Genomic DNA, 72,089 nt, shown 5'->3' with positions numbered 1-72,089 from the left:
ACAATGAGCACTTTGCTAAGATGAAAATAATCTCCTTTCATTTCACTGAAGAGGCATGTGAAAATAAATGTAATGTAAGAGTAAAACTTAAATATGAAAAGCAGGCTTATTACAGACATTTTTTATTATAGCAACATGTTTTATAGATTATAGTAATATTTTTTTTTTAAGTCACTAAATTAAATAAGTTGTGCTTTTTCATTATAGCACAGTAGAACTGTCACCACAGATCCCTGTACGATACAATAATAATAATAATAATAATAATAATAATAATAATAATAATAATAATAATAATAATAATAACTTACTATTATTACTCTACTTAGTTTCCCCTGTCCACTGAACTATCTCAAAGAGTAACTAACCAGAAAAAGATTGGAGATCCCAGAAAACAGAGCATGAAGGCTATCTATCCCAGTTGATGCAACCACCCACCTCTCTGTTTCCCTTTAACTAGATATTAATTCATAGGAAAACAAAGATGGCAGCTGGATGGCAGTAATGAAGAGACAGTTTAGCTTTACATTCAGATTGATCCTGTGCACTGATTAAAGATTCCCCTGCGTGCCAATTAAAATCACATCAGAATAAACAATAAGGAGGTCTAGGTGATGTAGGGGACTAGACTGCATGTTCGCATTGCATTTCATTTCCCATGTTTCACCTCTAGAGGCCTGGGTTCAAATCCAGCTCACCAGTGAAATAGATGTGGTGGTCTGAAAACTCATCCACAGCCTGTTACACAATAAACAAAAGTGTGTGTATATATATATATATATATATATATATATATAATATATATATAGTTTAGTTTATTGTGTGATAGTTAATAAACTAATGGCTATAAATTAACCAAAAAAAATTGAATCGATTGACAGCCCTAATATTCATGTTCAATCTATGTTCATTTTTTTAATACTGATCCTCTTGATGAAATGTGAGGGAATTACACCATTGTGCTAACTAATAGCACACTGTTTTTTATAAACAAACAGGTTGTCATCATCAGTGTACCAAGGAACCCTTTGTACACATTGTTCAATATTACTGCACAGTATGTGGTACCATCTCTATAATGACAACATTTTAAACATAACACAACTGCTACACAATGCTCCACAAAACACCTCAATATAAATCCTCTACTGGCCATTCTCATTAACCTATATTTCAATATTTATATGAAACAGCCAGCACAGTATAGCCAAAGATTGCATTAAGTAGAGTCCATTTTAGCATGAACTCTTCTTATGAATGAAGCATGTGGGTTTATTTTAATGATCTAAGGATTATTAAAGGGATGAATATGAAATCCATGGCTAAGATTGCAAATGCACCCCTCCCAAAACTGATTTTAGGTGTGTGTGTGTGTGTGTGTGTGTGTGTGTGTGTGTGTGTGTGTGTGTGTGTGTGTGTGTGTGTGTGTGTGTGTGTATATATATATATATGTATAAAAATGTAAATAAGGGGAGCATGGATTTTGTACAGCAAGAACAATTTTAAAAACTGAAATTATTCTGCAGAACAAACCAATAACTACAATGCCATCTTAATGTATGCATGAAAAGATGAAAAAAAAATTTGCCAGTAGTATGATTTTAAAGCACAACAGTGCCAAACTGCATTACTGGAAATCAATCATAATCTAAGCAAAAATAATCAATCAATCAATCTTCATTTTATATATCACCTTTCATAATGGACCACCATCACAAGTGTTTTACAAGATAGTAAAGAACAATGCATAATACATTAAATACAGCCATAGTACATTAAATACAGGGCTAGGATGTGAATTCTAAACCCTGTGGATGTGTGTGTCATACACAATCATACCAAAAAGATGGAGTGAAAAACCTGAAATAGAAATTTAGACAATAGATTATCAGGCTTAAGGATCATTAAAAGCAAGAGAGAAAAAGTGGGTCTAGAGAGATTTGAAGCAAGCGACTGTGGGAGCTGCACACACTGAAGCTGGGAGAGATTTCCATAGAGTCAGGCCACGAAGCTAAAAGAGCGCTCTCTGAGTGTGGTGCACCTTTGCTTGGGTATAACAAGAAAGCTTGAGTCAAAGGACCTCGGTTTGTGTGCCGGGACATAGCAGGTCAGCAGGTTGGAGAGATACTCTGGACCTGTGCGATGAAGGGCCTTGTAGGCAAGCAGGTGAATTTTGAAAGTAATCCTGAAGTTCACAGGTAGCCAGTGCAGCTGAGCAAGACAGGGGGTAAGGTGAGAATGTTTTTTACATCTGGTAAGGATACTAGCAGTGGCATTTTAAACCAGCTTCAATCAGTTTATGGTGCATTATGGAAGACCACCATATAGACAGCTGCAGTAGTCGAGTCAAGAAGAGATGAATGCATTACAGAGTATCTCTGCATCTGGTATTGTTATAATATTGCTCAATTTGGAAGTCTGCTTTTTTTTTTTTTTTTTTTTTTTTTAACAACAAATAATAATATATTGCATATTATAATAGGATATATTCATTGCATTTGATTTTAAATATGATTGTAATTGTACTAAGTGATATGTTTTTGTGCTGTGATCTAATGTCTACCATACATTAAGCCCACTATTTTAATTTCTGACTCAAACTGGGTTTGAACCCCAGGTCTCTAGAGGTGAAGTTGATGAAATGTGAAGGAATTACACCATTGCGCTAACTATTAGCACACTGGTTTCTCTATAAATGACAACACTTTAAACATAATACAACTGCTACACAATGCTCTACAATACACTATAAATCCCCTATTGGCCATTCTCATTAATCTATATTTCAACATTTATATGAAACAGCCAGCACAATATAGCCAAAGATTGCATTAAGTGGAATCTATTTTAACATGAACTCTTCTTATGAAAAAGGCATGTGGGTTTATGTTAACGATCTAAGGATTATTAAAGGGATGAATATGAAATTCATTGCTAAGACTGCAAGTGCACCCCACCCAAAGCTGATTTTAGGTGTATTATAATGTAGACTCTTAACTATGCACATAGGTGCTCTCCAATATATGGCATTTGACTGAATTACCTTGATCTCAATCCCAGGGGAGACAGTATAAAAAAAACACACAAACAGAAACACAGATTCATTAAAGAGTTTATAAAACCCATTAAGAGAACCTGGTTTATAGTGTCGACATGCTGTAAAGAAATTAACATTGTTAGCTTGGTACTATTCATGGGATCCAAGTTTAAATGTCATCTTTCAAGTCACATCCCTCCCACACAAGCGCCAAACTAATGCGGTTTAAGGATAAATTAATGGACATGAATAAAATATAGCCACGGTTAGTGAGAAAATAATTTGCCATGACAATATCATTATTGGACATGCATCGTGTTTAATAAGCTGTGTTGAATTCATAACCTAATGACTGATACATAAAGGAATGGAGATCAGCCCTTTAATTATTTTCATTAAAGCCTGTCAACTTATTTGTAAAAACCTTAGTGTAATTTACATCCAAATAAGAACAAATGAGCGATTTCACAATGCAGAGTGATAAATGGCTGTTCCCTCAATAAAGAATGCTGGACTTAGCAACTAAATAAATGCTTTTTTTATCTGCTTTAAAATTACAACATTTATTAAATAGTGTTGGGAAAATAAAGTTAATTTGCAGATGATTATTCTTGTGGTCTCTATTATTAAACAAAATGAATAATCCTGTACTGTGAGATTTTGGAATCTCAGCAATCTTCACAAACCTAGTGGGATGCTGCCATCTGCTGTTCAGATGCATCCATGTATATCTAAGAATGTTGTAGACCGAGAAATAAAATACACGCAGACATAGTAAGGAGTTTTGAGTGGACAGCCAAAGGTTAGGCAAGTAGGAGTTAGCCTTGAGGTCTGTTCCAGTCCAGGGCTTTGTGCCAATCCATTCCTAAATTAGACCTGGGCCTACACTAAATCAAAGTTTATGAATGTGCAATAGCTATATTTTATAATGAGCATGGTGGTGCCATAATTTAGATTTAATCCAGGTACTACATGGAAAAAATATTAGCCTCCTAGCTTCAACAAGCCTTGTCCATCTGAACCTGAACCCCAAAGTAAAGGAAATAAAACCTGATTTACTGGTAAATTCTGCTCAGACACCCATATTACAGGAATACAGACATGCATGGTGCTTCGTCATGAGGTGAATAAAGGACCAAGACTACTGACAAAGATTTGAAGCCAGGTCTTACTATGTGCTGTGCTAAATGAGCCACACTCTATTAATGTAATTCTCATTAGAAAACGATTCAGTATCATCAGCCAATCAGCTTCCAGCTGTAGCAGGCATTAATACATTGGAATGTCACTGCATCACCTGTGAATCAAATTTAAAATCAACCTGTGCAAGTAGTGGCTTTTTCATTTTGACTTGCTGTATTGAAAGCTTAGTTCACAACTATTGGACATTAAATACTAAACAAAGACACAATTGGTCCAAATGTATTTTATTATCCACCAAAACCAGTCAATCACTACTTTACACTGACGAAAAAGTAACCGATCCCATACCTGCAACAAAGACACAGAAGGTCAATTGCAGCATACCAAATTTAGCCTACTTGATGTGTCTAACTAGTGGATTAAGCAGGTTTGAACCACTTGATTGGACTAAAGTTAGTGCACCTTCTAATCCCGATTGCAGAGTACAAGAAATTAATCATCACAGCTGGAATATCTGCTAAATCAGGACTAAACAAGATCCAACTGCTGCGTACCAAATCAGATTTGTGATGGTCATGTTCAAGTGGATTAACTTAGTATTGTGAAGGATAAGACTAACTTAGTATGCTTGCTCGTCCCAAGCATTCACTGCTTAAAATGTTTTGCAGAGACAGCTGCATTTTCATTCTGATATGATTAGTACATCTGAAAACTTTATTCCGTACATTTTTATGTCCGTCACATTCAGGCTGTCAGATCCGTGAGAATTAAGTCTTGCACAATATATATATATATATATATATATATATATAATAATATATATATATATATATATATAGTTGTAGTCAAAAGTTTACATACCCTAATGGAAATTTATAATTTCTAGAAATTTCTTGAAAACAAAGAATTTTAGGAAAAATCTTTTGTAGCAAAAGTTTTGCTTTTGCGGATGAGGAAAAAAAGTTACAAGAAATAGATGTCTACAATTAATTTATTTCAGCAATTTCTTTTGCAAAACTCAAAAAATGCTAATTCAAGAGTATGCATGCCCTTTGATGCTATGATAGTATTGTCTACAAGGTTCTAGAAACTTCAATATGATAATGTAGAACCTAATTAAAACCTAGAAAAGTCTAGAAAATGCTGGATTTTAGGTGAACATTCTTAGTATAAAATGTATAAAATGGTTATGCATGGGATGATTGCTGTCATTACCAATATGTCAATATGGGAAAAAGTAAAGCGCTATCTGAAGACTTTAGGCAGAACATTATTTATTGTTATAAAGCTGGAGAAGGATACAAGAAGATTTCTAAGCATCTGAGTATCCCAATTTCAACTATTGTTTCTTTTATCAAGAACTACAAGACTCATGGTACTGTCACAATGCTCTCTTGGTCTGGAAGAAATAAGGTTCTTTCACCAAGAACAAGTAGAAGAATTGTGAGGAAGGTTAATAACAATCCGAGATTGACTGCCAAAGATATTCAAAGAGAATTGGTTATAAGTGGGACTAGGGTTTCCATTACAACCATAGGTCAAGTATTGCATGGTGAAGGTCTCAATGGTCGCAGGCCAAGGAAAAAGCCCCTCTTAGGAAAATGTCACAAGGACAAAATCGCTTAAAGTTTGCAAAATGGCATTTGAATGATGGATATGAGTTTTGGTCAAAGGTTTTAAGGAGTGATGAAACAAAAATCGAGCTATTTGGTCACGCTGATAGTCGTTACTTTTGGAGAAAGACTGGTGAGGCGTACAAAGAAAAGAACACCATACCAAGCCTGATAATACCCTTCTATTGTACAGTTTTTCCTCTAATGGCACAGGAAATTTTGTTCCAATACATGTCAAAATGGATTCCATAGCATAACCAAATATATTGGCCCTCTGCTAGAAAACTTGGTTTAAAGTGCAACTGGATGTCCCAACATGACAACAATCCAAAGCACACCACAAAATGTACTTCAGAATGGTTAAAGAAAAACAATATCAAGGCTCTGGAATGGCCCAGTCACAGTCCCGATCTAAATCCAATTGAGAGTCTTTAGTATAAGAAGAAGAAGGCTGTGTATAAGAAAAGTCCTCATAATTTTAATGAACTTGAAGCTCATTGACAAATATCATAATCGTTTAAAAGAGGTTATTATTGCTAAAGGTGCCTCAACTAGATATTAATTTAATTTTCCTTGTCAGGGTATGAATACTTTTGAATTAGCATCTTTGGAGAAATAATTGTAGACATCCATTTCTTGTAAGTTTTTTTTCCTCATCCACAAAAGCAAAACTTTTGCTACAAAAGATTTTTTCTATAGTTATTTGTTTTCGAGAAAGTTCTAGAAATGATGCATTTCCATTGGGGTATGTACACTTGTGACTACAACTGTAGGCCCTACATGTAAAATAAACTTTTTAATCATGTACCTTTGATACTGTTTTCAGTTTAACGCAATACAATTTTGGTTAATATGCTTTAACTATAAACAACTAATGGTCCTTTATTATGTAATGTAACATTTCTGTGCCTATGCAGCAGTCTGCAGTATGATTGAAATATGCATGAAAAGGACATGTCATTTATTTGTACTTAAATATGTTTGATGTAATAAAAATGTGTCTATATATATATATATATATATATATATATAACATCAACAATCTTCGATACGCCGACGACACGACTTTGCTCGCAGAGAGTGAAAAAGACCTAGAATATCTGGTCCGAAAAGTCAAAGAAAAAAGCGAGCGCATGGGTTTGTACCTCAACATCAAGAAAACAAAGGTAATGACAACAGCAGGCAATGGTAAACTCCACTTGACAATTGACAATGAAGAAATCGAATTCCTCTTCCTTGGATCCAAGATCGACCGAGGTGGCGAATCGGGACCAGAAATCAAACGCAGAATCGCACTTGGGCGCAGCGCAATGCAGGGAATGGCAAAAATATGGAAGAGCAATGACATCAGCATAGCAACAAAGACTCGCATAATCAATGCAATCGTTTTTCCGATTTCCACATACGCATGCGAAAGCTGGACGCTCAAGAAGGCCGACAGAAGGAGGATCGATGCTTTTGAACTTTGGTGTTGGAGACGATTGCTGCGAACACCATGGATGGCAATGGTCACAAACAAGACGATCCTTGAACGTGTCAAACCACAAACATCGTTAGAGGGAAAAATCACGAAACAGCGGCTCTCATATTTTGGACACATCATGCGAGCTAATTCCCTAGAAACAGCATTAATGCTCGGCACAGTCAGTGGGTCAAGAAGAAGAGGGCGTCAGAGAACCCGCTGGCTGGACACAATCAAGGCTGACACAAACATGCACATGAAAGATCTGAAAGAAGCGGTCAAAGACAGAAATGCGTGAAGAATGATGACCCATAAAGTGACCGAAAGTCGGCCTCGACTAAACGGATTTTAAAAAATATATATATAATCAGATTAGTAAAGAAGGGTTAATACAGCTATGGCCAAATGTTTTGCATCACCTAGAATTGCATTATTTTTTTTTTTTTTAAATTATGAACATAATTTAGACATTTTACTTAAATCATCTAATCAAGAAACTACAAAATAATAGCCATCATAGTAGTAGTTCATGTTAGATTTCAATTTTTTTTTTGTGAAGTATATGGAAAGTTAAAAAATGGTATGTAATTCAATATGTTAACAAACATTATACAGAAGGTTTCATTCGACTTTATGAAGCAAAATGTGATAACTCTGTATGGTGATGCAAAACTCCTGGCCATAACTGTAGGTTACTCTACATTATCAGTCTAACTTGTTCCACTTGTTCCAATCAGTTAAACCAATTACTAGGATAATCTGCTTGGTACGCTGCAATCAGGATGAAGTGAATACAGATTTGCAGGATTTTCTAGTCTGTATTTTAGTTCTCTTGATATGACTAAATCACTGGTACGCTACAATTGACCCAGCCAGTTCAGTAATATTGCTCCATTCAGAGATCTGGCACTGTTGAGCTCAACTATAAGTAGCTCTGACAAATAAAAAAAGTTATTTGTGTAAAGTGTAAATCATTACAAGTTCAAAGTAAATTTTTTTAAAGAAAATAATGAGAAAAAATAATTTTCTAATAGTAATAGTGCCTTCTCGATGAAGGCTCTACCGTGTGGTAGTTGACCTTGACTTCCATTAGCGCTAAACTACCCCAGGGTAGAGCCTTCAATGACAGGCACTATCGCTTAAACAAAGGACACCATCCATCACTATAGCACCTGAGGGGAGTTTTTCATGCTGGATGTTGTGAAGTGCTTTCTGTAACTCTGAAACATTTCTGAAGGTACGCCCATCATTACAGTAAATACTTACCCGTCCTAATAGGGTTAGTACAGCAGAATACAGCTGCATTGGTTTATCAGGGTTCTCTACATACTTAATACATTCCTTTATTAACTACATGTGGCAAGGGCACGTGCTGCACACCAGCTGTAAATGATAAGGCTGTGAACCCCTGCGGCTTATAAAATACTGATACTGTATGATGACAGCACTACCATGAAAAACAACGCCAATTAGTTTCAGGGCTGCGCTGACAGAGTCACTCACCTGGATGAGATAGTGGGAACACAAGCTGAGGAGCTCCAGCAATTGAAGATGGCTCCCTGCAGCCAACACGTCCTGTATCACACCGGGATCCAACAAGATCTAATGAGGCAAAAACAAATAAATAGTATGGGATACACTTCAAAATTCAGGCTCATTAACTGTACCGTAGCTACACTGTCCTTGCATTTTTGTCACACTAATACATGTATGTTAAAACTAGTTATATGATTGGGAAAATCACTTAACTATATTTACAGTTCCACTCTTGCAATCATAGAATTGGGAGCTACAGTACATGTAGTGAGTATTAGTAAACGGTAAATACAGTATTTCTACAGTAGTTAATGTGCCTGTATTAGGAAGAGTAATGTAAAATAGGGCTTAAAAGTTACATTTGCAACTTCAAAATACACTTAAGTTTGATATAAAATTCAAGGGAGTGGCAGCCTATGCCAAGTTTCAAATAATTCCTACCACTAGTGCTCAGTTGTATCGAATTTAAGTTTAAATGCCATATCTAACTTATTATTCAGAAATTAAACACTGCATTAAGGTACACATTTTGGAGGTGATTTAAGTATAGGCACAATGCAAATAATTGCAGATGCAAAAATCAAATTGCGTTGGAGCCAAGCAATTATTTTATAGGTCTCTGCAGGTGTGTACTTCTATACAACTCTTAGTTACTCGCTTCTACAGCGGTTTGCACCCTATAAAAAGAGGTGCAAAGGTTTTGGAGGGCCAGCAATTGCCTAAGTGCAAGGCAAAATCCTTACACCACATTACAATGTTTATGCCCGCTTAGTATCCAGATCCCACCCAATTTCATGCTCTTTTCTTCATTAGAATGCATTTCAATATAATTGTAATGGATTAATGATGGCAAAGTGCAAACTTGATAGTGGGTGCAGAATGGCAGGTGAATGTCATTCTTTGCATACGCTGCATTTTTAGCATCCTGTAAAATCAGACTTTATGGCTGCTAAACATGATTTATGTCAGCATTATGGGGGTTTATGACATTCTGATTTACAATCACAATAACAGATTAATGTTGATTCAATATAGTTCATTAGGTTTTGTATAAGCTGAATAGTATTCTGTTTTACTACTGCAAGGTCACCATTTCACACTCACCGTCTGTCTGTTTCTTTTTTTTTTTAATGTTAAAATCTTGCAAAACAGCACCCAAAAACAGTTTGGGTGAAACAGTCAGGGCAATTATACAAATCCCACTGTAGCCATCTCTTGGACAGCTTTGCTATATCTTATAAATATTTTATGCAAAACTCATTACAATAGACAACTGAGACCAAGATTCAAATCTGAAGATCTTGTGATGTACGTGCACAACCTCAGAAATCAGACAAAATCAGGTCAAAGAGAATGTTGTGCACCCAGCTATAAAACACATACATACATATTAAGGAGTTGTGAGTAGACGGACGAAGGTCAGGCAAGCATAGGAGTCGTGCAAACACCAATTTTGAGTTTTAGCAAACAGTTAATATAATCTGGTTATATTTAAGTCTTCAGTCATTTTAAGCACTCATTAATCTGGCTTTCGCTCACACTGCCCTTCAGTCTTGTCTTCAATAAGCCCCTTGGTGTGCCTGCAGTGTCAGAGTTTAAAAGTATTTGTTATTTCCCACACGGCCTGCCATGTTGAACGTCAGGGGACGTGACAGGGATGACACCAGATAGTGCCAACAGCAGCAGAAGATTTAGCCCTTAACCTCCTAGCCTTTTTGACAGAGTGGGCTGTCCAGAAGCGCACTACACATCGATCAGCAAAGTGTTTACTATGCCAAACTTTGCACAGTTTGGTTTGCATTGGTTAGTACAGTGATATTAATGAGCCCAGGGTGCAGAATGGGATAGTATCTAATTAGGGGTTTAATTGTTTTATTATTGCAGTGATATTTCAGATTTGTGGATGGTAATAGACATAAAACACAAAAATTGCCCTTATGTCACAGTTGTTTTGGTAGTGATCCAGTCTTGTTAACGAGTATTTAAAATGTGAAAAAAAGGTGTCCTCCTGCTGCAGAACAAAAAGTCTACCACTAGAGGTCAGAAGAGTCCCAGCACACAATCAAAATGACATACATTTTAGCCAGACTTTAAAGCATACGTTTATTGTCCATCACCAGCACTACAACTACAGATTATGTACAATGATGTCAGCCAAGCCAAACAACCTTTATCAAAACATTTTTTTCTATTCAGGGCTGTGACAAGGCCAGGCAATGTTATCTTGGGACCCCATTATTTACTTGAAAAGCTGTACATGCTACATAGAGAATACATCCCATTTATATCAATAAAAGCCTCAGTAAATAAAATACTATTTTACAAAAAAGGTATGGAAATAAAATAACTTACTTCCCCACCCACAAAGCTAAAAACAATGTGAGTAGCTCCCCAAACCTTGGACAGGCTGCAGAGTGGTTTCATCCCACATTGACTCAAGGCACCCTAACGGAAGCCTTTCCTAATGTTATTTTAGCTATATTATAGACTGATCTCTCGCTGAACACTGTTGGGTATACAATTTTAAATGGCATACTAATGCTATTTTTTTGGGGGGGGCGGGGTCTTTTTTTTAAAACTTTGTTTGCCTTTTTATGATACTTACCTGGTTCTCGGCCGTGTTGCTCCAATACTGAGGTATTTGTGCCTGTGCTTCCTGATTCTACAGAAATTATGCAAGTCATGTAATTCTTTGACCCTGTCTGCTTTAAACAGTGTTTAGGGGCACCAGAGTTGAAAGTTTACAGTCTCACTTGATCGATCTGAAGTCACCAAGGGAAGAACAAGGGAAGTCACCCACTTGCATTAACATGAAGAACTTGTACAATATCACACCTTGGGCTGGATTCTCAAAGCTCTATAGTTATCCAAATTGTCATTAGCACAATTTTCTACAGAAAATAACAAAAAAGAAAGACTAAGCCTCAACATGAATGCCTTCCTAATGATTAGAATAACAAAAACATGTTAGCGATCAGTTAACAAGCAAGTTGAACTAATGATGGCATATCAAACATCAATCTACTACAAATCATGCAACATTGCAGATTTAAAATAACCTAAATCAGGTTTTTATGTTGTATTATATTTTTGTTTTTGTTTGTTTTTTTTATCTTTGGATTAAAGTAAGTTATTAATATATAGCTTGGTCTGTGCTCTAATATCCTGTGTACTGTGGCTACAATGCAGAGGAGCATTTATAGGTAGCCTGCGTCAAGGTGCTGGCTTAAAATTGTAACTGTGTTGTTTTCAACCATCAATATAAAAATTAGCAACAGCATGTGGTCTGGGGGGGAAAAAACTGCAACCCCGCCCCCCTATAATATTATCCAGTACACTGTGAAACGCACTTGTTTTTGTTGATCAGCACTCACCTGCCCTGTGTAAGCAAAGTCTAGAGCCTGCTTCAGTCCCACACTGGTGACACCGTGCAAATTCACTTCCTCAGCTCCACTTTCCACCATGCACAGACTAAACATGACTGAAAATCAACAGACTGAAAATCAACAAGAAAATAAGAAGCCATGCAAGGATTAATGTCACAATTAACTATTTTACCGATTTAAAACTATTTAAAAACAGGCTTTTTTTTCACAATATGTAACTAATAAAGTTGTTTGCTATAACTTCAATAAGATTCAGTATAATGAAGCTACCTTGTAGCTGCTTGGGTCTGGATTAAGAAGGACATGGAATATACTGCACTGAATTTTTCAGATGCTTGGTTTAATTGTGTGGCAATGTTTATAGCACTGGACCTTGGAAGGATAGGAGGTCTACAAGATTAAGCTTGAATTCCAGATTATTATTATTTTCTGGTTCTATTCGAAGAGCTAAATGTATGTATGTAAATGTAAACTTAACAGGGTTGGTGGGTTTACCTGAATAATGTAGTAAAGTTGGTGCACAGATTATTTATAGCAAAAATATATGAATGACAAGCTTAAGTTATGCTAATGCCCAATACCAAAAGATAAAAAAAGCAGCTGAATTGTGCGGTTTATTTCAGGGGTGTGAAATACAGCAGGGTGGGGGTCCTGCTGCAGTTCTAACACTTGCAAGTGCCAATGAAGTGTCCAATGAAAGTCTGCTTTTGGAAGGGCATATCTTCGCATGCCAAACCCTGTACACAAAAAAACAGCGGTGCCCCTTATGCCACTTAGCTGGCTGACTTGTAATTAGAACCTTTATAATGCCTTTCATCAACCGGGATCTCAAAACAATTTCCTTGAACACTGTCCAATTGAAACCCTGAGCAGGCCAGTGACAATTGCGTATAAACTCTTCGCAGGGATGTTTAACTATGCCATACCAGATGCATGGGTGAGATATTATAGTACATACTGAAGCTGAGCTTTCACTATTCTGCTTTCTGTATCACTTAGTGTAAGGGTGCTTAATTCTGTGGTTGTGTTTGTTTTTTTGCCATTAGGATTAAATATGTTTAAACTTTAACATACTGAGAATTTTTGTTTCAAAAAAGCCATCACAGAAGCCCTCCATTATTTTAATGTGGATGCAACATGTTCATAACATTTATGTGTACATGAAAAAGACTTATCAGAGCAAAGCACAACTTTATCCTTTTAACCCATTTATGAAACACTCAGTGTAGAACGTTTGACTGGAACTCTTTCTCAATTATTTTAGTATTACTGCATCCATTTGACTCAATGTTTAGCCAATATGGGAAAAGTACCAAACACGCCTGTACTGCTTTATTTGCCAATGAATGATTCATGGTGATGTGGCTCCCCCCACCTATTCCAGTTACTGCAATTCTACACAGGTTCTCTACAGATGTGGACACTCACAAGTCAAAAGGTGTCTCAAATCTTTTAGATATAAGATTATTATCAGGCGCCATAGATCTTGGTTCTTTTTTGTATATATCACATTTGTATATGGATGATCAATTTATTCTAAACTGAACATCTTTTGCACTGATAACAGCTTACTTGGAAGGCTTCTTCTGTGAAATGGACTAACACACTTTCTGAGCTCCTTATTATCAAAAAATTGCACAAAAGGATTAGTTTTTTAAAACTGGTTTGTTTTTCCTCCATGAGCAGCCTTGTTGAAACATTGAACAGACCTCTAAGAACCAGGATCTTATTAAACAATTTCCTTCTTCCCAAAACATACTGTACCTACATATTCAACTGTTATTTATCTTATACTGATCGCTTCAAGCCAGGGTGCACTAATCAGGGCTTAGAACGTGCAATTAACAAGACTTTAACATAGTCTTACCTCTCATTAGCATAACAGCATTCTCACTAATTGATTACTCTGATCTCTTTGCTTTCTAGACTCACCCTGAGATTACATTTTTAATTAAGGCAATCCGCTTTTAAAAAGTTCCCAATAACAAAGCTAATAGTGCAATTATTCAATGTTAACACTGAAATAAACAGAAAATCCCCCAGCCCAACTGTTATTATTAGCAGTTGCTTGTATGTTTTTTTAATGATGCTATAACAATAGCTGTGGCATAATTGCAATGTAATTACTCTGGCCCAGATGAAACACATGTTGCAGGCTATAAAATCCCATCTGAGGTTTATGCTGCAAACTTTGTGGTGTCAGGATGGGGTCATATTACCTGTAACACAGCAAGTGAATGGTGAGAGAATCTCAAGAACCATACTTCTGTCTAACTTATAGCACGGTGGCAAGAGACAAAATCATCACAGACTCCTCATCACACTACAGAAGACCCTACTGGTCAAACATAGCCTGGAACAATATAAAGAGCTGTCATGACCACAAGGGAACCTTGACATCGGTACCATGCAGAAAACGTTCATATTCTAGTTCATTCACCAGTGTCTTTGTAACTGCTTGTATTATCCCTGCTAGAGACAGTTAAACTATTCTTTAGAGACAGATAAAAGAAAATCCAGATTGGATTTTAAGTCAAAACCAGTTACTTCTGAGAATACACAGATTATTAAATCTGCCCCCACGTGAACAATAAAAGCAATCATCATAAAATCCAATACATTTAAAATAAAAAAAAAAATCCACAACATTCATCCCTGCCACGGCTGTGAATTCAGAGCTAAGAAAAATACAGTGTTCAAATGCAATACAGAGGTCATTAGAGAGGGGTATAAAAAACATTAAACCTGCTAAAGATTTTCTTAGTATGTATTCACACACAGTAGTATAATGCTATCTTGCACTGTAAAGCAACACGTATATTACACCTCTGACAGCAGGTCTACATCAATTGGATGAAATTGAACTTGCCTTTATTAAAATCCTACCCCTACGCCTTTCTTGTAAGCTATATATGTGCACTGCATTTCTAATACATTTGCCTGTTACTGTGTTAATATTTTATAGTTCCATATTCAGCCAAAATGCTCCCCTGTCAAGTGAACTAATTTGAACACAACAAGCTCACAGATGCTTGACTCAGCCCGCTGTGTATGTGGTGATGTCATTTACCAGGTGAGCCACTCTGGGAAACAGCACATTGTTAAAGCCTTGGTTATCAGTTTTTCAGCAGGCTAAATAGGAATTAACTCAGTCAATCTCCACCATGTTAGGGGGAAAGTTAGATTTGACTACAGCTTGTGACAGAGAAATCCAAAAGAACTCATATGAATATGATATACACCCTTATTAATGTAAAGTGATCAATGCATTCATACAATTATTTGTATGCTTCTCTTCTTGCAAATAAACTGTTTTCTTTTTGGGGGGGGGGTGGCAGAGGGGGAATTGTTGTATTCAAATTGTTTCACCAATTGCCTGTCATGCATGGAAAGAGCTTGAGTGAAAAGCACACAACAGTGGCACTAGGAATGCTAATAGATACTTAAGAAATTTCAATTGAAATGTTTGAGAAATTCTAATTCACATAAATAAAACATCCTTTGGAGTTTTTAATGAATATAAAGATGAATCAGGACTGGCTAATAGTTCTAAGAAGACCTCTCAGAGCAAATAAATTTGCATCTGCAAATGACAAATGTTCCTAAATGCTGATTCTCTGCCATTTATCACTGTTTCAACTAATCTAGAGAGTTATTATAAACCTCCTGGATTGTTTCAGCAAGAGTAGATGTCATATGAATTATAAGATGAACTCAAAGAGCCTTTAACTAAAGAAAACAGATAATAGTGCTAGTAAGAAAATTGATTTTAAAAAGTATGAAAATGAAAAACTGTCTCTGCACCGCCAGCTAAACCCAGCCAGTCAATTAGGAAGTTATCAGTAAGCCAGTCAATTAGGAAGTTATCAGTAATACCGCCCAGACCTGAAAAATTTTCCTTTGTTTTTCAACTGGCACATCATCTGAGGAAGCTCTGCACTGGGGATTCTAGATTTACTACATTTTAAAACTTTAATATTAAGCACATTTAAACTTTTAAACTTTAACATAGTTAGATTTATAAACAATCATTAGAGCCATCATGAGAATCTCTCCATCACTATTTTATCATTAGAGCCATCATGAGAATATCTATATCATATATATATATATATATATATATATATATATATATATATATATATATATATATATATATATATATATGTGCACCGCATTTAACTGCATATGGAATAGACTCTGAAGAAATACTGAATATTAAATAAAATACTATGTAAAGACTATGGTTGACTTCTGCGGTATATTTGGCAACAGTTGAACGTTTAAGCAAAATTCTAAATGTTTACCACTTAGGCTAGGCTGACGTTTTAATTTTGACGATTTATTCTATGATGCGACAAACGTGAAGATGAAGTTATAGACAAACCTAATGAAACCGAGAAGAGACAGAGAGAGAGAGGGCGCCAGCTCCAGTATCTGCCACTGGAGGTTATTTTAAAACTGTCTGTACTTATTGGGATTACATAAGCAAGCAATTCAGTATGAAAGATGGCAGTCAGCAGCAGAAAGCACATTTGTTTTCTTATGTTATAATCCTTTTCTTTTACAGTAAATGTGCTTTCTCAGTGCATTTTTACAAAAGTGGTCGTGTCATTTACTGTCTCCTCTGATGTACAAAATATACTGTTACTCATTCAACATGTAATGGTGTGCAAGCTACAAAAAAGAAGAAGCAGTGGTCCAACGACTACAATTGACTCTAATATGAACCCTTGTGCACTGACCATGTCTCTGCAGTGTGAGCATGATGCCTTGAATTGTCTCAAATCGTCTCCAAACTTTTATCAAATGCTCCTTACCAATAGACGTTTTGGGCTACACTTGCCGCATTTTACAAATATTTAGAATAAGCCATTATTTATGAGGACCGTCCGTATGTATGTGCACTGGGTCTACCATTTGATAAATCAGAATTTTAATCTTACATTTGGGAATGAGTAGTTAGTTAATTGTCAAGAGGGAACGATCCTCATGCCCATGACGTGGATTAGCAATGCACACATGCGCCTGTGGCCAAAAACAATTTGAGAACCATGGCTCTGCAGTAATACTGAAAAAAAAAAAAACAGTCAACCGCAGTGTATTCATTGCTTTTAATAAAATCTATTTCAATCACTCAGTCAGTCCTGTTAAAATAAAGGTCCCTTTTTGACCATATAATAAATGCAATGGTATAATGATGCAGCTTCCTTTATTTTGTGTTAAATGCAAGAGAGATGTGTTTGACAAGCAATTGAATTATGCAAATCAAACTGGAATGTGCTGTTACAGTTTTTACAGCAATAATTTTTATAAGAACCTTTCATAGTGGACCACCATCACAAAGTGCTTTACAAGACCAGGGTGTGTGAACTATGCATCAGCTATAGAGTCACTTACAACAACATCTCACCTGAAAGACAGAGCACAAGGAGGTTAAGTGACTTACTCAGGGTCAAACAATGAATCAGCAGCCTGGGATTGGGGAACTGGGATTTGAACTGGGAACTTTCTGGTTACAAGCCTGTTCCTTTAACCACTGGACCACACAAATATGGTTTATATTTAGTCTACTTTTTGGAGTGCCATGTACCTATAGCAACACTATATAGTCATTTTAATTTGAACACTACTTTGCTGCTCCTGTTAAGCAGTAAACACATTTAAATAGTTTTTTTTTATATATATAGAAATGTTTTTAAACACATGTTTTCAAAATTGCACATACGAGTTGTGCACAGCGAATGGAATGCATGTTATTCTTTATAGTCCATTAAATGGTCCCTCACACTCTCCAAATTTGAATCATGTATGGAACTTACATGAAAGTTGACTGTTTTAAGAAACGAATCAGAGAGGAAAGGTCCTCACCCATGGATTTACACAGCCCGCCTTATAAGCCTGACAATAAGTATGACGTTCCACCCGTGTGGTCCAGCGTGTGCTGACATGTGCGGAGGGTCACACTTCTAGCTTTTGATCTTGTGAAGCTGGGGTTATGGTCTGTGCCGTGCAGGAGTGGGACGTCACCTTCGGGAGCAGAAAGGGAAGTTGTCCAGCTTCACACCATTGTGAGAAACGGCAGATAAATGGGCAATTACAGGCCCCGACTGCAGCTAGTCAGTGCAGATCCATGAGTTGTAATTATGAGTTTGAGTATGAAGAAATAGGTAGCCCTTTCATTGACAAATATTCAAATGACCTTCATCTCAAAATTGGTATAGGGGGTAAAAAAAGCTCCACCACTATACATATATTGTGTAAAATGTAATACAAATAAATTATAAGCAAGTTAATTATATAACTATACCCTTCTATAGATACAGTACACCTTGGTATAGAAGTACGTTTTCAGAAAGGCCGCTTCTTTTAATGATTTAAATGATGTTGGTTTTCAGACCAGCCACAGTTTACCAGCCAAGTCTACTGAACAGACTTCATCAACTGCTGTGACAATATTTTTTATATCGAGTCCAAATCTGTATTGTGTGTGGATTCCCGGTTCTTTATGCAGCTATTGGGTGTGCATATTGCACCTCAGCACATGTAGTCCCCCTGTGAATATTGTAATGAATCAAACCAGCCTTGCTTAAAAGGGTTAGTTACAAGATGAATTAATAATTAATCTAGGTGGATCCCTCACTGTGTTACCATTGAGATGGGCACCACAGGAATTGACATTTTTGAAAGTCAATTAGCAATTTGTTTCTTACTCTTCTTGATCATACGAAGAGTCTAAGAATGGTAATCCCTTCATAGCTGCCTAGCCCTTGTAAAACCATAGTAAAAGCATGGCAAAATGGAATACAGCATAGTGGTAAATCATAGGCAACGTAAGTAAAGAATAGTGAGGTATAGTAAAGCATATCAATAAACATGGCAAACCAGGGTAAAATATTAGAGAAAACACACATCGAATGTAGAAAGATACAGGCCCTTAAGTACAGTAGTTTAGGTGTTGTTTTGTAACAGGTGCTTTCACATTTCACAATAAATGAAAATGAGAAGTGAGCTGAGTCACAACACACAGTTGTGCATTTGAGAATATGTCCAAGTACTACTAAAAAGACTGCAAAAACAGAAGCAAAAAGAGATGCATGAAATGCCACATCTGACCATCCATGTGTCTCTGCCTTTAACAATTAGAAGTAAATATCTCCTAAAACGCTAAAATCACCACATAGTATCTAATAGCAATGCAGTGCAAGCTATCATTAAACAAGACACCAACAAAATGCTTTTGAAAATATAATATCACAAGAAGGGCACATACCAAAAAATGGCTGGAGCTTTGCACACTGCCCTAGCCCCAAACCAATTACACAGGCATGATCTAAATGCTCTTGTAAATGAGGACAGAACTTTCAAGCACATAGATTGAAGAGTCAGGGTTTGAACCTTACACTAACCTTGCACCAAGTACTTGGTTTCAGAATTCCTTTGTTTAGATATATTATTGAAATGACAAGAGACAGTAGTTTGAACAATTAGGTCTCTGATAAACATGTAGGATTTCTAATAGGAGTTGTTCGTACAAGTGTAAGGGTGGAACAATTTAACTAACATCAAACTTCAGTCTCCTGATCAGATACTTCATTGAAACCCAGTTTCAAGCCATGAAGATTGAAATAAAAATAGCTTTCATGGCTTTTCATGCAGAGAAATTCAGAGGAGCTTATCCTGAAATAGTCACTGCATGCTGCCAGGACTGCCTTGTGGGTATGGAATTTCTGTTCCTCAGCAACCAGGGTGACATCACAGAGTATCCCATCATGTCTCTGCTGGTTCAGGGCTGTGAGGACAGCAGCCTTGTGAGACTTGGACTGGCAAAGCCTTTCACCTGTGAGCATTTTTTGAATGCCGGATGGAACAGAAACACTAGTTAGCTGCAGGTAAAGACCAGGCAAAGGCACAGAAGCCATGCCCCATGCTTGTGCATTCGAAAGAACATTAACCACCACCTGGTAGAAAAAAGGCACTATGATGGATTAAGAACAAAACCTGGATGGGAAATCTCTTCTCTACATGCAGCTGGGTTAATCCTTTTGAATGAGGTGGAAAAAAAGGGAAGGAGTGCTCTAAGGACAGCAGCAGTAGTTGCATGTGCTGTGCGCTTGACAGTGAACTCAAGCAAGCTGAAGGAATACATTACAGCACAGCGGCAAACTGCTGTGACACTCCTTAAGTAGCCTGCTTTAAAGACAAACGGTAAGGGAACACTATGCTTGAACAGGCAGTGAAAAGTGGGTTGCTGTACACAGACTGGACTGTGTGTCTTATTAGTACTGCATGTATTTTAGCAGCAGTGTTGTCAGGGATACAATGTTTTTGCTGTTCTGTAAACTAGTGGTTTTTAAGAGTCTTTTGTTTGTGTTCCTTGATTGCAGTATCAGGTCTAAATTGCAATACAGTTTTGAAATGTTTTTTTGTAATGCCTGCAGCATATTTATGCTTCATTTTTAACACTAGCTAGAGTATTTATGTATAGGCTTTATGACAAGCCGGTGCTCTCATACCAGCTCATAACATACCTAGCACTGCTCCAAACATGAGCCTGCTCTCTTAAAAATATATTCTGTAGAAGCAATCGCAAATGTAATGCGTATCACAGTAACAGAGGTGCACAGTAGTGAACATCGGCATGCTTATCCTGCAGTTGCTGCCAAGTCACGTTCAACATTAAATCAGGCTTGAAAATGAAAACCAAAAACTTAAATACTTTTGTTCTTTGCTAATTCACATGGAATCCAGCTGAATAGGAAAAGCAGGGGGTGAAATCACTGTTTAGTCCCTGAAATGCAGGAGCATGCAGGGACTTTACGTGCCACTCACACTAAACCGAAGTCGTCTACTTACCGAGGGCGCAGAACTCTGATTACGAGCATGAACTTTGCATTTTCTTTCTATCGTTTTAATTCTAATTTCTAATCATTTTCTTTTTAAAGATACAGGCTTTCTTAAATCAAATGTAACAATGCGTGAGTTTATTTAAGATTCCTTCATGCAATTCAGTTTAATAAGGGAGGAGGGAAAGTTTATTACAAAGACCTTTAGTCAGGTCACTGGAGCTGACCCTGAATGGGGTGCATGTTAGCTTGTACCCCACTTATAAAATATTACCACAGGACTTATGTATATTTTCTAGCTTCCCCCTGTTTTTGCATGGTTATATACTAGATGAAGGGTTATAGATTACCATGGTTGATATTTTAATTGTATAACTTTTAAAATTAATTGTATCCACAGGAGATGCCAATTTTATTTAAAATAACCGTAAGAGTACATTTAACCACAACTGCGGTTAAAATGTTAATAGTATTGGAGTCTAAGTGTGTAAACATCGGCCAAGTATTAAACATTTCAAACCTGTTCAATAAATATTGAACCAAACAACAGGTGTACAGTTTACAAGTCAATGTTTTCTAGTCAATATTCTTCACAGTCTTTTCCATTATAATTAAGATGTTGTACATAAAGCTTTTTGCATCATCTAGAAAAGGTAAACATCATTTTCAACATTTATGTTAAAATCAAGCAATCTTGAGATACTTACAGTAAAAGTCGAAATAAAGTCTACGAAAGCCATAGGTATATTTGTCACAAATGTTGTCCATTTTTGTCAGTTTCACGGATACAAACTAACAAGCAGCAGTATGTAATTGATATGTTAACTTATCAAAATGCTGCAGTTTTCATTCATTTTATGATCGCAAAAATAGGTAATTCTAGTAGGGTGAAAAAAAAAGTTCAGCCTTCTTGGTTGTGTAATGGTGATGAAGACATACCTATTTTAACAATTTTTCGCAGTCGGCTACTGTAACACAGCTTTACCTAAAGTATGTATCATGCACCTCTCAGAAAACTGCAACTAGAACAGCTACAAATAAGAGGTAACAAAGTCAAGCCAAGTATCTAAATTGAAATACAAACAAATAACAGCACCATTTTAGGGCAGAGCTTGCCACAGAAGATTAATGTGCTCACATGCACAATTATGCAGGGCACGCTATCGTCCTGTTTACGGTTTCTAATAAAGGATGAATGTCGGTAAGGCCTCATCTTAGCTCATGACTAGCTTGAAAAATTGTATTTCTGGAAAGCTTTAATTTTAAAAACATAATTAAAATAAATTGTGTCAAAAAAAAAAAAAAAAAAAAAAAAAAAATGTATGCATGTCGTGCCAACATTGAACTTTGGCCTCCATAGATAGCCATAGATGATTCTGTTCCAGCTTGTCCTCTATGTTTTTTCTTCATTTTCAGAGCCGTTGGCCTAAAAAGGCCTCATTAACAGTGCACTGTAAATGTTAATAAGTGAGTCTGTAACCACAGAGAATATGAGTTTAAGAGAAGCAGTACTTAGCTCCGACACCATAGATTAATAAAACAGATCTATACTTTTTAAATGCTGTACATGATGTTATGAGATCCATAATAATAACACTGTTGTAACAGTAAAAATGATCCAACAGACTCTGCACAAGTAATACACATAACACAGGGTATTAAGCATAGTGACATATTGTCAAGCAACTCCCAGAGAGGTATGAGAAAGCATATGAAAAAACATAGGGTGTCTCATACGATTTCGTAAACTTAAATGTATAGTACCATTTATAGGAAAACATGGGAAATTTAACAAATCATGTTTGGAAAACTTTTTGTACCCTTACATGTTTTTATATTGACCTAAATACTTTATATTATATATATTATATATATATATATGGTGCACTGAGGGTAGGAATCACAAGAGTACAACCACATAGGAAAACACATCCATGTTACCCTTGTTTGTAACATTTCTAGAGCTGTAATTTAGAATGCCCATTTTAAGTGTCCTGGACTGCAGTGTACAGATGATAAATGGCTACCAACTAAAATAATGTTCACTTTAGCCTCAAACAGGTTGAGTTTTAATTTGATTACTTGCACTTTGGTACACATCTCAGAGGAGCTACACTCCAAGGCACACAAGACCTGCACAAATCAAAGGGGTTTTAGTTCTTTAGTATTTTATTTTATTTCAAACCCACAGCTAAGTAGCAGCGGGGGCAGTTAATAATCATATCATTTACTAATCCCTAATGATCTGGAATTGCTGTACAGTAATTAACTAACTCTAAATCTAAATTAATAAATAAAATACCAGGACACAGATTAGTAATCTTATTTCTCAGAGATCAGGCAAAATCAAGTCTTATTATTCAACTTTTTCACTACTCCACAACACCTTTGACGTTGTTGTGTACTGCCTGGAATTATTGTTTGGTTACCAGACCAGGATTATAACAAATAAAACCCCTTATCCAACTGGATTACAAATCTGTCTGTCCATTGCGCACTGCATCACTCCTGCACCTGTACACAATTAACCACTTTGCCACAAGCCCACAGACCACGCGATAGAAATAACCTATGAGAACCAAATGGGCATTTGCTGTTTCAGTAGCTAAAGTATTTGTTGTTTTGGTAAACTGCTACAACAATAACAAGATTTAGAGTGCAGTTAAAGTCAACCTATTCTCACAATGTACCTGTTGAATTTGGCTGTTGTACAGTAACTAGCAGATGTATTGATAGGGATTATGTAGATTACGTTGTTGTCTGTATGATGTGTTAATGTAATGTGTGTGTGTGAGTCTGTATGATGTGTTAATGTAATGTGTGTGTGTGTGCATGTGTGTGTGTGGTGGCTACTGTCCTAAGACCCCTAGTAAAGAAGGTCTTGAATCTCATAGGGGCTATTTTGGTCTTTAAATAAATAAATGAAAATATATATTCACAAATCCTTAACTCGTCAGTTACTCAAAGAACAATTTTATGAATACAGACTGATATTCACAAAATGGTTCTAGCTTTAAACAACAATGTTGTAATTTGTGGAAAGCAAAGCAAACAGGAAAAAAATAATAATAAAAGTCTTTACCTCATAAGTACTGATACTAAATGTCTTTAGGAATATGGTAATCTGTTTAGCTAAATCACTGCTTTCATGTGTTCCTTGGGTTATTTTAAAGGTCCCCTCTGGGTGAGTGGCATTGGTCAGGTCATATAAAAAGGACTTGCAGCAGGGAGCACAGTGATTAAGCTTTGAGCTACATGTAAACTATGAGGAAAAGAAAGGAGTGTCCTGTGCAGCAGAGAAGTACAGCCAAATGCTTGTCTGTGCTGTACCTGGGGCCAACATCAGTACAGCTGCCCTGACCAGAGTACACCATATCATAACATACCAGGGTGCTTTACTAAAATGTAACAAACTAAAAGAGCTCTAAACTGCTCTCTAATAAAAGGGAAAATCACAAAAATATGCACTATAATATGTGCACATATAATGACTGTTTCTTACATAATTATTTTTTAATAAGAAATTTTATTTATGCTTAATAAACAAATCAACTATTTGCAGAACTGTTTACAATGATGTACTTAGATGTCTATACAATGCCACAGAGTGATGGGATTAAATCATTCAAACAGTAATCCAAGAAGATCCTGCATCATCTGTGATGTTAAACTGACCAAACAGCAACGACAAAATCACCATCGCAAAGTTATCAACGTCACTGGGTGATGACGAAGGCTTGCTTCGATTCGGAAATCAATATTTAAGCAATTAGCTGTGAGTCAGTTTAAATGCGCTCCAGTAATTACTGTTAAAAAAAAACAAAAACAACAACCACTGAATATTAATAAATTAAATAAAAAAGGCCACATAAAAGCTATATATACAGTGCTGGAAAAAATTAAGAGACCACTGCAAAATTATCAGTTTCTCTGGTTTTACTATTTATATGTATGTGTTTGGGTAAAATGAACATTTTTGTTTTATTCTATAAACTACTGACAACATTTCTCCCAAATTCCAAATAAAAATATTGTCATTTAGAGCATTTATTTGCAGAAAATGACAACTGGTCAAAATAACAAAAAAGACCTCAGAATAATCCAAAGAAAATAAGTTCATATTCATTTTTAAACAACACAATACTAATGTTTTAACTTAGGAAGAGTTCAGAAATCAATATTTGGTGGAATAACCCTGATATTCAAGCACAGCTTTCATGCGTCTTAGCATGCTCTCCACCAGTCTTTCACATTGATGTTGGGTGATTTTATGCCACTCCTGGCGCAAAAATTCAAGCAGCTCGGCTTTGTTTGATGGCTTGTGACCATCCATCTTCCTCTTGATCACATTCCAGAGGTTTTCAATGGGGTTCAGGTCTGGAGATTGGGCTGGCCATGACAGGGTCTTGATCTGGTGGTCCTCCATCCACACCTTGATTGACCTGGCTGTGTGGCATGGAGCATTGTCCTGCTGGAAAAACCAATCCTCAGAGTTGGGGAACATTGTCAGAGCAGAAGGAAGCAAGTTTTCTTCCAGGACAACCTTGTACTTGGCTTGATTCATGCCAAAGCTGCCCGATTCCAGCCTTGCTGAAGCACTCCCAGATCACACTATCGAGATTTACAATTATACAGTATTTACTACAAAAGATTTAGACGTTAGTAGTTTTTCGAGATTTACAATTATACTGTATTTACAGTATAATTGAAAATCTCGAAAAACTACTTACTTTCTAATCTTTTGTAGTCATTGTTGTATTACTTTAGTATAAATACATGTTAATTTGGATTCATATGTTGTTTTTTTCTGACTTTATGTGAACGAAAAGTCACACATTTGCTCATTTTCCCATTGGAAATAGTGATATTTTGAAATATCACTGTCCTGGTCACAAAAGCAAAGTTTGTGGGGAATAATAGCCATGTTCTATACTTTTGAGGCATAAGCAATTAGGAAAAAACACTTACTACCCAGGAACAAAAATTTATTTTTTTTTTGTTACATAGTGTCATCACCGATCCTCCACCACATTTCACAGTGGGTGCGAGACACTGTGGCTTGTAGGCCTCTCCAGGTCTCCGTCTAACCATTAGACGACCAGGCGTTGAGCAAAGCTGAAAATTGGACTCATCTGGGGGTGCTTCAGCAAGGCTGGAATTGGGCAGATTTGTCTTTGTGAAGGGTGCATGAATCAAGCCAAGTACAAGGTTGTCCTGGAAGAAAACTTGCTTCCTTCTGCTCTGACAATGTTCAACCACGCATTTTACTCTTAGAAAACCACACATACTAAATGAACATGAAAGACACAAAACATATAGTGTATACAGTATAATTTGAGGAGATATACTTAATTGTCTTGCAGTGAAGTACTTTACAGTAACAAAACTTGTTAAACATATTTATATCAATGGGGATGACTAAAGGTAACTTAATTTTTTTTTTTTTTTTAATTTTTTGTTCAGCACAGGTAAAGAAAATAAACATAGAGAACTTCAGAACATCAGGTAATGTACTACAAGACTCAAACATTGTTTACTATAAATGAGATAGATATTTCTATACCATCAGCAGTAGGGTTTTCACTATTATCAATGCTTATTTCCATTACCTGTGTTGTATAAAAAAAAAAAAAATCCATTAATGAAGTTACGTTTTGTTATCCTCGTTTATATAAACGTGTTAAAACAAACACTTTTAATCTTGTGAAGTACTGCACTGAAACGCAATAAAATACATCGGCTTAAATACTACAAATGTATTGTTTTTATGCTATTTAAAGATTTTTTTTGTGGTACTTTGTGTATTTAAAGATTGTCTGTGGTACTTTGTGGTAATTAGTAACACCGGACTCGGGTAGCTGTTCAGCCGAGCTAGCACTGTAGCATATATATGACACACACACACACACACCATATAGCGTCACGGGCAGCAGCAGGGCTGGTAGGTGACGTAATCACATACAAAGACATAAGCCCAATATACGCTCCTTGCAAAGGAGCCAGCTCTTTTGTACAGGGGTATCGGTGCTATGCTTTGGTGCCAGAGCTTGGTGTCTGTGTGTGGATTGACTCGCCGTGTGATGCGCCTGCCTGCGGGAACCGAGATCGCTACAATATATGTTGCACAACAATAATTTCACATTTCCTAGACAGAGTGGTTCAATATCTATTAGAAAAAATAGTTGAAGTTTTGGGGCACTGCGTTTAATACATAGATAGCCCTATATTGTGGTGCATTAAGGTTTTTTTTTTTTTTTTCTAAATGAAAAACGCTTTGCCCCAACTTAATGTCATGTGTATCGTATAGTAGGCTATGAACTAATATATCTTAGGGGAAACAGTTATATGTTTGGGGCAATGCATTTTATATGCTTTTATTAACCATTGAAATGATGTCACTCACAGCTATGGGCACTGGTACATTAGAGCTGTCATTTCTATATGAAGAACGCATTGCCCCAAGATAAATTCATATTTTCCATAGTGAGCACTAAAATCTATTATCAAGAATAGTCAAAGGTTTGGGGTACTGCAATTTGCACACCTGTATCCAATAATAAAAATAAGCCTGCTCACCCTTACACTGCACTCATGTAGTTCCCCAGACAGTGGGGAACGACGGAACTGGGCATAAAAGTTTGTATTTTACTGCAATAATAAAATCATGTCGTCATATTATCTTTCATGTTATGAATTCTTTCAAATGTGCCAGAAGAAATTACACAACGTTTGTATAAAAGCCGGATGAATTGCGTTATATCTATAACTGTTCCGAGGCTTTCATCCCCACCATATTAATTCAAGCCCCCCTACAATATTTCACCTTTCCTTAATAGCAGGAAGTGTTCCCTGTTAAACACCAGGAATAATTACTATTATACAACATATGTTATCTCTATTACACAGTTATACAACAGAGATAACTAAAAGTACATGGCAAAGTACTTTGAGTGGCAACTCACATTTTCAGGAATTATTCCCCTCAAAGACTTTTTATTCACACCTAGAACAATGCAAACATGATAAAGTAAGCAAATTCCAATGCTGACCGTTGAAACTGGTTCTGGTAGACAGACATGCACCACCTAGGATATCTGTGATATACAATTTCAAATATGTAGTCACACTACCCTCTTGTGGATAGTAGAGGTAGTGCTAAATTTGCCTGGAATATGAAGCATAGGAACAGGTTGTAAAGCACAGAGCCCCGCTCAAATATTACAGGTTTATTTAACAGACTATATATGAATATATTGCTGAATATTTTGTATATATCTTGAATTCTAAGTTCGACAGGATATATAATTAATTCACTTCTGAATGTTTTTTTTTTTTTTTAATATATTTAGAATTCTAATTCCAATGAAATACATGGCTGATACTTATCTGAACATAATTTAAATATCTACTGAAGGCCTGTTTGAAAACTTGCTATTTTGAAATCCTATACCTAATTTTCGAACCTTTAAATAAACGAAATTCCACTCAAACAAATTTCATAAATATAAAAAATTTACACTCAAACAAAGTTGTTGTAGATTATATTTATTAATGTTAATTATAGCACACACACACACACACACACACACACACACACATATATATATATAGTGATATATATATATATATATATATATATATATATATATATATATATATTGACTCTCAAAAGTATTCACTCCCTTGGACTTTTCCACATTTTATTGTGTTACAACATGGAATCAAAATGGATTTAATTAGGAGTTTTTGCCACTGATCAACACAAAAAAAGTCCATAATGTCAAAGTGAAAAATAAAATATACAAATTGTTCTAAATTAATTACAAATACAAAACAGAAAATAATTGATTGCATAAGTATTCACCCCCTTGAGTCAATATTTGGTAAAGGTACCTTTGGCACCAATTACAGCCATGAGTCTATTTGGATAAGCCTCTACCAACTTCGCACATCTGGACACTGCCATTTTTGCCCATTCTTATTTGCAAAATTGCTCAAGCTCTGTCAATTTGGATGGGGACATTTGGTGAACAGCAATTTTCCACTCTTTCCACATATTCTCAATTGGATTGAGGTCCGGGCTTTGACTGGGCCGCTCCAGGACGTTGACCGTTTTGTTTTTAAGCCACTCCAGTGTGGCTTTGGCTGTATGTTTGGGGTCATTCTCCTGCTGGAAGACAAATCTTCTCCCAAATCCCAGGTCTCTTGCAGACTTCAGCAGGTTTTCCTCCAGGATTTCTCTCTACTTTGCTGCATCCATTTTGCCCTCTATCTTCACAAGCTTTCCAAGCCCTGAAGCAGAGAAGCATCCCCATAGAATGATGCTGCCACCACCATGCTTCACGGTAGGGATGGTGTTCTCAGGATGATGTGCGGTATTAGGCTTGCGCCAAACATAATGCTTAGTGTTAAGGCCAAAAAGCTCTATTTTGGTCTCATCAGACCATAGAATCTTCTTCCACTTGGTCTCAGAGTCTCCTACATGCCTTCTGGCAAACTCTAGCCAAGATTTGATGTGAGTTTTTTTCAACAATTGCTTTCTTTTTGCCATTCTCCCATAAAGGCCAGTTTTGTGAAATACAGCTTCACTGTAGAAGAATGTAACTCCTTTAGAGTTGCCATAGGCCTCTTGGTGGCCTTTCTCACTAATGCTCTTCTTGCCCGGATACTCAGTTTTTGAGGATGGCCTGTTCTAGACAGATTCACAGTTGTGCCATATTCTCTCCATTTCTTAATAATGACTTTACTGTGCTCCAGGGGATATTCAATGCCTTGGAAATGTTCTTATATTACCCCTGATTGGTGCTTTTGAAGAACCTTATTCTGGATTTGCTTTGAATGTTCCTTCGTCTTCATGATGTAATTTTTGTTAGGAAATGTACTAACCAACTGTGGGGCCTCCCAGAGACAGGTGTATTTAACCTGAAATCATGTGAAACACCTTAATTGCACACAGGTGGACTCCATTCAACTAATTATGTGACTTCTAAAGATAATTGTTTGCACCAGAGCTTATTTAGGTGTGTCATAGCAAAGGGGGCGAGTACTTATGCAAGCAGTTATTTTCAGTTTTATATTTGTAATTAATTTAGAACAATTTGTAGATTTTACTTTTCACTTTGACATTATGGCCTTTTTTGTGTTGATCAGTGGCAAAAACTCCTAATTAAATCCATTTTGAAAAGTCCAAGGGGGTGAAATTATATATATATATAATGTGTGTGTGTTTTCTCAGCTTGTTGCTGTGTTTAGAATTTGATTAATTTGCACACTATCTCTGATAATATAAATCAAACAATCCTTTTAAAACAAATTGTGCAATCAATCATCAAGTGCGAGAAAAAAAAAGTAAAACAAGAGAACAGTCAAACAGAATAGTGAAATAAACAAACTGATATTAGAAAACGATTCAGTACCAACAGCCAATCAGCTTCCAGCTCTAGCAGGCTCTAATTAAGGGGTTTAAAACCGTAATAAGGTAAAAACAAATAAAAATCTATTTACTAAATGAAAAACTAATTCTCTATTCTCTCTCTCTCTCTCTCTCTCTCTCTCTCTCCTCTCTCTCTCTCTCTCTCTCTCTCTCTCTCTCTCTCTCTCTCTCTCTCTCTCTCTCTCCTATATATCTATATAATGCTTGTTTTTTATTTAAAAAATGTTCAGGAATATTTTCTTAAAATGTCTTTACTCATGGAAAGTTACCCGATGAATCACCACAATTTCAAGGTAAATCTAGGTTTTGAGGTGTTTTTTTTTTTTTTTTTAACAAACGAAAATGGTAAAAAATAATTTTCTAACAGCAATACTGCCCTCTCAATGACGGGTCTACTGTGTGATAGTTGACCATGACTTTCGTTAGCACCCTCACCTCGGGATGTATGACTCCCATCGCAGTCAACTAACACATGGTAGAGTCATCATCGACAGGCACTATCGCTACTTACACTTTTGGCTACTTGCCTTTGGCAAAAAGTTTGAGCCAATTCTAGTTTTATTTATTTATAGCAGTGCTGCAATTATATATGCAAATGAATACATACACACATATATATATATATATATATATATATATATATATATATATATATATAGATTATATATAAGCCATACGGGCTATAAACAAGCCGAAATGCAAGATGGTGCAGAAATTACAACCAACACACCCCAGGGAAAACAGAAATTAGGATCTTTTTAGAGTGAAGCTTATATTAGCCACATAATTTCAGTGTTTGTAAAATCATTTGTTCAGATAATTAAATTGACAACTGCAAGAAAATGACTTATCGTATCAAGAAACATAAAAAGTTATCATAAAACCCCTTAACTTTAAAATGCAATAACATCTAATATCTTCACTTAATTTCCAACGGTGTCCTGGTTTCAGTACTGCACTTAAAATATTGGTTAGGATTAATTGTCAGCTCCTTTTAAGATTTTAAAGACTTCAATCATGCCCCCCTGTAACAGGGGAAGTGTTATGTTTGTGGGTCGTCACTGAATAATACCGATGCACAGAGCGAGCAGTGGGTGTTGACACGCCGCACAGGCACAGAGATTTATTTCAACACAAGTGTTGCCAATAGCATACCAGCAATGGTAGCCCTAGTGTCAGATTTAATAAAGAAAATAAAACAAAACAAAGCTTAAAACTAAGTAACCTACTTCTGGGCTCCCAGGGTCTTGGCATCCTCACAGCAATTCCTGCCTCTTCAAACAGCCTTGGCTGGGCAATGCCTTCATGAGCACCGCCTTGCAGTTGAAGGATTCCGTAGTAATTCATCTTGCGGAGCGGACAGTCTCCTCCTCGATGTCAACAAGTGCAAGCTTTCGCCTAGCGCCCATCTGTGTAGCAATGGCCATGCAGTAGCCTCGAGCTGCATGCCCCCAAGAAAATCCAGACCTCCTGATCAGCTCAGTGCCAAGCGAACATAACTGATCAATCACACATTTGCACATGAACCAGTGATAGGGCTCTCCCTAGTCTGCATAGATTCATTTATTTTAGCTTTTGTAGCCCTGGGATTAGTCTGGTTGCTATTTGTTGGTATATCTCGAAGGCCACAATGTCCCTTTGGTACTGTGGTGATCAGAATTTGATCCAGTACTCTTAAGTGCAATTTCACCAATGCATTATGCAATCTCATCATAACCTCTTTGGACTTGTACTCTAGACCTGCTATATACCCAAGCATTCTGTTTGCCTTTTTGACTGCTTCCTCACACGTTCTAGTTTATGTCAGTAATGAGTCTATTACAACACCAAGGTCTTTCTCTTGGTGAGCCTGTTCTAATTCTGTGCCCCCTATCTGGATCCTAAAGTATTACACTATACTGTAAGTGTAAGATCAAGGGCTAGTTAAAAGCATTTACTGTGATAACAGAGAGGAGCACTGTACACAACATGTAAGGTTACCAAAGTTTTGATAATCATGGTTTAATGTATATACTAAGGCGAATACTGAAAGAGAACCGAAATCCCTAGTTGTCCAAGCCATTTCAAAATGTGTGCAGTAATAAAAAACTTTTACTTTTCTATTCTTGTAACAGTTTTAGAAAGGATTTTCTTTCAAGCAGGTAGATATTGATGCACTTGTCCTTAACCTCACAAATTACTTATTTTGTTTGCTTTTAGTAATGTATAGTTTCATATTTTTCTTAGAGTCTTTGTAATTATTTTTGCTTGTATCTCAGTGGTCATTCCTGCATAAATATTTAAAAACAAATAAACTTGACATACAGTAAACATCTTTTAAGATAAAAAAAGATCCGATTCCCCCGCCCCACCCACTGTGACTATCTGTGAATGATGCAAAAGAAAGGGACGCTTGAGAGAATGCCATTCTTTCACACAAAACAAACCCAGTGAAATGCAGCCCAGAAACTGTTAAAACAGAGTAGGAATTCCCTGCACTATTTCTCTATTCTGTGACAAAATTCAATCAAACTTTTCACAGGCACTGCATAAATTGTATTTAGAAATTCCCTAGTCCCTGAGGTACTTAATCGCTAGTAAAGAACAATGGATGTTATCCTTCAAATTATATTTAATTCCTGTTGCAAATCAATCTGTAAATATTCATTTCTGTAATTTTCCTAGTATATTTGAATTATTTAGCTAATGAATAGGATATAATATATATATATATATATATAGATATATATATATATATATAGATATATATTATAGAGAGAGAGAGAGAGAGAGAGAGAGATGAGAGGAGAGAGAGAGAGTTACAGCTAGAATACAGCTTGCACTAGACACTGCCTTTCCCTTTAAGCAACTGGCACAGACTCAACACGTTTGCAGGTAAGGGTGTTTTATTTACAATATTCACAGCAAAGATCGGTTTCTCTCAAAGCTCTCGCTCTGTACGGGCCACTGACTAACTCACTTCTTCAATCCCTAACTAAGCTATTTCAAGTCCTGGAGACTGAAGCACAGTTCCAGGGTTCTCCAATGATGGGAGTTAGTCCGCGGGTAGGACAGGACAACTCTCTTCGGTATAGTGGTCTCCAGTTACAGGTAAATACAGGATGGTCTCCCTCTGCTGGAAGAGTCCTGTAACACAGGTAAGTATCAGGACAGACTCCCTGTTTGAATTGTCCTGGGAAAACTGGTGTATGCAGCATACATCTGCTTTGCACAAAGATGCACAATTATATCCAGGCTGTGGAGATGGAACTCCGGCAGCCAACTCCGATTGTCCGAAGATGCACTTGTATACTTTCAAGTTTCCACGTAGTGTGTCTGTATAACAATGCCTGTACATCCAGTCTCCAGTCTATTCTTTCCGGTTATTATTTAAAGTCATTTCAAAACGAAAGTAACAAATACCGCTCCGGCTTATAAAAGCAAACTCACACTGCTGTGATGTCAGCGTAATCCAACACAACGTTGACCACTGCGAGCTTTACTTCAAACTGATACGGAGTACTGCTCCTCCAATAGTGCTCCGTTACAAAGAAAATAATTACACTTCCGCAATAAAACAAAACTACCTCACCAAGAGGGAAAATTACGTTTTTCAGAAAACTAAATACTAACGGTATTTTTTAACATAACCCGATATAGCTTTACCTTACGATGTCTTATCACAGTACTAAAATTATCACACTACCTTCTTGTAAAAGCCAACAGCCCGTGTTTTCTCCCGAACAACCAACCCCCCTATAGCTCTGCCCTGCTTCCTTTTAAACCCCAAAATCTGCTTGATTAATTGGCAGCAGGTTCTCTGGGTTGCATAATTTCTTCCAAAGCGCCGCCATTCCTTAAAGGCGCAACTACCCTTTTCTTACAATATATATAAAGTTATATAAATCATTAATTAGTGCCCAATTCTGGTATGGTGGATGGGCGCAAGATTGTAAGTAAACTACAGCATTCATTCAGCCTGCAAATATAATCCAGGGTATCCAGGGACCCAGTGTGAGACAATGTCCCACACCACAGCGACAAAACCTAATCAGGTAAACATGTCCTAATAAAGTGGCCAGACAGTGTATGTGCTTAAAATAACCTTTGCCACAGCTTTAATTGGGCCCCCAATCACTTGAACTCTGCAATAACAAATGCATTCATTGAAATCCACAGAGTAATTTGGACAGAAATGATTAGTACAGTATTAATGTCATCTTCACGTTGCCAAGCTGTTGCCATAGTTGCAGTTAATCTAAATACAGCATCATATTTGTTGTAGCCATGGAAGTGGAAAATATTATCAACGTGGATCAAAATCTAATGGGAATTAATTTGCTTTCATAGTGGTGTCATCACCTGACTATTCAATGGTTGCTTACACACCTGAAGACACACAGGGGTGGTGTCTGTCCTTTACTCTTCCATAATAAAAATGCAACTTACTTGTTACCTAATACCTGCTGAATTTGCATAATGTTTCAGTTTATTGTCTGTTTGTTACCCCATGATAAGTGTTCTCAATCATAATTCATTACTGTTTCAACACCCAGTGGCAAAGTGCCCCGCCCATGGGCTATTTATGTGTGTTCTATGTTACGTGTGGTGTGTTAATGTTGGTGTATGGTCATTGGTACACGGGATGTAATATGGGGTATGCGCACAAGTGTTTAAAATGTATGATTGATCAGCAATCCAGTCTCGGTGTACAGCTGCATAAAAGCAGCATGTTTTCATTCACTCAGGTTTGTGTGTTCAGTGTGTGGAGAACGGGTGTGATTTATAATAGATTTAATATATATAATTTAATAGATATAATAGATTTATAAGAAATAAATGCCTAGCTTCACAGTTAAACCAATTATAAAAACTGAATAATGAATAAGTGTCTAACTGTCTGGGTACCCTTTTCTGCTTGGCTAAATCAGATGAAAAGGGTGCCAGTGTTGTTATTGCACAAGGTATACAGTGCCAGTAGGTCTACTGTATATTTGTGTTTGATGACATAATGTATGACAACAAAGATAACTGTCCCAAAAACAACAGAGAACGTCTGATTGTCTGAACACAGAAAGTTAAGTAAAACTACAAATGCCTTAGCCTGAAACAAAGTGTAATTGAAATCATCAAAACTAAACGTCCATTAGCAAAAGAAGACGCGACTTGCGTCAAGTTGGCTTACGCAAATTACAGATGTTTTCTTGGTTTTTTTTTTTTTTGTTTGTTTTTTTTGTTTGTTTGTTTGTTTTTTACACCTGTTACGTACCTGTGTTGTTTTCTGTTTTAAAAAAATTAAAAAAAAACTACAAATTAAGTTTTTACTTTTCACAGGAAAGCAAACAAGCATTTGACTCATAAACGTAAATTTGTTACTATAAGAAAGCTACGTTTGAATGACAACGAGCTTTCTACTGAAACAAGCACTTCCAGGAAGTAAAAGAACGCAGTACTCTACTTAGCACGTTAACATTGCAGCATCAAGGAAGGTACTACCAGACCTGACCATTACAGTAAGTAGCGGCAACTTGTTCAGTGCAGGCGGTCTACAAACAAAGCACAGATGGAAAAGTTTAAAACGGTTCTCACATTGGCTCAGAAGCAGCAGACGAGTCTAAGTTTCGGGTTCGTTGCTTTGTTCACAGCTGGGGGAGAACAAATATTTTCATCCGCTGTTTTCAGATGTCCTTGCAGTTCCTGGAACTTTGTCTACGGATGTGTTTTTCTTTTGATACCTTCTCTCGTGTTGCTGTTGCTGGGTTACCTACTCAGCAGTAAAACCTGGAGGCTTTTAACTGGCTGCTGTATGAATACATCAAAGATATTCAAGAGTAATAATATTTGTGGCACTATCAAAGTGTTCGTACAGGTTACTGTAAATGCATCGGTTGCGCCGCTTACCTGGGTTGCGGTAGCACTGCTGCATGGTAGCTATTATGAATGTGCTATGACTGGTTGTAACAATACAGCCTACATTGAGAAGGTATGCGATGGCAAGTCCAAATGTTTTCAAGACTTTCATAGGCTGCCTTGCGCCGGTAAGTCTTCATTGTTGGCATCTGACAGGGACGATGTTTTACTGGAGATACGAGCGCAGTCGCAGGTAAGAAACTTACAAAATATAACCAGACAGGTATTTAATATTTGAATAAATGTATTAAGTAATAGTGTTTCAATTTGATATTAAATTCAAATTTGCCAGTGTAACAGGAACTGAAAATGCATTGTCATTCGTGATTTATTAATAGACAAAGCGCGGTTCAAATTCTCCTTTTTTATAATTTGACAGCAATTTCCCGTGGCCATAGGTTCCATTTATTTTGGTTATATTGCAGTCACTGAAACCGTGTACCCGGAAGACCCAGGGTTTGTAGACTTTTCAAGTAGTTTTTGTCAATTGCCATTCTTATATACTGTTTATTTATTACCATTGTTGCAAAAATGAAAGAATTACATTATTTTGTGAACAGATTGTATTAGCAAGTTAATCAATCATAAGGTTTCCATGCACTTTTTTATTTTATTTTTTTTTAGGTCGAGCCATTTAGACGAGAAAAATGTCGTGTAAAATGCTTTTTTGGGTTTCCGTTTAAACCGGCTTTTCACCCGACGTCATGCAAAATAATGGGAAAGTTGAGGGTTGATATGTAAATTAGCTATGCGTAAAGTTCTCCTGCTGTTTTTGAAGATTACTAGTGAAATTTTGTGAAAATGTAGTTTCCATGCCCGGAGAACTGATATACAAGTGAATTTAAGCTGCTGTAATACAGCAAAATACATCGTGCCTGGTTGGTTAATAATGTGTTTTACTGCTGTTGCCCAAATTGTTTTTCAAATGTCATAGTGGGGTGTCATGTTGTTAGTAGTGAATACTGTTTCAACTAATTTATCTTATGACTCATAAATTAAAAATGAACTTGAGGTACAAAATTATACTTTCATTCAGACAATACAGCATATAAGAACATAAGAACATAAGAAAGTTTACAAACGAGAGGAGGCCATTCGGCCCATCTTGCTCGTTTGGTTGTTAGTAGCTTATTGATCCCAAAATCTCATCAAGCAGCTTCTTGAAGGATCCCAGGGTGTCAGCTTCAACAACATTACTGGGGAGTTGATTCCAGACCCTCACAATTCTCTGTGTAAAAAAGTGTCTCCTATTTTCTGTTCTGAATGCCCCTTTTTCTAAACTCCATTTGTGACCCCTGGTCCTTGTTTCTTTTTTCAGGCTGAAAAAGTCCCTTGGGTCGACACTGTCAATACCTTTTAGAATTTTGAATGCTTGAATTAGGTCGCCACGTAGTCTTCTTTGTTCAAGACTGAACAGATTCAATTCTTTTAGCCTGTCTGCATATGACATGCCTTTTAAGCCCGGAATAATTCTGGTCGCTCTTCTTTGCACTCTTTCTAGAGCAGCAATATCTTTTTTATAGCGAGGTGACCAGAACTGAACACAATATTCAAGATGAGGTCTTACTAGTGCATTGTACAGTTTTAACATTACTTCCCTTGATTTAAATTCAACACTTTTCACAATGTATCCGAGCATCTTGTTAGCCTTTTTTATAGCTTCCCCACATTGTCTAGATGAAGACATTTCTGAGTCAACAAAAACTCCTAGGTCTTTTTCATAGATTCCTTCTCCAATTTCAATATCTCCCATATGATATTTATAATGTACATTTTTATTTCCTGCGTGCAGTACCTTACACTTTTCTCTATTAAATGTCATTTGCCATGTGTCTGCCCAGTTCTGAATCTTGTCTAGATCATTTTGAATGACCTTTGCTGCTGCAACAGTGTTTGCCACTCCTCCTACTTTTGTGTCGTCTGCAAATTTAACAAGTTTGCTTACTATACCAGAATCTAAATCATTAATGTAGATTAGGAATAGCAGAGGACCTAATACTGATCCCTGTGGTACACCGCTGGTTACCACACTCCATTCTGAGGTTTTTCCTCTAATCAGTACTTTCTGTTTTCTACATGTTAACCACTCCCTAATCCATGTACATGTGTTTCCTTGAATCCCAACTGCGTTCAGTTTGAGAATTAATCTTTTGTGCGGGACTTTGTCAAAAGCTTTCTGGAAATCTAAATAAACCATGTCATATGCTTTGCAATTATCCATTATCGATGTTGCATCCTCAAAAAAATCAAGCAAGTTAGTTAGGCACGATCTCCCTTTCCTAAAACCATGTTGACTGTCTCCCAGTACCCTGTTACCATATAGGTAATTTTCCATTTTGGATCTTATTATAGTTTCCATAAGTTTGCATATAATAGAAGTCAGGCTTACTGGTCTGTAGTTACCTGGTTCAGTTTTGTTTCCCTTTTTGTGGATCGGTATTACGTTTGCAATTTTCCAGTCTGTCGGTACCACCCCTGTGTCAAGAGACTGCTGCATGATCTTGGTTAGCGGTTTGTAAATTACTTCTTTCATTTCTTTGAGTACTACTGGGAGGATCTCATCCGGCCCAGGGGATTTTTTTTATTTTAAGAGCTCCTAGTCCCTTTAACACTTCTGCCTCAGTTATGCTAAAGTTATTTAAAACTGGATAGGAACTGGATGACATGTGGGGCATGTTGTCAGTATCTTCCTTTGTAAAAACTTGTGAAAAGTAATCATTTAACATATTTGCTATTTTTTTTTCTTCCTCTACGATTTTGCCATTTGTATCTCTTAAACATTTAATCTCCTCTTTGAATGTTCTCTTGCTGTTGTAATATTGGAAAAACATTTTGAATTGGTTTTAGCTCCCTTAGCAATGTTTTTTTCTATTTCTCTCTTGGCCTTTCTAACTTCCTTTTTGACTTGCGTTTGCAGTTCTGTGTACTCTTTCTGCGTACTTTCTTTTTGGTCCTTTTTTAATGCTCTGTAAAGTGCCTTTTTTCGCTGAATATTTTTTTTAATTGATCTATTAAACCATTTTGGCAATTTAGTTTTACATTTAGATTTGTCTACTTTAGGGATATAATTGTTTTGTGCTTCTAGTACTACATTTTTGAAGAACAACCATCCTTCTTCTGTGGGTGTTTTCTCTATTTTACTCCAATCTACTTCTGTTAGTCTCTGTTTCATACCTTCATAGTTTGTTTTTCTAAAATTGTAAACCTTAGCTTTAGTCTTTACTTTTGGGGATTTAAAAAACACTTCAAATGAGACCATGTTGTGGTCTGAGTTTGCCAGTGGTTCTCTGACCTCTGTTTTAGTTATTCTATCTTCATTATTTGAAAAGACTAAATCAAGGCATGCCTCCCCTCTAGTGGGTGCCTTCACAAATTGTGTTAGGAAATATAATAGGGGATATAGGGGATCTGGTGGTACTCTGTCTACTACCCTGGCTTAGAACCTCTACCCATCCGGACTGGCGACAGCTGCAGAGGAAGCATTCAACACCACGCTCGAGAAAATATGGGTATTGGACAATTGAAAGGGAGGTGGCGGATACTGATGAAATGGACTGAAGTGCAGCATTAGTTAGTTCCTAAAATTGCCACTGCCTGCTGTGTCCAGCACAAATTCTTGTCAACAACAAAATGAAGAATCAGTTGCTGGCTGTGAGACAGACAGGGAAGGTAACCAGTCTTGCAAAGTCTTGAGAAAAAGTGTGACACTACCTTTCAAAACAAGCGTACCTATGTTAGACGATGTGTGTTTATGCAAATGTAAACCTGTGACTCAAGAAACAAACCCAGTCCCACTTATTATAAGCAGACTTGACAATTGTGAAGGTTACCTCAGCCATCATTTTCATTTGGACAGCAGCGATCTGAGGAGGCTCGTGCTGTCAGAGATTCTCTTCTTTCTTTTAAATTGTGTTGGATTTTCTGTTGTGTTGAATATTAATGATGCAAACAAATAAAACACAGTCAATACGTTCATTTACAATTTTATTTGGTAAGTTCTGAGAAGGCATCAGCAACTTGTTGGATGCTGTTGCACTGTTTTGGGCAATCGAGCTGGCTCATGACATCTAGTTCACCAACTATATTTATTAACGTGGAGAGCAGACATGTGTTGTCTTCGGACATAGCTGGGATAAAAAAAATGGATGGGAATTAATTCAGTTAGACATTTAAGCAGCTCACTGTTTAACTTTAGCATAGTTTGTTTGTTTTTACAGCAAGGGTATTCTCAAACAGCTGCTTTAATACTATAACAAGGACATAACACAGTTCATGGTAAGTGGTTTTCTACAGAACTGTAAACCCACAAGAGATATACAACATGACAGACCAGACACAGCAAAAAACAATAATTAAAAAAAAGCCGCCCGCATTATCATTAAGATGAATTACACCACTGCTAACCATAAAATCGCTCATCAGCCACTACTTTCTGCCATCTTGGAATCCACAGTAACAACTGACCTGCTGCCTTGCAGTATTTACGGATAAACACGCTCATTAACATTTATATATGAAATGCAGGTTTCCATGCGAAACTGGGTGTGGATTTTCCTGTGTGTTCCATAATTTACACGAGTAAATGAGATTTACCCTATCCCTCTCTTTGGCCACAAACCTGATTTACCCGAGTAATTCTCCCTAATGTGCACGCGCGTCTCCATTTCACTTGTAAATTGACCCACATGGGAACCTCATGCATGTGTGTAGACTCTGTGTACTGTAGGTATCTAACAATTTTGGTGAAACATAGAAGTTCTACATTTTTTATTTAATATTTATTGCTCTATTTTAAAACAACAAATCCATACAAATACCTGTTGTTGTAATTCATAAATAAAAGTTACACATCAAGGCTTCTCACAACAGCATTTCTGATTGGTTACTAAGATTCTCACTATTTTAAGTTATATAGGTTTTTTTTTTAATTATTATTTTTTATTATAAAGTTAAAACATGTGCCTCAATTGCTCATTATTATATTTAAGATTTTAATATCTTGATGAATTTTAGTTTTTGCTAAATCTTACTTGTTTTTTCCAACAGTTGTAGTTAAACAAAACTGGTAAAAACAAACAAAAAAAAATCCAGTAATAACATTCAGGGTGGTCTGGCTAATAAAAGACAATTTGTCAAAGAGGCTGGGATTGTATTATTGATATACTGAAGTATTAAAGGTTGAAACTAACTGTTACACATTGTAGAGTGTTTAAAAATAGCAGCAGTTTTATCATAACATACTTAAAATATATAGAGCTAACAAAATAACTACAATGAAACCTAATAGGAATTAGCACGGTTTATTTTACAAGCAATACACATTATGGTAAATATGTATTTAATTTTTTGAGTGGTATTTTTAAGTTTGAAATATGCTGAACTCTTGTAATTTTTCCAATAAGTCACATGATGAATCGAGAGACACTGAAAACAAGTCATAAGAATCTTGCATCGATTGGTTACTGAGTGAGAAGGAAAGCCAAGGCATAAGGATTTCTAAACCCCATAAGCCACGCTTTATCTCAGTAACCAACTGCAGCTTTTCCTGTGACACACATTTTTTCAGTGTGTCTGTATTCATCATGCAAACCTTTTTTTAAAAAAAATCTACAAGAGCATTTGGCAATTGTTGGTTCGTAATGGTACCATCAAAGACACATTTACCATATTGTGTGCATCTTTCAAATATGAAAATGTAAGACCTACGAAGTGACAGTAATACATATTAGGTGATATACCTGGAATAATGTTGTCTGTCAACTAAAGGTGTTTTAATTGATATAGGTTCTGGGATGGATGCTGATAGCGACCATCACAGTCATTGCCCTGGCCTTTACCTGTGTCACCCGGTGCCGCTCTCCCGTCAGTTTTCTTCAGCTCAAATTCTGGATGGCTTATATGAATCACGAGAACGAGTTGTTCGAAAGCCTTGCCACAGAACATGCGAAGAATCTTGCCCAACGAAACGTCAGGAGCTTTTTTGAATCAACAGAACCTCCTGCAATGAAGACGCCTGACAACAAAGCATGGGAGAAAATCTCAGCCCTGTACAAATTTAGTACTAAGGATCATTACTATAGCAAGTTACACAAGTATGTTGAAACCTGTGGTGAAAATCATAACAAATCAACCAGGTCCGGAGAATGTGATTTTGAAAATCCTACAGTTCTGAACTTTGTTGATGGATCAAATTTTTTGTGAAGGTGTGATTTAACAAAAGCATGAATTAGAGAAGGGCAACTCCTTCATATTGGGCCAGTCTACATCAGGTTTAACATGAGCTGAGATCATTAACTGGTTTAGGACCTGAATAGAGGTTTAATGGTTCAATTTAGGAAGTAAAAACATGGTTACAACAAATACCTGTTCTGTTAGGGCCAGAGTTGCCCATACCTGTACTAAATTAAATCACTTAATACGATTCCAAAGTGTTGACATCACTTCCTTCTTTACAGACCCGTAGCCATTGTCTTGAAAAGAGGTGCCTAATTCATAGAGAATTCATATATTTTTAAATATGTTCTATGAAATATTCTGCTACCCATCTGCTCCAGCTCATCCAAAACTCTGCTGCTCGCCTTGTCTTTTCCCTTCCTCATTTCTCCCACACTACACTGCTGCTCCACTCTCTGCAGTGGCTCCCTATCGCTGCTCGCATCCAATTCAAAACTCTTGTACTTGATTATTGCTGTCTCGACCTTTCTGCTCCCTCTCCAGACTATCATTAATCCCTACACCCCCTCTCGCCCCTACACTCCTCCACTACCGGCAGATTAGCTGTACCCCTCTCCGCTGCCCCGCTTCTAGAGCCCGCTCCTTCTCCCTTACCCCTCAGTGGTGGAACGAACTACCCACGGGTATCAGGACTGCTCAGTCTCTGACCACTTTCCAGTGCCTCCTCAAGACACACCTGTTCAGACAGCATCTGTAAAATCACAACTCTTGACCATACTGGACTATATGGCACCTAGTTGTACCAGTACTTGCATCAGCTTGCACTTCCACTGAACTGCTCCATACCCTGCCTCACTCTACTACTGCTCCCAAATAACTGTTTACTGTACCTTGTATTTGATTTTACACTTATAGGTAACCATACTCATGTTTTTGTAATTGTTCTTATTTGAAATCATTCTCATCCATTTGTCATACTTACTATGTGTCCTTACTGGACTTTACTTATATAAGCAAATACTATAAGTTTTAACCGCTCTTAGTCAAACTCGCTCTTATAATTTACTGTATTCTTTATTTTGCTCTTACTTGAATTTGATCTTGTTGTACTTTTATAACTGCTCTTATCTGTATTATGATATTCTGTAATCTGATATTTTATAATGTGATAACATGTAATGTGATATTTTATAATGCAATACTTTGTACTGTGATATTTTGTAACAATTGTAAGCCGCCCTGGATTAGGGTGTCTGCTAAGAAATAATGATAATTATAATGTAAACCTGTCAAAAATCCTGTTGAAAGTCAATGGCATCTCATAGCGAATTTTCAGAACACTTACCATGGAACATACACAATAAATGTTTTTCCTGCCGCAACAGTTTAAGTTCACATCATATTAATGTTACGGGTAATTATAAACCTCTTAGATCATCTCATCCATTCATGTTCCGAGCAGAGAGTTCATCATCCAATAAAAGCTAACAGGACTTCACAATCTCGCTTTAGACAGCCCCTTAAATTCCACACAGCTTAAGTGATCCAGACCAAAAAACAAACTAAAAACACAAATAATAGTCCATGACCCTAATGGTTTATAATAGCATTAATATTCTCCGCAACTGTTATTTCCTGTTGATAACTGACCTTGCCTTCAGCTCAGGACACCTATCTAGTTTAGTAGAAAAACTAAAAAAATAACTAAGTCATTTCTAAATTGTTTGGAACAGTCTTTCTGCAATTTTGCCATGTAAACTACATAGGGTACAGAAAATGGGAACAATGGATTAGTAGATTTTCTTGACATCTTACCACCTGGGGGTAAATACAACACCAAACCTTGTGGTATAAGAATGCAACCTTAACCATGTGTCTTCCTTTAGTATTATTACATAGTTTACCACGGGGTGTTTTACAGTTTTTAAGGACTACTAGTTTTGTAACATTAGCAGTTGTAATTTTCAGAAAAAAAAAAAATGAAATTTGACTTTGCTGCAAAAGACTGGGTCATTTTGTCTTCCTTTGATAGAAAAGTTGATTAATTCTGTGATTGCACTGGAAACTATAGATACCACAACAGAAATCAATAAAAAGGTCTGTCAGGAAACATCAGTATTAATTCCATATTTACACAAATGGCTTTGATGTATGTAACAATGACTTATTTCATTAATCAGTGTCAATGATTTATTTTGTTTTGTTTTTTCAGTACTGTTAGATATTGCACTTCCTTTACCACTGTTTATGTAAAAATAAAAGCTTTTTTTCAACAGATCATTGTGGAAGTTGTTGAGATCTCAGGCACAAGCTAAAATAAAAATTGTCTGTGAAACTGCTGAAATTGTAACATTTATAAACACTTCTCATGTCAGTTTCATGTGACAGCCTGCCCCCCTTTTCTGTATGTGGATCTTAGGTTCAACTTGAGCTACCACTGACCCTTTGTATTAGAATTTAAAAGTTCAGCCCTCCAATTTAATGAGTTACACCCAATTGCAATACAAGGAGCTGTCAGGCGAATATGATGGGTTGTACCCACCATGTGCACTTCACCTCCAGACAACTGTAACTGTAGACAACACCTGCATACATGACACAGTACAAAGATATCGAAGATAAGCAAAAAACCCAGCTTTTCTAATGACCCACAACCAACACTTACAGACTTGATATAAGATACATACATATATTGATGTGATACACATGGGACAAGTTGTGAGATCGAACCCACGAGGCAGACACCACATCTAAAAGAGCACATGCACTTTGTAAGGTGTCAATAACCCTATTGGACGAAACAGCCAGCTCAAATGCAGCCGTTCAGGGGCCAGACCCAAATCTAAAGGCTCGGTATGCCATAAGGTTCCCCATGGCTGATGGAGCAGGTCACAGTGTGTGGGCAGTCCCTACGGCTGGCCACTCAGACGCTGCATCAGGGTTTAAAACCAGTCTCCTGGGCCAATAAGCCTGACACAGTGGGAACAAGGCGAGCTGTGGGAAGGCATATAACATCTCGGCCACTGGTGTGCCAAGGCATCTACTTGTGAGGGAAATTTATGTATTCTAATATAACTATATTTATCTTGTATGTGCTGAGTTCTCCCTGCATTCTTTCTTTCATCGCTCCTCACCCAACTTAAAATGCAAGCTTCAAAAGAAACTAAGAAAGCAGTCTGCAGATCTGCTAGCCAGGGCCAGGAAGAAATGAACAAGATTGTGTTGATTAGATATGGATGCCAGGCCAAGTGGCTCAAGAAAGTGTGTCTGTTTTTCTAAATAGTCAGACTTTGATAAAATGGCCATCTCTAGCCCAGGTGTTAAAATGTCTATTGAAATTTATGATTAACTCTTAAGTGGGTTAGAGAATGTCTTTGAATTAGCTTTGCCAGTCAGCAAACCTTTAAAATGTTTAGATGAGTATACATAGGTTTCCTAAAACTTTCTAAATACAAGATTGACACTAACATTTTGTTCATAAATTTCATAAACTAACAATACCAAACGTTATTCACATTGTGATGACTGTTGTACGTCAAATTGTATTTTGATACAATTGTCGGTATATTAAGGATTGAAAATATTTGTTTTGTGCCTTACAATGACATTTGGCACATACATGGTTAAATCTGTAAAGAATAAGTTAAAATTTAAAATGAACAAATAGTACTTTATAACCAAATATAATTTATGTTACTCAGGCTCTGAGTAGCCATATATAATAAGGTATGGAGTTATTCATCTTGGTTTGTGGGCAACATGAATATGGATGTTTCATAGAGACAGGAAGGAGCACAGTGGAGTTATTAATAAAAGAGACTTTTCTTAAGTTACCTTTTAAGAAGATATTTGATGGACAGCCTTATCCAAGGCATGGACAAGAATTCTTTGAAGATCAAGGACACACCTTTTTCTAAGGACAACTGCCAATGAGGTTACATTTTGGGTCAATCCCAAATGATTGGCTGGTGTCTCAGAACACCCATCTCATGCCAATTTTAAAAGACTGGAAATCGAATGATTTCTGTGTCTTGATTTTTCCATCCATTCAGGATCTATTCTGGACCTATTCTTGAGGAATCAGCTATATATCTGGAAGCTACAGAAGAAGCCTTGTGGGAAAAACCTTCTTCAACTTAAGAACTTCGATCTGCCTTGGAACTAAAAACTTTGAATTGAACTGCAACCGACAATATCTTTGAAGAGGATTAACTGCAATTGATTTCTACATGGGATTTTAAAACACATTGTTCTTGGAAATCTAACAAGGTTCTCATGTGCCCAGAGCAAAAGCTTGCAGGCCATGCGATGGAGACTGGGCGACCTGAAGCCGCCCTAGTGGTTGATGTAAGCCACCACTGTTATGTTGTTTCTACAAACAAGCATATGCCCCCCTCAAACCTTCTGCAAAAAATGCTGCAAAGCTAGGTAAACTGCCTGAAGCTCCAAAATATTTATGTGGAGACCCTGCCCAGGCTGGACACGTCTGTGGTGACATTGCCCAGCGCTACGTCGAGGTGTAGATGGACAGGCTGTTTCCACCAAGACCATGGCGAAACACTTACAATAGACAGTCGTAGTTCAACGTGGGCTGAAAAAATCTGCTGTTGAACAATGCCTACAGAAGGTGCATGCACAGGAGACCTAAAGGTAGGGTCTGAGAAGCTGCTGCCATCAAGCCCAGAAGTTTCTGGAACTTCACTACTGTGAGCACTCTGTTGAGCTAAAAAGCTCTATTCTCTACATTCTGCCATACGACAGAGTGCACACCATGGACCTGGAGTCCAAGCACACTCTTAGATAGGAGGCTGACTGAGAAGATGTGAGCTGGCTCTCACATGATTCACCATAAGGTCCAAACATTGAAAGTGGTCGGTGACAAGTTCCGTGTTGGCGTCTGCCTGTGCTGGAGACTGGACAGAAATAAGTCAATCATCCAAATAATTGAGTACTCTGAAGCCTTGAAACTCAATGGGGCCATGATAGCTTCCATGCACTTCAAAAAGGCACAGGGAGCTAGAGAGAGACCAAATGGAAAGACCCGGAACTGGAACAATGTTCCCTGAAAGGGGAACCGCAGGTACTTCCTGTGCGCTGGTTTTACGGGTATGTGGAATACGCGTCTTTGAGGTTCAACATGGTGAACGAGTCGCCTGGCCTGATTGACTGCAGCAGTTGTTGCATTGTCAACATTTTGAACCTCCTTCAGTTCAGATACAGGTTGACCTGTCTGAGAACAAGGATCGGTCTGAGGCCGCCATGCAAATGTATATTTAAAATGTATATTTAAAAATGTAGTGTGACACAAGTGTTTTTCTCAGCACCAGGTAAAGTACTAGATAGAGGCAACAAGACACACAAGCTGAGACTGCATGCAAACTCTGTACCTAGAACTTCACAAATCACAAATCTATCACAAATAAGTGAGGTCTGTTTGCATGAGAGAGGGTACAGAGCTGAAATATTGGCTTTCACACACACACACTAACCAACTCTCTCTGGGTCTTATTCCATGTCCTCCCTCAACACACTACAATACTATACAGAACAATCTGAAAAACTAAAATCAGGTAAAACATATATGCTGTTGGCCAAATTGGCTTTTGTAAAACAATCTGATATTATTACCAAAAGATCATTAAATAATTGACTATGTAAAAGTTTCCAAACGTGTTATTTTCTCATAAGTTCTTAACATGTTCAGTGGTTAATTTAGGTATAGAAAGGTATAAAGCGGCTTTGGCCTTATAAACGTTTACCACAGTAAATTTTTATGGTAATTTAGCAGTTTTCCCCATGCTTTTCCCATGTATTTTTCGACTATACGTTTACCATGGTTTGCTACGTTTTATCGTTACCTACTTTAAAATACCCCTCTGGGCTTTACAATACTTAGCTTAACCATACCTTCACTTTGCTTTATGCCATGCTTTCACTATGTTAAACTTTTATAAGGGAGATCAGTTTGTTATTCAACCAGGAAACCACAAAATCTGCGCAGCATTAGGAAAATATGCGTACGTGAACACAGCCACTATGTGCAGAGGGACCTTAGAAGGTAAATATGGATCAGACAGAAAGTGAATGGGGACTCGGTAAGTGTTAGAAAAAGTACGAAGAGGAGGGCGACACCGAGCAGTCAACATAGAGAGGAGACTGAGCAAGCTAATAGATTCCAAGCACTGAGCAATCTACTGCTGGATGAAAAGAGGTGAGCTGTTGTTAGTAGGTGATTCAATTATACGCTGTGTCGACAGTGATTTTAGCCGTAAAGATCCCGTAAATGGGGTTGTTGCCCCCCTCTCCTTGTCATACTAATATTATGGATGCAGCGTGTCATTAGATTATATTACTGAAACAGTTTAATTTTGATTAAATATTTACAACATTTTGACGTGTAAAATCATTTAATTTATAAATAAATCTCCGCGCTCACACAAACTACATCTGATTGACAACGATGTTATAGAAACATAAAAAGAAATGGGTTTAAAACATTTTACCATATAAACAGTCGTAGATCACACATTTTAAAGTTCATACGAAAACAGAGTGGCACGAACACACACCCACACAGTCTTGCAAAAGCCATGCCGTAAACCTCCCCTTTAATGACGCTGTTGCCCCGCCTTACTTTTGCATTACTGCGCTTGCGCGATCAATTTCTTTCCCGGTCAATGTATTTCCTGCGACACCGGTCCATCCTGTTTCGTGGAAACCGCTCGTATTAGGGATTGGACTGTGTTGATAAACCTCGCCGCGGTGTTAAATCACTAAAGATTATATCAGTTTTAACGAAACAAAACAAGTGATTTATAATTATCCCTTTCATCTGTGTACTGTTGTGTTATTTCCTGTATTTTAGTGGTGCTTTTTATTAGTGTTTTATTTTAATACACAAAGCTCCAGAATTTTTAATATGCAGTTTTTATGACAGTGCTTTGTATATTTCTTTTTTGTGTTAACATTGTTTTATTGTAGTTTCTTTTAATGTACAAAGCTTCCGTTTTTATACTACGTAACTTTATTGAATAATTTTATATGTTAGTTACTTTGTGTATTTATTGTAAACTGAAATAAATCATTTAAACTTAGCTATTTCAGTTTTCGTGTTTCTTCCTGTCTTGTGTTGTCACACAACCATTCAGTATGTATGAATAACTATAAAAAGCCCACAATAAATAATAATATACGCTCGTCTTTGTGGATCCCATAAAAAAGGATAAAGTGAGCAAATCGAGATCTCTCAAACAAGTGGGTAGTTTGCTGAAATAAAAAAAAAAAAAAAAAAAGACACAGTAAACTGCTCAGATTGTAGGCTTCCTGACCGTACCTTTTCAGAATGGGTGTCCTTTCATACACCCCCTCTTGCCTCCAGTGCTATTGCTGTGGTGGATCTTTGCCCATAGTAAGTATGTCCAGCCGCTGATATGAAAGAAGGGGTTGACCACTCAGCGCTGTGACGTCACTGTGGTCCGGACCAGTGGGATCACTCCATCAAAGTGGTCGGGGCCACTCGTTGCCGCTGTTATACTCTGATTTCACAGTTGTATATTAATGTTCTTTATGGCTTTAGGTTTCATGTTCTCATGTTCTCATACTTTGCAGTGATATAATTAATGTTAGCACCTCCAACATTATCTACCGTCAGCATCAACAACAATAATAAATAAGGTACTCTCCTCTTTTTAATCAGAAACTAGACAGCCTTAGTTTCAGTGTCCGTTTCAATTATGGCATAGAGCCAGGATTTAACAACAGAAACATCCTGTTTGAATTTATTTTTGTCATGTTTCAATTCCTACTTTGTCATGATGAGATCAACTGTTTTTTTCTTTTTTTTCCCCCAGCAGTGCATATCTGCAATAAATAAAGTTAATATGTTATGTACATGTTATGATATATTGTATTTAAAAAAAAAAAAGTATGTTTTACATTTTTATTAAGGACATTTACTCAATGACATAAATTCTATTTTTATGAGGTAAAATTCTTGTGATCTAAAGCTATTGAATCATATCTAATAAAAAATTATTTATAATACTACTTTCCTTTTTTATTTTATACTTGCCTTAATTTCCTTCTCCTCAATTAACGCACCAGAACCTCCCTTCATAATAACTGATTTTGTCAAACATGGTTGACAAACAGGAAATTGATTCCCAAATAAGCAGTGGGAGGGATTTCTTTCAGCAAAACGTTTTTATATTTAATGCAAATGAGAAAGAATTGGATTTGGATACAGGCCTCCTACAAAACATGTTTTTGTATGTGTAGTTTTAACATTGTATTACTTTTATCATTTCTTTGTAACAGCTATATACTGCAGATCTGTTTTTTATTGTGTATATGTTTTAATTTAACAGTAAGGGCAGGTAGTTTCACATGGCACACACTGTTCTGGTAATTATTTTTCCTGTTTTGATATGTCATCAGGTAATCCTTCTGGTGTTCGTTTATTAGTCCATAAGTAATTAACCATCTTAACTACATGTTTTCTGTCTGGTGGATATTCATGCACATCAAAGGAAGTCTTTGCTTTCTTGATCAATCCATCACATTGAGAGATATATCTGTGAATACAATGTGCCATTTTTCAACTGCCTTTACGTTGACAGTGCCACTGATCTGTTTTGGTGTCAAATGTAACCAGAGTTCTTCCAAAGACACCAATAATCTTTCTTTCCTGGGTACACTGAAAAGTGCACAAACCGGTCCTGAAGCCATGCGCATCAAAAAACACCGGGTAAACAGTTAATGCTTGAGACCGCATAGTAAGACATTCATCTTTCCTGAAATTGGAAATCAAACCATTATCCAACATATTTTGGAGATCCTGATCTTGTAATGGAGAGGGAAGTGTGTATGGCTGTGAGGTACCTATTCTCTGCAGATGAATGCATTCTAGTCTTGGACTTCCACTTCTGGTAGCAAGGGCTATAAACTTCATACAGTGCTCAGATTCTCAATCAATGACCTGGGCAGTGATAGATTTGCCGCTATGGAATGGTGCCCTTTGTCCACTTTTTCTTTGCAGTAAAATATATACCATTTATTAGATCAACACAATAAATAGGATCCTTTGGTGTTCCATGTTGATGCAGAGCATGGTGTCACAAAGATGCATGACTTCCAGACCTTGCTTTGTAAGTATTGCATTGCAGTGGTTTAACTTGTGTGAAGGGTGTTGTTTTTACGCCAGGACTGGTTTTCATGTCTATAGGTTCCTTTCTCGTTGGATTTGATGTTTCCAATAAAAGGAAATGATGATACACAATGTATGCCAATATATGTTGGGGTGCTCTACTCACATGATAGTTTTGAAATTACATTGTGCTTATTTTACAGATTGTCCTATATTACATTTTTAGTACTGTATTTGCTAGTAGCTATTTTCTAATAATCATTGAGGAGTTGAACATTTGATTTCAAGTATGTTCTGGAAGGTTTTAAACATCTTTTGCATATACTGTGAGAAATCTGGTGCTCCATGAAGTAACAGAGCACAGATGTCAAGATCGTTTGAGCTTGGTGACAATCACTCAGCCTTCAACTCGCAAGTGAAAAAATAAGCATTGCTGACCAAAACCATTACATAGAAAACACCTTTTGGTAAACAGATGCAAATCAATGTTTGTGATCAAGTATAATGAAAGTGAAAGACAAGATTACATTGGCTCAAGAAACAATCAAGTTAAAATACTCATCAATCTTGGCTGGATTTCAGCCCACAGATGAAGTATATGCTGCTGCAAATATTTGGTTAAATACTGCAGTTAATGCAAAAGGAGTATTTGATGTCATGTACGTTTTTAATTAAGCACCCTGCAAAACAAAATAAACTGACTGTGTAAATACTTAATCATTAAAAAAAAATCACACACTATAGCAAATGCTGTCGTAATCCTAAAAAGTTAAATACAAAAATGGTAGGACTTAAATGTTTTACCATGGTTCCCATAGTGTTAATACTAGATTTTATGATCTAGCAAGCATTTCATGGTTGAGCACACATTCCACTTCTCCTTCTACCCTCCTTCTGACCCCGGACATCTAACCCAACCTAATGGTGTACTGGAACATTCTGCCCTTCCTCCATCCTTTCACAAATTCCTCACTAAACATTGCAAAACTGCACCCAATGATTGTTGGTTGATCCTGTTATCCTGTTTGGTTCCTTCACACAATGTAACAATAACGAACCTAAAGGAAAATATATGATAAAACTTGGGGTGTGTGGGGAGAGAGATAGAAAAGTCTGGAAAAATAATTTTCATGAAAATGGGTTAGGTTTCATGTCTGAGTAGTAAGAGGAAGTCTGTATGAATTTCATTGTACTGCCAATGTGAGAGAGAGAGGTGGGGCCTACAAAAAAAAACAGATGGGGGAAGACGCATGTCAAAAACAGATTCTTTGTGGTGTCTCTTGCAGAAAGATAATGCATATTACTTCTGTATGATATGAAAGATACAGATTTTTCATTATAGAATTATTTAAGAATCAGAAGCAGATTTTTCAATCACTTTTTTAAAAATGGATGGTGTGGCAGGCTGGCGAGTGGATAGAGGCCCAGAGACAGACTGCAGTTCAAAAAAATAACTATTTTATTATAAATAAACACAAAATGAAAGGGCACAAGGGCCAAAACAAAACAATTTAAACACAAAGAAAGACAAAAAGCAAAATTTACAAAAATAACAATCTCCAGGCTGGGCAATGCCTTCACTGGATTCAAGCTCTCCAAACAACCAAAAAAAAACCAACCTGCTTCCTCAGCTCCCTCTCCCTAAATGAGAAGCAGAGGCCTCCTTTTATATCAGGTGGCTGGGCGCTGATTGATCGTTAATCAACCTAATCAACTAATCAACCCCAGCCACCTGAACATAATAAACCCAGGCAGGTAGGGGAAGTTAACCCCATCCCTGCCAATTTCTAAAGAGCAGAGCTTTGCTCTGCCACAGATGGTTTTAACACAGTTGTCAAATTCTTCATGAATCAGAAGTCAACTATAGGATACAGCTTCATGGCACTCCTAACCGTGGGAGGGGAGCGCATTTTTTCCATTGTTTCTTTCCAGTGCCCGTTCAACAAGAGCCAAAATTTTAGTTATGGACTTGTTTTCATTGTGGGACCAGCTCTAGCGCTCTTCATCATTGGCTATTTCGTCAGCGCTAGGACATGGAAGCTCTTCACTGGCTGCTGTCTGAACCCAAGGAAGCTGTGTCCGAGGCGAAACGCCTGCTACTGCATGTATGTCTTTGCACAGATCACGGTGGGGGCTTGCATTCCCCCTGTGATGTGGCTCACTGTGGTTCTGCTGAACGGCACCTTCTACGAATGTGCTGTGAGCGGTTTGGAGGATAACCATGTAGTCGACCTGTTCTGCAAGCGTACAAATGATGAGTGCCAGGTGGAACTGCCAAAGGTGCCCTGTGGAAAATCCAACCTGTCTTCAGCAGACAATCAAGAGCTTCTCCTAATGCTGTGGGCACAGTCGCAGGTATGGAGCGCACACGCATTCTGTGTACCAGCATTATTTACCCTTTGCTGCCCTGAGTATGTTCCTATACCTATTTAATGCATAGTTTCTCAATGTTAAAATATATTGGACACTGGGCAGCAAAGGGTTAATTAGTATGAAAAAAAAGGGAACACATTTTTAAAATATGCATAAATGAAAGAAACTTCTGATAGAGTAGCATTTTCACTCTACCACACTGAGAAGTTTGGTTAGTTTTACAGATTATAAAAGGGGTTTAAAAATTATGCATGAACGATATAGTTTGTTTTTAATTTGGTGTATGGTTTTAGTTGTTATAGGTCTTTTTTGTGCCAGCTGATAATACATATTATGCATTTGTCAAATACAACATTTTCTCTTGATAATTTATAGATAAATAACGCACACCTAGATCGACTGCTAGATTAACTAATTCATTTTAGTTTTATTGTGTTTTTATTTCATTAAAATACAATCTGGAGGTAGAGAATTGAGATGTGCCATCTTGTTTCTAAGAGAGCCCGAGGCGACTAGTTGGTTACTTACTCCTCTGGAATGAAGTTTATTCCTGTTATGTTGCAGGAAACCTAATTATAGCATGATCACATCGTCTTCAGATACTTCATGAACTAGCAGCATTTTTTAAAGGAAGCTCAAAAGCTTTGTCTTGTCTACAAGAGAACACTCCCAAACTTGGGTCAGCTTGAAATAGAGCAGCATCTGATGGCCTAAGTCAGAACCCTTAGATGTAGTTAAGGCAGCAAAGAAAACAAAAACAAAAACAAAACAAAACAAAAACAGCCAGTGAGACAATTGTATTTATCAGTGGCTTTTTTGTTTCTGCAATAAAACAGAAAAGCACACTATGCAGCAGTCCTGGATCAGTCTGATAGCAGGGAATTTTATAGCAAATCGACCCGAAAAAGCAGAGCAACACCATTTATTTGTAAAAAGAAAAACAAAATTGGAATTTTACAGAACTAGCAAAAATCAACTGATGTTGCGTTCACACTGCCACTTCGGACCTAAACCGACTCAGGTCTAGCTGATCGCGGAGATTCTTATCATTTTTAACGCAGCGTTTACACAGTGATGTGCCCGGAGCCGGTTAGCTCCGAATGCGCACGCATACCATCTAAATTACAATACGTGCTCTGTGGCGTCATAACAACCACTGCAGGGGTAACGAGTTTCCCCTCCCCAAACCACAAAAGCTGAAGAGGCAGAGTGGTATTAAAACAAACAGTAATACAGTATCATATTCGTATTGCAGGGACTCATCTTGCAGTCTAAGAGAAAAACAGTTATTCGTTTAGACAGTGTTTGACACAACATAGAGGTTCCTGACCCATTTGTCATGTGAAAGATTTCAACTTGAGTAAGATGAGTAAATTTGCTGTTTATTATACTGTAATAATAAAGACCCTTTTGTTTTCAAAGAACTCTATTCTGTTTCTTCACCAATATTACCTCATCTGTGTGTGTGTCTGTGTGTGTGTGTGTGTGTGTATATATATATATATATATATATATATATATATATATATATATATATATATATATATATATATATATATACACACACACACACACACACACACACACACACACACACACACACACACACACACACACACACACACACACACACAGATTATTATTATTATTTTTTATTATTATTTTATTAATATCATCAGCATAAACATTGCTCCGATTAAACTTTTTTTTATTTATTAATTAATTACGTAACTGCAATTGTGTTTTCTCCGGTATTCATGGGCCATAAGGCCATTAACGAACCGGATAATTGATTTTATTTCCTGAATACGCAGTATGTTTGTGTGTGTGTGTGTGTGTGTGTGTGTGTGTGTGTGTATATATATATATATATATATATATATATATATAAAATATATATATATATATATATATACACATACACACACACATACACACACACACAATTGTATGACACATAATCATGGGTACAATCAAAATATTACTTAAATAACAATAACAGCAAACAAAAAAGACGGTGTGTTAAATTAAAGGGTGTTTGAAACTAAACCAATAACTAAGTGGTTTACAATAAAATAAAATTGTAAAAACACAATCCAGGATAGCTTTTGTATAAAATAATTTTTGTAGCATTTTTTTTTTAAATAATTCCCACCAATATACTAAAATAGTATACCTATGGTTTTTTAATGTCCACCGGTGTCTGCCACCTGTTTAACAAAGCATTAGCGTCACAAGTTTACATAGAGCAATGTATGGACGACAACTTAATAATAAAAGATAGATACAGTATTCACAAATACTTCCCAATATAGAACCGTTAATAAGTTCAAATATTCAGAACGCTTGTGTATCAAGTCGTTCTTCTCTTTTTGTGAAGCTGCAACGGCACTGCAGCTTCTTCCTGTTTAGATTCTGTGGGGGGTGAGCCGAGCAGCACCCATGTCGATCGTGAGTCGTCCTAAAGTCAGGTGAGTTTACACTGCCTTTCGGACGGACCACGTATTTAATTGGCGGTGTGCGTTTACACCTTAGAAAAAGACCTGGACAGGCCAAAGCCGTCCTAAAAACAGCCAATGTAAACGCACCATAAAGTACATGTAAGAGCTCCTAAATAAAACTCCTGAGTTGTTCATTTGAACCTTGTAACAGTTTGGTATATGGAGGTGTGTGTGTGGGGGGAAAGATTGTACATCAAGAGCTCATATTAAATAAGTGTCCTTTTTTCAGATGCTGGGCTGGTTGATTGTCTGTATTGCCGCGGTTATGGGATTGATCAGCACCTGTTACAATAACTGCAGGTCTCAAGTGAGCTACCTCCAACTCAGTTTCTGGAGGAAGTACACTGAGAAGGAAAAGGAGCAATTTGACTACTACGTTACAGAGCATGCTACAAAACTGGCAGACAGAAATCTGAAGAGCTTCTTTGAAAACACGGAACCAGAGGCCTTTCCTTTCCCCAGTCACAGCTCCTGGGAAGAGATTTCCTCCTTGTACACCTTCTGTAAGAGCGAGCAATATTACAGCACCCTGCAGAGGAATGTGGAGAAAGGACACAAGGACAAAGATGATGAAATGAAGAGTGCACTGGATTTTGTTGATGGAGTAGAAATTATGTGATCGAGAAATGTATTAAAACGTCAGACAGTCTGCCAGTGGAAGCCTGTTTTGCTTCACTTGAATATATCTTCTATGCATTCAGAATGTTATTGGTTGGATCTCAGTTCCATCGATGACATTAGAAGGTTCTTATACAGTTTTAATATAACTCAAAGAAACAAAATTATTCTAAACATTTTACACACCCTAAAGAGCTCAACTGTTACCATGGATAGAGAGCAATTGAACAGTAGCATTTCAGTTAGTTTCCTCGTACATTTACATAAAACAAAAAAAGTTCCTTTCAGCTCTTGTCAGAAAGCATAACAATTTGTAAGTAATAACACGAGAAGGAGTGAGTTGCACTGATACAATCCATGCTTCAGGTGTGTTATTTAGCTTATAAAATGTGTTAATATTTTAAAACTGATTCTCCTCTACTCTTTGAACCATTGTCGATGGAAATTTATCAAGTCAAGGCATGATTTGAAATGTTGATATACACAGACAGGCCAACCAAGTTAATGTTTTTTTTTTGGTTTTTTTTTGCATTTAACAAATACATGAATCACCTAGGCTAGAGGGGAGAACCCCAGTACAAATTCTCTAAAAGATGCCTAACCGAGTTTCCAAAATCTGTTAATAATCACCTCTTTAGAAAATCATTTTTCACCCTATAGGTCAAAATAGTGTGTCCGAGTTGCACCGTCGTTGTATTTTGGTTTTCTAATCTGGCAGTAAAATGTACTGACATTGTGCTGATGCTGTTGTACCATCATGGTTGTTTCTAATGTTGGAGATACTTGTGCAGTGTTGTGTCCCTGGTAAGCATGGACACCCCTGGGCACTCCCTCAGTTCTGTGGGCAAATGGTATCATCTTGTTAATTATCCCCCAGATCTATCTTATCCACATTAATGGCCTAGAAGCAGAGGTCCCAGCACAGATACATGCAGCACCCCACTGAGTACATGACCTCAATATAATACAGGGTTATTCAGCTACTATTCAGAAAAATAACGGAATACGTGTCCATGGGAACCCCTTATTTCAAATACTGAACCTCTCCATTCTATATATGTCCAAGTATAGTATTCCAAATATATATTGGAGACCCCAGACAGCACAGTTTATCACAACACAGGGGAATTAGAAAATAATACAAAGCCATTTATACAAGCTGATCCAGTGTTACTCTTCAGTGTTACTGTGGGTATTTTTTTAAGATCACTCCATATAAAGGTACTTTTAAATATTAGGAATTTTTTTTATCAAATCATTAGTTCGAGACAGTAGTTAATTCATTATATTATTACAGGGATTTCCATTTTAATAAGGACAAAAAAAAAAAAAAAAAAAAATCACTACCTCACCGCTTCTTTACTTTATACCAGTGTGTGACAGGGATGACTTTGTTATGACATCAGGAAAGAATCAGGAACAAAAACAAAAACAAACATTAGTACTGCAGGGCAAAAGACACTGCAGTGCCGTTTATTTTGAACACAAACAAAAACAAAACAAAAACAAATCTCAAACACAAAACAATGCGATCAGGCTGGGCATTAGCCTTCACTGATCGTACTTAAGTTATTTGTATCCTTATTTTTACCCTCCTCTTTCGCATTTGTTCCTTTTATGCAGGTGACCATCTCCCAGTTGGCAAACATTAATTATTAGGGAGATGATCACCATCTGCACAAGGTTTTTTTTACTTGTGGATGAGTCTTCCCATCCACACTACCAAACAAAAAACACCCCTGCCTCTTCGCTGTCACATTTAATAAAACAATAACAAAACGCATGGCTTTCACTGTCATTTATATACATAGTAAATAATAATAATAACAACAATAATAATAATAATACTACTACAAAACAACTATACTTCATAGGAGCAGGGCTTTACCCTGCCCCCTTCTCCTGTACAGGGCTCCTGGCCCTGTCACACAGTGATATAACCTATCAGCAACCTTTAGTTTTGTCTTTTATATTTTGTAAACCACAGGTTTTAAATATCTTAATATTTGTTTAACAAGGTTAGTAGTACCTCGATTAGCCTCATTCGTTACCTGCACTTTACCATTCTTTAACTGTGCTTTTTGCACGTTGCTATGCTTTTGCGAAGGTATACTTCTGTAAGGATACTTCGAATTCAGTAAATTATCAGGGCCTACTCTCTGAAATCTATTATGTCAAAAGCAGGGGTCTCCAACCCTGGTCCTGCAGAGCTACTGTGGCTGCTGGTTTTAATTTCAACCAATCTCTCAGTTACTTAATTGAACCAATTATTGGCTTAATAGTCAAGATTAACAGGCTTTCCAGATCTTTAGCCACTGATTATGTAAAGACACCTATAAAACCTCCTGGATAGGGGCTCTCCAGGACCAGGGTTGGAAACCCCTGGCCTAAAGTAATGAGAATTGTTCACATTTTAATTGACTTTACCTTTGCAATGACCCTGCGGTTTCCTGATAACTTTAACATTTTCCAACATAAGAATGGGCTACAAAATATAGCAGGGTTGGTAGGTGAAGTAACCACACACAGGGACATAAACACAATATACGCTAATTGAAAAGGAGCCGTCTCTTTTGTACAGCGGTATCGGTGCTATGCTTTAGTGCGAGAGGTCCTGGGTTTGCGCCCGCCCTCCGCCTGTGTGTGGATCGCCTCGCCCCATTCTTGCTAAAAACCCATGCTTATGGTCTAGCACAGGGGTGTCAAACTCAATTTTACCAAGGGCCATATCTTAATTTACCGTTAGATTTGTGGGCCACAAAATACACCTGCACTTTAATATTTGATGTGGAAAATGCATGTTTATAGTTACAGTTTTTATATGTATTGTATATGAGACCTATTAATTTAAAACTAATGTTATCTTACCTATTTGCTGCATTGTGCGTTGAGTTCTCATTTACGAGCCAAACCGGCTCGGCACCTTTTTCATGAAGCTCGTCAATATCGGGATTCGTGTTTTGTGCTGAAGCAATCTTTAACATGGACTGGAGCGTACAGTCTTGTCATTAAGGCGACATCTTTGAGCAAATGTATTAGTGACAATCAGTTAAAACAGCTGTTAACACAAGTACGCACATTGACATGACATGTGGAGCTGTGGGAATGTGGCAGGAAGGAACGGTTAAAAACTGCTCAGCCAAGACACAATTAAGGGCCATTCACACCGGACGCGTCACGCATGCCACCTCTTGCGCATCGCTCTGCAGTTACCGCAGACTACTATTCACACCGAACGCAGCAGAGGAAAAGTCAGTGGGCGGTGTGCTATTACGTCACGGCTGCATGTACAAGCTGGCGGGGAAAGACACAGCAAATTGTTTTTGTTTTTTTTGTTTTTTTTTAGAATTTAAAGAGATCAGGATTACTTTGATCCAAAGGAGGAGGATTTAGCTTTCAAATGATCATAGAACATTGATATTTTGTTCGATTACTTCTGCACACTTATCAGCTTCAGACCCCTCCACTGATCAGCTTCTCGCACCGCTGTATTGCCAAATTCTGCCCATTGCTGAATTTTGCACTACTTTGCGAGTCATTGAAGTTTGTCCGTGCGATGACATAAGCTATCACCGTGGTTTAATATTTGTATATTTTGGACATCACACACACACATTTATTTCTACATAGCGTCCTGAAATATGTATTTTCAGTCATTGAAACTTTTTGTGTACATCCAAAAAACACCTTTTCGGTTTTTTTGTTTTTTGTTTTTTTCTTCTTTATATAATTTCATTTTTGCCCTAAAACAGAAACAGCCTCGGGAAAAATATAAACAAACCGAACCTAAAAAGAACAGCTCGTGCATGAAAAAGTTTAAATGCAAAAGATGCGGATCTGAGCAGTTTGTCTAGCATATGGAATACAATGTAAAAATGAATCACTTTGCGAAGATGTGTAAATCAAAGCAAGTGCACACAATTTAAATTCTAGTTGTGAAAACCAATGCAAACCCAACTCTAGGAATAAAAGCATGTGAAAATTTGAAGCTAATTCAGAGAGTAATGGCTGTCACCACCAATGATGTACTAAGTATGAGAATGTGTTTCAAGGCATTCGCAGGGATGGTTACCTACTTAGGGAAGTTCATTCCAAATATGTCAGAACAGCATGGCACTGGGAACAAAAACACCAAGAAGCTTTGACAAGTCTGAAGAGGACACTGACTGGACTGGGAGAAATAGGCTGGTGCTCTCCGAGCAGTAATATTTATTTAAACACAGTTATATGAAATAGTTAATAAAACACAGACTTGGATGCGGTGTTACAAAAAGATTGCTAAAGTATCTTGTTAGTAAAAGTTAACTACATGTATTGTCCCCAAGCGACACCTACAGGAGAAAGAGAGAACGTCAAGCCTAATTATGAAGTATAGGCTGCTCCACCCACCAAAGCCTTGATGGACAGTCAAGCATCACCTGGGATTAAATTAATTAAAACAAACCCACACAAAATCAAAGAGTAGTAAATTAAAACAATAAATTATAGTGCACGTGATACAAATAAAACCAAGCAAAATCCAAACATATCACTGACGAATGCCTTCAATGCTCTAGGGAGCAGACGGCAAAGCAGTGAAGCTCTCCCGTTAATAGAGGGCGCGTTCAAGGGGATCGTTCTGCGCAGATTTTGACCAATTTAGCCAATGGGTGCGTTCACAGAGATCATTCTTAGAAGATCATTGGCTAAATTGGTCAAAATCTGCGCAGAACGATCCCCGTGAACGCGCCCTCTATTAACGGGAGAGCTTCACTGCTTTGCCGTCTGCTCCCTAGAGCATTGAAGGCATTCGTCAATGATATGTTTGGATTTTGCTTGGTTTTATTTGTATCACTTTCTGCAAAGAATCTGCGCAGAATGAGCCCCGTGAACGCACCCATAGTTCTTGATAATCCTTATCCATGTCCAAATCTCTAGTATGGGTTTCTAGCTGGTATTGCAAGTGTATAAAATACGTACATTACAATACACAACCAAGGGTTCCATTTATTTATCTTATAATTATCTTAGCTCTTTTTATAAACTAACATCACACAGCATGCAGAAATTTCAGATACTAATTACATTATCGACGAGGATAAATCATAAAACCTAACAATTGAACAGATCCCTGATTTACTGGTCTTGTGGTTTGTTTAAATAAGTGATCACACAATTACGTCGCGTTGTTGTAAAGCAGACCCACGAGTCACTACTATATTACACTACCCACAATCTTCATGTGATCTGCCTACACCAGCAACTCTGCAGTTTTTGTTTTTTTTTGTTTTGTTTTGTTTTTTTAAATCTGTGATCATATATCACCATCACCATCAGACGTCAACATTGTCACTCAACACGTGATTAAAACAGACCCTGTTAATCTATCCACGAACGCGCGATCGGTAGTTACGCTTTCTGATACTGTGGATATTACATTTAAGGAAACAAAATTGAGGTTAATATTAGAAATACGTAATCAATGTTCAAGACACGGTGTGGTCATTCTTGAAAATATACTGCAGATAACAGATTTAATTGGCAGACGCGGTCCTCCAGCCTGTTCAGAACTTACCTGTCATTGTCGAGAAATAGATCTTGCTTGGGCCTCCGTTTTCTCTGCTGGTGGCAGTGTAAATCAGTAGCAATATTTTAATGTATTAATCAATGGAAAATTGTGGAAAAAAATGACGGATTACGGAGAAGAGCAGAGGAACGAAGTGGAGGCTTTAGAATCAATTTATCCGGATTCGTTTACAGGTAGATACAAAAAAAGAAAAAAAAAACTCCATACTGCAGAAATCGAAAACGTGTCTCACACACTGCGCCTAGTGCTTGCTTGTGAATGTTGTTCACTATTTTAATGTAGATATAGGAAGCAAATACTAACGTGGCGATGTTCAATTAACGCTAAATCCATTAAATTAGTATCTGTATGTGTGTAATTATATATACAATATATATATATATATGTATATATATATATATATATATATATTACGTACCAAGCGTGTAAAACTACAGACCGTTTGTGGGCCATACAATGTATTTATGTTTATGTTTGGACACGAAAAATTACTAAATACAAATACAAAACCTGTGCTTTTAATCATTAAGTAAAATACTATAGTATTTCTATATTATTATAAGTATTATTATATTAATATACTAATAATAATAATAGTAATAATAATAATTGTTATGAAACTGTAAGTAAATGCGTGTCATGAAGTCGCAGGTTTTCTTATACTTCGTATTATAATGTAATGCTTCACCAGCTTTTACGTAATTCACACCCAATTATTTAGCAGCAACTGTGTATATGTTGCTCAACCCTTTTGAAAATGTTTTGTATCTTGCAACAATTTGTGTACAGTATGTGGCGATGTATGAAAGCTGCAGCAGTTCCCTGTTGCAAGTTGTTTTTTTAGGCAGGATGGACACAGATATAATCTATTCTTTCTTGTTCCTTTTGCAGTTCTATCAAAAAACCCCACAAGTTTTACAATCACTGTGACTTCAGATGCAGGAGAGGATGATGAGAGTAAGTAGGGTCTCTGAACTAAATCTATTGGTTTTTAGGAAATTCCATATGAGTGTCATACCATGGGTATTAAGACTTTTACTAAAAATGATGCAATAGTCTTTAAAGGCTTTAGTTGTAAAATCCCTGTTTGGTATATCCACTGCCACTTTCTTAGGACCTGTACCTAATATCAGGTTGGGCAACCACTTTGTCAGATTACAGGCTGGACACGATTTGGCATTCAGTCCTGGAAGGTGTCTCAAGGGATGTTAATCCGTTAAGTCATTAATGTTTAACATAGTTGGTGCAGAGGTGTAGGCAGAGAATTGTAATGATGAATGGGTCATTCAAATAAGCTCAATTAGCATGTGATCCAGAGATAGTGGTTGCAGTGGAAGCTGTCTGAAGTCTCTGTCATGCAAGTTCACTTGGATGGGTGCATTACCGTTGAAAGTGACCATCTGTGCTGTATTGTTGGGCGGACTTGAACCACAATGATGCTTAAGTAGACTACAGCATTCGTTCGGCCTTTGAGTGCTCAGGGGACCAGGGTATACCTGGAGAACATGCCTGCAGCAGGGCGCTGCCAACTACAATTAGGTAGACCTGTCCAGATATAGTCAGACAAGGTTTCGGTGAACCCACAAACAATTACTGTGTTTCTTTCTTTCATTGTTTTATTTCATTTGGCTATATTGACATGATGTATTACCTGCCCATATTTTGTAATGCAGAGCAATATTCCATCATTGCTGTGGTTGTAACCCTATTTTTTAGTAAAACCAATCATTCTTAACATGGGTTTTTTTCCCCTGAGAAAAGTACTATGAATCTGTTACATTGTTACAGTGTCTGGACCATGGACAGAACAATAGATAATGGAATTGTACCAATAGAAAAGTAAACTTGTGCCCATGTTGTAATCGGTGATCAGGGCTGATATATTTGTGCTATCCCGTTGTATACATGTTACAGAGCGAAGTTAAAAGTGATTAATGTGCTCTTTAATGCAACTGGTTACATCTCTCTCCCTGTAATCATCATTCTTAGCGGTCCAGGTAAACTTCAAGTTTACGTACGTAAAGAAATACCCAGACGAACCTCCTCTCTATGAAATTCTGGAGACAGAGAACCTTGAAGACAGTGATGTCGCCGACATTTTGACATTAGTTCAACAACAGGTAATCTTTAGTGCTATTAACAGAATAATTGGTTTCTATTGCTTAGTATTTTGCGGTTACTACATTTCTATATCATACAGCACAAGTCTCTCCAAGTATATAGGAAGCTTTTGGCTCAAACTTCAAAGCCAGTTATTATTAAGGAATACCCCAACAATACACTCTTTTTCACCAATGTACACCATACCAGCTTTGGAAAACAAACTATTGTAATGCTGGTCCCTGTGCTGCAGAAACAACCATATTGTTTTGATTAAATGTATGAACATTTGGCTAAAGCTTATCAGACCTTGTTTACCATGAATAATAGAGCCATCTTCTACATGGGTTCGTGGTCATGTCATGCCTAAATATCTACTTTTCGAGTTGTTCTGTCAAGAAGTTCTAGCTGGGGGCAGTTTTTCAATGTGGACTCATAAAGCTTTACTTAGGGATCTGTATCTGTGTTATAAGTTAATACATTGTGTGTAGGTCTTTTGTTGTATAAGCCATGCCATCTTGTGAAGTTTTGGCGAGAGGACTGTGAAGCTGAACTGACCGGTTTTGGCCGCACAAACTACGAAATTGCGTCTCTTATACAATTAGAGACACCTTACACACAGCTTATTATAAATTACACAAATGAAGATGGTACTCCACAATAGCCTTAAAATGAAAAAAATCATTATCCCCCCTCCCTAAGTCATGAAGTGGTTCAGTCCAAAATTAATCACCATAGTCATGTTGAGATTATTATTTAATAACTAAAGTGATACCGGAGAAACGTGTGTTTTTAAAAGTTTGTTGCGATTTTGGTAATATTTTCTTCTTAAGAAACTAGTGTCTTAATTCATCAAAATTGAAAGAAAGAGTTTAGTTAATAGGGTGAATCAATTTTACAAAAGGTATCAGGTTTGTGTTTTTTAGTTTTGTTTAGATTTCTGGGTGTGGTATTGTATTCACGGGATGACAGCTGTACACAGGATAAGATGTACTAGAAATTTGGCAGGTACTTCACTCGGATTGATTTCTGATATGTGGTATATAATAAATGTAGTGGTGTTGCGTTGAACAGCCCCTGACAGGAGGTGATTACATCTTGTTAGACATACAAAGTAGGTCATTAGGACCATCACACATACTGTGACCTGGATATTGTGATACAGTATGTATTGTGATCTTAGCAACAGCTATTATCTAACTAAAATGCACTCCTTGTCCTCTAAATTTCCATTTGTACAGGCGGAAGAAAACCTGGGCATGGTGATGATATTCACACTGTTAACTGCAGTGCAGGAAAAATTAAATGAAGTTGTAGATCAAATTAAGAACCGACGAGAGGAGGAGAAGAAGAAGAAAGAAATAGAAGCAGAAGAGGCAGAAAAGGTCTGTATGTGGGTGGAGTCGCATGTATTTGAAGGACTGGAAACAAAATCTGTATGACCAGAATTCCACTTTGAACAAATTAAGTAAAAATGTGAATCTTCACATTCAGAAGGTTTCTCCTTGATTCATTTGTGTGTTCCATGATTGAGAGGCCTAAATGCACAGTTGTTTGTTTAGGTACTGTAGATCACTACAGCTACAGGAGTGTGGAATTCATGTTGCCCGAAGTCCCCGACAACAAGATTTGTCTGAGGGACAACAAGTTTTTTTGTTCTACTTTGCCCATTGGACAAATGGTTATTTTTAATTTTTTTCCCTCTTTGTATTTTTATTCTATTGCTAGAAAAAAAAAACACCCCGGGTAGATTTCTAGAGAGCCACGTAAGTTTCTGAAAACGGTGAATTGCAGACGTCTAGCACATACACATAAATATTTAAAAATAAGTACCTCTAAACCTCAAACCAGAAGTATATACTCAGCTATACATATCCCTTTAATTCACAAACCCTGTCACATGCAGTACTGTATAAAATATCTTACAGCTGGCAGAGAATATAGCGAAAAATAATCCATGTTTCAGTGTTTTACATCTTATGAAACCAGATGCTTTTTAAATAAATTACTTATTTATGTATTGTCATTTTACAAACTTTTACAAAACACTCTGCATCTGAGTAATTTAGAGTAGCTTTGTGCCGTGCCTGCAAAATAACACACTTACTGTAGATAATTTGATTAGCATTATAGATTAAAATGTATAGAAATGATGCAAACAATAGTGGCAAAAGTTGTGGAAAGACAGGTCCCATTTAGTGATGATAGTATACAGAAACAATGTCCTGTCTATCATTCAGAAGCCTAGTGAAGAAAAATATTTTTTGTTCCGTTTTGGCATTTTATCTGAGAATGTATTGTTACACCAAACTGGTGCTCACATAGATAGAAAAATATAACTCAGGGGGCTTCCATTGACACATGTATCCTCTCCAAAAACCTTAACTACAGACTGCCAGTAATGTAAATGATTAATATTCCCACGTGTCTTTAAAGGCTGCATGGTTTATTATTTTAAGGGAATTACCATTATTCCTGAAACTAAGGTAGCAGCATGTTTTATTTTTTTCTGTGCAAGGTAAGTCTGCTGTATAATAACACATCATGTTTAAATAAATCATTAGGGGTAGCTGTAGTTTTAACTGTCAACTTTGGGTTCAGGAAAAGTCAGGATAAAGAAAAAAACAATGAAAAAGACACGTGTAAATCTAGTGCCAGTGATAATGCTGCTACCTTTTATCTTAAATTTCATGAAGCAAAAATGGTTATTAATCACTTATTGATTGTGTTCACTGTTAAATAAAAGCAAAATCCTACAAATTGTATTCTACTTTTTTGTGTGTTTTTTGTGCAACAGGAGGTGTGAAGTAAGTTTTTCTAGCATTGGACAAGAAGTTGTTTTTTTTGTTTGTTTTTTCTCCAAAATTTTGCACCCCTGACCTAATGCCTGTAGTGTTTGAAACATTATTGTCTACTTGAAGATACACTTTCTGTCCTGTGATTGTGTGTTTTTGAAGTTGGAGGATAACTTGTTTCTGGTCTTGTTTCATAGTTTTAGCTGTGTTAGCAGTTCTTGTAAGAACTTGCAACAGTAGTAGATTATACAATGAAGCTAAACAGAAATGTATAAAGGGTGTATATTCCTGATAACATTAGACATGCACAGTAAACAACTGTTCGTCGTTCCAATGATTGTCATACAGTGATGTCGATAAGTTGATGTTGCTGCTAGGTGACTTCACAATAGGGAACTACTTTAGACCAGAATTCGCTGTGCAGTAAAAAAAAAATAAAAAATTGCTTGCACACTTCCTGTATTTATATAAAATTCATCTTTGCACAATTTTTATAAAACAAAAATAATGCTAAAGTGCTGTGTTCTTGGAGTTTAATCTTCATACATTTTTTTTTGTTTGTTTTTTTTTTTAATACCCAAGCAATAGGGATACAGTTGAGGTGTTTTTATGAATGTACGTATTTCACACTGTAGAGATTTATATGTACAGAGAGAGCTACATTTGTGAGGGAACTTGCTCAGGAAGGCTCTGTAGCACTATAGTATTTGAGATTGTCAGATTCTCTTCCTCCTGCTTGCCATGTTTATACCGTGGATGCAGGTCATGGTAATTTTACATTATTTTCTTTTTTTTTCTTGTATTTTTGTATGTGCTACAGGTGCAATTCCATGGCACTGTTGTCACGATAGAAAACTTTCTGTCTTGGAAAGCTAAATTTGAACTGGAGATGGCAGAACTTAACAGAAAAAAACTGAAGGAAGAGGAAGCTTTGAAATCCAAACTGACTGGTACGTGAACCCTCAGGTTTTGTATTGAACTTGTTGCTTGCTGTTACTGCTTTGGAGAAACCATGCTATGTTACGATTTTGTGTAATCATATCCAGGGCACAGGCTGAATTTCAGACCTGTAGCTCCTTTTTTCACTTCTTAACTATAATGCATAATGGCAGTTATCCTTGAAACAGCCCTTCTTATTTGATCACATTGCTACCCTGACATCAGCATGCTGATGTGTAGAAGCTGTAGACTCCTAGCAGCCTTAATACATTCAAAAAAATAAGTTTACTTTATCATCAGCAATTTTAAGCATCTGCGGTGCACTACTGAAGTCGATACCTTGGTTGAAAACAGCTTCTCAGAATTTTTGAAACACCAAAGAAAAAAAATAAACAAATGTGGATTTCTTTCTTTATTGTTCAGTCTTTCTTACTACAGTGCAATAACCAGAACTTGATTCTTTTTTACAAAATTATTTTAAAACTCCCATTTTGCTGTCATTTTGTTATGCAGCTATAAGAACCCACGGCTCTGTTAACAGCAATGAATAATTTGTATTTCTTACCTTACTGTTGTCATGTACTGATGACTCATGCTTGTTTTGTGCCATAGGGCATTTCTAATAAATAAGTTTAAAAAAACAGGCTTAAGTTTGTTAAATATTTGACTACTTGACTGTCATCACTTATTCTGTTGGCACACTGACTAGTTAATGTTCCCAATAGAGAATGACCAAAACATAGCTTACACACCGACTGCTGTATTTAAATTATTATTTGCATGAATTTTATACAACGAGATTAACACGCTCATGCTGAAGTGCTGTGCGCTTGGGTTTAAGCTTTACTTGTTCCCCAGTACATTAAGAACCTTCTCCCTCTTCATTACTGTGTAATGTTGTCACAGCACTCAGCCATGGTTCAGTACTCTCTGGGAAAGCATGCTGTGGATTGGATGGGCAATGCAGATGGTTACTGAGCTGCACTTGCCTTCACACAGTCGACTTTGGGATAAGTGTTTGTTTTTTGGTAACTCTACTCATTTTCAAGGTAGGTTAGATGATTTGGGAGTCAGGTCAACTTGCCTCCTGATTCCCCTCTAATGTAATCTAGCCCCAGTGTGCTTTCTCTAGCTAATATCCTAAAGCAGTGTGCATGGCCTATTGGTGTAGGCAATCACATTATTGAATAAAAAAAACTCTAAATAACATGACTAATAATAAAATCTCCTACTTTTATGTTATTTTTTGTAGGAAAACAGCTGTTTGAAAGGGATCATAATCTTGACACGTCCGATATTCAGTTTCTGGAAGAAGGTAATGTAGAAAAGTGCAGCTTACATTTCGTTCTACTGGTGGTATTTCCAGGAGTTGTAAATTGTATAAATTGCTCTGCCTGTGTTTGCATTCCAGCTGGCAACAACGTGGAAGTGGATGAGTCTTTATTTCAAGACATGGATGATTTAGAGCTGGATGAGGACGACCCAGATTTCAAGCCTGTGGATCTAGGAAGTGATGAGGACTGATCCCATTCAACTGGATCTGTGACTGCATCAGCCCGGCATGATTCAATTGTTTTTATTTTCATTTTCAGCTGCTTATAATTCCATCACTGTAACTAATAAATGTATTTAAAAAAAGAGTTGTTGTTTTCAAGGTTGTCTCACTATCCCTTGTGTATTGGGCTAGACTACAACAGTTAACTGTTAATGAGGAGAAAACACATTTTAAAACTAATCCATATGAAATCAAAGCAAATCAGACCTTACATGCTTGTTTCTGAAGTAAAATATGCTAGACGAACAGCAAATTGAAGAGGACCTTAAATACTCATAGCAATGTAAAAAATATAATGTAGTTTACGGTTTATAATACAGGGTAAATATTTACATAATTTGCCGTACCCCATCGAAACAGGAAATGGCAGTGTTAAGTCACACACTCAAATAAGCAGTGTGTTTTTCAAAAGAAGTGTGGCATTAAAAGAATGTATATTTCCAAAAGAAAAAAGACAGTAATCCATGGAACAAAACATTAATAAGTTGAGTATTTAGAGCCATTACTTGAATAATGAGCTATTTGTATTATTTTAAAAGAGCACATTATTAACCAGGTCGTTAGACCGAAGTCTCATCCTATGAAACACCAATAGTAATTGTGGCCAATATAAGAACATTCACAAATTAAATAAAATAATAAATACATTTCAACCAGCAACATTGACGCCTAGTGCCATTTACAAATGTGTAATGTTAATGGCAACATTAAAAAATCCTTCATACTTTCCTAATTAGGAGTAAAGACCACATTAACCAGATATTTAAGAATATGAAAAGCCAAAACTCCCGTTTCTAGTAGACATTGAAGCTCTAAGACAAATTGAGGGTACTTAAAAGACAGTGATGTCAGAACCTCGGTGACACTGTAGTGATGGCTTTCTGCATGAGGTATTAATGATGTTATTAATTGCAAGTTTTACATTGTGTATGTGTGTCTTTCATAGTTAAGTTCTTTTTAATCATTGTTTAAATTGTGTGAATGTGTTTTTACAGTCATTTTAATGTGCTTACTAATTCAGTTGCTTTAATATGCTTTTATATTAAGGTTCTATACAGTATTGTGTAAGTTTTGAGTTCTTTCATTTCCCATTGGCAAAACCAGCTACATGCAGTTTTGCATAGCCTAACAAGTCTGAAAGTCACAGATTTGTGTCTGAGCTAAACGCCAAAAGGCAGGAGATTAGCAAAGATAGTGTGAGATGGGGAGGGAAACTGAAAGACAAGATGTATGCGCCCTGCTAGGTACAATGTGGTATGCAGCCCCCTTTTTCCCCCGCAGAGGGAAGGTTCAGTGATAGAGTGGAAACCCCTATCATTGGACAGAAGCAAAACAAATGGGAGTGGAGTCAACAGTTGTTTACAAAGGTATAAATACCCAAAATGGCAAAGTTTTGTGAGTTTTTTCATCTCTTTTGAATTGACTCCATTGATATCCGTGCTTTCTGATACAAACTTATGCACTGAGCTATACTCTGGCCTGGTCCGAAGTCAGTTTAAATCTCGTGCTTATATGATTGTATTGGAGGTATACCTTTCTTGTATATAAAGTGTTTTTGAATCAAAAACCATTTGTCAGCTTAATCTTTTTCACTACAACGCATTATTATTACATTATTTTAGTATGGGTTTAGATAATTACAACTGCGTCCATTTATCTAGTGAGAACTGCTGTATTTAGAACTAGAATTTAGAATATATAAAATTCTGTTTTGCAGCATTGTCAGTCTGTTATTTTCGTGATTCTTATTTTTCGAGAAGGGAGGGTTTCTCCCCATTTTACCCTGATGGAAGCAAAAGAGGACCTGTCAGTGTAGAATTTTAGTATTCAGTTGTGTCAAATGTGCGGTTTACCCATGTGGCATGGTTGATATAACCTCATTCTGCCTTTAAATATACTTTTGAAAATACACAGTCACACCCTTTTGGCATACTTTCTAGGTCTTTTTTAAAAAGGGGTTAAAATGTTCCCTTTTAAT

At 36.8% G+C, this 72,089-nt stretch overlaps 5 protein-coding genes across 5 annotated transcripts in view; 4 read left to right on the top strand and 1 right to left on the bottom strand.

The window, feature by feature from the left end:
- LOC121317704 (kelch-like protein 32) overlaps positions 1-20,236 on the bottom strand; it is a 20,554-nt gene extending 318 nt beyond the window's left edge. The window contains exons 1-3 of the mRNA XM_041253858.1: positions 19,853-20,236; positions 12,166-12,272; positions 8,759-8,857 (exon numbers count right to left, since the gene is read on the bottom strand). Of these exons, the coding sequence (XP_041109792.1) occupies positions 8,759-8,857; positions 12,166-12,272; positions 19,853-20,099 (453 nt within the window). The 5' untranslated portion in view covers positions 20,100-20,236. The remainder of the gene's footprint in view (positions 1-8,758; positions 8,858-12,165; positions 12,273-19,852) is intronic.
- Positions 20,237-35,958: 15,722 nt separating this feature from the next.
- LOC121317368 (calcium homeostasis modulator protein 6-like) lies at positions 35,959-42,963 on the top strand. The gene is made up of 2 exons (XM_041253224.1): positions 35,959-36,538; positions 42,130-42,963. The coding sequence occupies exons 1-2, from the start codon at positions 35,999-36,001 to the stop codon at positions 42,544-42,546; spliced, it is 957 nt and encodes a 318-aa protein (XP_041109158.1). The 5' UTR covers positions 35,959-35,998; the 3' UTR covers positions 42,547-42,963.
- Positions 42,964-51,640: 8,677 nt separating this feature from the next.
- LOC121317703 (calcium homeostasis modulator protein 5-like) lies at positions 51,641-54,097 on the top strand. Its single transcript, XM_041253857.1, has 2 exons — positions 51,641-51,665; positions 53,481-54,097. Exons 1-2 carry the CDS (start codon positions 51,641-51,643, stop codon positions 54,095-54,097), a joined length of 642 nt encoding a protein of 213 aa, XP_041109791.1.
- Positions 54,098-56,718: 2,621 nt separating this feature from the next.
- LOC121316574 (calcium homeostasis modulator protein 5-like) lies at positions 56,719-57,220 on the top strand. The gene has a single exon (XM_041251615.1). The coding sequence runs from the start codon at positions 56,768-56,770 to the stop codon at positions 57,155-57,157; it is 390 nt and encodes a 129-aa protein (XP_041107549.1). The 5' UTR covers positions 56,719-56,767; the 3' UTR covers positions 57,158-57,220.
- A 5,308-nt stretch (positions 57,221-62,528) lies between these two features.
- Positions 62,529-70,196, top strand: rwdd1 (RWD domain containing 1). The gene is made up of 7 exons (XM_041253223.1): positions 62,529-62,895; positions 63,614-63,679; positions 64,712-64,842; positions 66,064-66,207; positions 68,438-68,567; positions 69,809-69,871; positions 69,968-70,196. Exons 1-7 carry the CDS (start codon positions 62,823-62,825, stop codon positions 70,078-70,080), a joined length of 720 nt encoding a protein of 239 aa, XP_041109157.1. The 5' UTR covers positions 62,529-62,822; the 3' UTR covers positions 70,081-70,196.
- Positions 70,197-72,089: the final 1,893 nt, after the last annotated feature.

Source organism: Polyodon spathula, chromosome 6 (genome assembly GCF_017654505.1).
Source record: "Polyodon spathula isolate WHYD16114869_AA chromosome 6, ASM1765450v1, whole genome shotgun sequence".
NCBI classification, from domain to species: Eukaryota; Metazoa; Chordata; class Actinopteri; order Acipenseriformes; family Polyodontidae; genus Polyodon; species Polyodon spathula.
This window is presented reverse-complemented; position numbering and strand designations above follow the sequence as displayed.

What these genes read in the sequence shown, in the direction of transcription:
- LOC121317368 (XM_041253224.1), top strand. Translation starts at nt 35,999, where the DNA reads ATGGAAAAGTTTAAAACGGTTCTCACATTGGCTCAGAAGCAGCAGACG. An exon ending in AGATACGAGCGCAGTCGCAG is followed by an intron (nt 36,539 to 42,129) that starts GTAAGAAACTTA and finishes TAATTGATATAG; the next exon opens with GTTCTGGGATGGATGCTGAT.
- LOC121317703 (XM_041253857.1), top strand. Translation starts at nt 51,641, where the DNA reads ATGCATGACTTCCAGACCTTGCTTT. An exon ending in TGACTTCCAGACCTTGCTTT is followed by an intron (nt 51,666 to 53,480) that starts GTAAGTATTGCA and finishes GCTCTGCCACAG; the next exon opens with ATGGTTTTAACACAGTTGTC.
- LOC121316574 (XM_041251615.1), top strand. Translation starts at nt 56,768, where the DNA reads ATGCTGGGCTGGTTGATTGTCTGTATTGCCGCGGTTATGGGATTGATC.
- rwdd1 (XM_041253223.1), top strand. Translation starts at nt 62,823, where the DNA reads ATGACGGATTACGGAGAAGAGCAGAGGAACGAAGTGGAGGCTTTAGAA. An exon ending in TGCAGGAGAGGATGATGAGA is followed by an intron (nt 63,680 to 64,711) that starts GTAAGTAGGGTC and finishes CATCATTCTTAG; the next exon opens with CGGTCCAGGTAAACTTCAAG. An exon ending in TATTCAGTTTCTGGAAGAAG is followed by an intron (nt 69,872 to 69,967) that starts GTAATGTAGAAA and finishes TTTGCATTCCAG; the next exon opens with CTGGCAACAACGTGGAAGTG.